This window comes from Hippopotamus amphibius, chromosome 14 (assembly GCF_030028045.1).
Source record: "Hippopotamus amphibius kiboko isolate mHipAmp2 chromosome 14, mHipAmp2.hap2, whole genome shotgun sequence".
Lineage (NCBI taxonomy): Eukaryota > Metazoa > Chordata > Mammalia > Artiodactyla > Hippopotamidae > Hippopotamus > Hippopotamus amphibius.
In genome coordinates, this window is record NC_080199.1 from 21,418,386 (window position 1) to 21,490,474 (window position 72,089).

Consider the following 72,089-nt stretch of genomic DNA (forward strand, 5'->3'; position numbering starts at 1 on the left):
AATTTTCATAGCAGTGAGTTAATTTTATAAAATTGCTCAAATTATTTATGTAAATGTTATGAGGTTTATATAAAAGCATCTATTTATACAATGCTTAGCCCACACATTTAATAACCCTTTGGTTCCTATTCCCCATGGCTCACACTGAGATATGGTTGAATAAATTTTTTAATTTATTTTTAATTTTTAAAAATTTCTATTTTTTAAGATATAATTGACATATAATATCAACTAGGTTTAAGGTGTACTGCATGTTGATTTGATACATCATCAAATAATTATTAGGTCTCATTTTATGTCAATGTTCAACAGCACTTGATAGAGTTGATAAAATAATTTTTAAATAATTTTTAAAATAATTTCTTTGTGGACATCATATTCTCCTTTATTGGTTGCTTCTCAATTTCTTTTTCTGGCTCCTCCTGTTCTTATGATATATTAATTTTGGAGTGCTTCAGGGCTCGCTTCTTGTACTACTTCTTGACAGCATTAACACTCAATCCCTTTGGTGAGCTCACTCAGTCTTATTACTTATTCACACATTAATGACTCCCAATGTATATGTAGTCAGAAACTTTTGTCTCAAATTCAGACTTGTATGTCTGATACCCTTTGCAATATCTCTTTATTGATGTCTAGTGGGCATTTCAAATATCTTCAATTAAATATAATCCATTATTACTATCTTTTCAAACTTCACCATCTGAGTAAAAGTCAACAAATTAGTTCTAATTGATCAATCTGAAGACTTTAGAATCTTTCCTGACTTTTCGTTCACACCTCTAATCTAATCTATATATAAACAATGTTGGCTGTAGCTTTATGAATATTTTTTACCCCTCTACTACTATCTGGTCCAAGTCACTTTCCTCTTAAAAACAGATAATTGGAATTGCCTCATAATGTAGATTCTTCCACCTATCTTTACTTTTCCTCCTAAGTCTATTCCCATCTCCAACACAAAGTGAACCTTAAGAATTCAAATCAAATCATATTACTGCTCTACCAAAATCTTCCAATGGATTTCCATCTCACTCAGAGAAACAGTCAAAATCTCTATGAAATCTAGCATCTATCATTTCTTCATCCTTACTGCATCTACTCACCCTCTTACCCGTTCTGGTTTTCCCACACTCCTAATTCCTAACACACACCAGGCATGTTCTTGCCTCCGAGCTTTTACACTGGCTATTTACAATACTTCTCCTGAAATTCTCTTTTTCAGCCATCCTCATAGCTGCTGCATCACATACTTCAAGTTTGGCTCTGCCTCCCTTTCCACTTACTTAGTAATTCTTTTCCTCTCTCCTGGCTTTTTTTTTTTCCATAGCATTTACTATCATCTGATGTACTATGTAATTTACTTCTTATTGCCTTTCTCCTTTCATTAGAATGTGAGCTACATGAAGACTGGAATTTTGATGGTGTCGCCAGTTGCTGTGTACATTCTTTGGCACAGAGTAAGCACTTAATAAATATTTGCTGAATGACTGAGGTGAATGAACATCTTATGCCCACCCCTAGACCACTGGTAAAAACTTATGAATGACCCTGATTTATTAGGCCAATTGGTCCTCCTCCCCTGGGGCTGGGTCTTATTTGCCTACACAAAATTGGGCTTCTGTTAGTAAGGAAGGTCTATGGCCACGTCATTGGCAACCAACATAATTGCTGCCCAGAGGAGGGTGATGTTTAAAGTGCTTAAATGTGTGAGCATCTTTAAAATAAGTTAAAATCGTGAAAATTCATTTTGGTGCATATAAAAAGGTTCTGTAATTTCTTGTGCTACTACATTTTTTTTTAAAGTTGGATTTTTACAAAGCAATACAAAGTTTTGAAATATCAAGAATTCTTATGACAATTTCAGGTGTCTTACACTATCGAACCCCCTGTAGCACCTCGTAAAGACAAAGTTTTCGTTGCTGCTGTTCTTTTTTTGCGAAAGTCCTTTCTTCTCCTCTGTATGCTCCTGATGCTAACCAGAAGGTTTATCTGAACCTGTACACTATCAAGTCAGTCATGGATGATGGGTCTAAGGGTGAGGGTCAGAAATAAACGGGAGAGGGAAAACAGAACGAGGATTCAGAAAAAAGCAATGCACAACTTTTTGGTAACTTTGATTACCTAGGCATTTTTGCCTATTTTACATCTTTTCACTTCTCTCAAATGCCCAAATTGGATGGTGAATAATACACCACGAATATACATGCATGCACATGATCGAAAGCTCTGTGTAAATAACCTCTGTTATTTAAATATCTGGTTTCTTGCAACAAAAATCTGTAACACAAAAAGTTATGTAGGAGTTTTATTTGAATATATGTAGGAGGTTTCATATGAATATATAAAAGTCCATACACAAAAGTATAAAAAAGATGGAAAAAAGATATAAAGTAGGAATTGTAACATAATTACATTGGAAATATTCATAAGAGAGGCTTCCACTGTGGATCAAATGCTATCTACACAGGCCATGGATCAGCAGACATGGGCAGCTCCCAGCTTTAGCTTCCAGATTTTAGAAAATAAAACGACTTACACGCCCCCCCCAAATGAAATAAAATAAAAACTAAAAAATCCCCTCACAGATCTCAGCCTTTGAGAAAGATATTGATTTAGCATTACTTAGAAGACATCAATGTTCAAATATCAAATATCAGCTCCAAGGTAGCTTGGCGTTACCTGGAGCCATTACTGCAGAAGTGTGGTCCTGTCATGGAAGAGAGAGAGCACAAAATTCCCAGGTCAGAGAGAAAGTGGCACTGAGCAGAGTTTGGTCACCAAATTCCTGGGGAGTAAGTGTCTAATAGTGAGAATTTGCACAGCAAATAGGAGGCAAATAACACTTATTTTAAAATCTAATTGATAATAATATATGAATTGTTAGTAATCCCAGATCCAGATACTAGTACTTCATTTAAATTATTTGTAAATGCTTTGATACAAGGTTAAGGTGGAATGAGAAAGTCATTTACAAAAAATGTGAGGCACCTGCATAATGCAAAATCCAGATTCTAGAGGGAGAAATTGGTATTGAATTCTAACTACATATATCAATATGAACAAATTTAGCGCTTAGAAAAACTCAAAAGTTAACTTTAAAATTCTAATATATATTATTTGGTAAGATTTCAAATTTATACAAACAGGCTTGAATAAAAACTAAAACATATCTCCTGGGGAGTGTAGTGATAATAGATGGTGATAAAGGAAATCTAAGAGATTTTTCTTTTTTGTCGTTAGGATTTTTTTCTACAATAGGGATATACACTTTAAGTCCGTGTATATGTGTGTATGTGTGTGTGCATCTGTATTGTGTGTATGTATAAATGTGTCTATATCTAGATGTATGGATTTTTCCATCTAAAACATGTGCTCAGGAGACAGGAAGACCACAGGAATAGCTAGGAAGTTTTCTTCACCTCATGTTAGACAACTAACCTCATGTGGACCTACCACACAGTAGGCCACCTCCAATCTCTTGCACCAGGCAGCAGCCAGGTGTTTCCGCTGAAACCCATGGCATACTATTTTAGGCACATTAACTCAGGCTTTGGAAAATGTGCTGTCATGAATTATTGTATTTCTTGTATTTCCCTGGGTGAATGAAATGAATATCTGTGATTTAGGAATGGATTTTTCTTTAAAAAGGTGAAAGATTTGAGAAATGAGATGTTAAGAACCACTCTGAGGAGAGGGAAGAGAGAAAGATGAATGTTGACACACGGATGCAAAAATGAACATCAGATCATGTGAGGCTTATATATGGTTGGTACGATTAAATTCTTTTTTCTTTGTACTTTGAGAACTATACTATTTAACTCATATTTGTTTTGCCCTATATTGTAATCCCCTTTTACTCTGATCTCCAGTGAAGTCCTATTACATTCAAAATAGTTTTGTGTTGAGGCAGTAAAAGAAGGATGAGCTTTTTTGCCTCTGTCTTTGCAGAGGCCTCTGTAATTGCATTGTATTTAAGGGACAGAGAGGTGTCAGAATCCCGGAGTGCGATCCTCAGTGAGGCCAGCAGAGGCTTAGGGCAGATCTGAGCATAGTGGGTATTGGCATGTCAGAGCAGAGAAGCCTATGCCACGTGCTCCTTCAGCAGAGGATAACAGACAAGACCCCATTCCATCAAATATGCTAGGAGCCTTTAAAAACGATGTCAGGCAATTGAATTTGTATGTATTTATCAGTGTTTCTCACCCCTAATGCAGAAGAGAATTAATGTACCTTCTCAGGGATTCCACCAAGGAAACTAAGCAGTTTGGGATTTATAGAAAGTCTGTTTTATTTTGAACATTCATTCATCAGAGGAGCACAGAAACAGAACCACAGTGAATAACATAAAGGATTTATTATAGGGAGAGACCATAAGCAGTTGTGGGTATTTGTTAAACGGTCTACTGAAGGCTGTTGTTTCTGTTTCTTGGGTTAGGTCGGAACAGTCAGGTGGGAAGGAAAATGTAGAGGAGAAATGGGGAAAGCAACTGACTGGCAAGGATGTTTCTCATAGCCTCTGTTCTTAGATGCAGGTGCCCCACAAATATGTGGGCGCCCTTGACCACGACACTGTATTCTCACTTAGTCCAGTTGCTAGAGAAGCTTGAACTAGAGGAGCTTGGGGGCCTGGCTGCTACTGCCAACAACAAGGTCAACCAGCAGGTGGGCAACAAAGTGCGTGAGCTACAATAGCTCCCAAACTTGCACTCACCTTTCCAGGATAAACATGCGTGCTGCTGCCTTGCTATCTTATATATACATGCAAATTCCACCTGTGGCCAATTCTAACTTGTAACCTTCCATATTCATCTATATGTAAGACACATGTGGGAAATGCAGTTCCAGCTTAGCTAGCTTGACAATAGAAAGCCACTGTACTTCTGTTAAAATTTTGCAGTTTTAATGTAATTATGCTTTAAATTGTGGACTTTGGGTTAATAATAAAATTTCAGGAAGCTGTGGCATGTTATCTCATGTTTTTTAATAAATCTTAGCATGTCACTCAGGCTCCTCTGTTCTATATAGTGGCATTATATTGTGGTTATAGAACAGATTTAGTAATTCTGAATCATTATTTTTGTCTTTACAAAAGTTATTGTAGTGTCCTTTCAATTATCATTATTGACTGTTTTCTGAACCAAGTAAGAAGATTTCAATGATAATTGCAATTTAAATTTTGATGTCTGGAGTGGGAAGCTCCGTTAAGCAAAACTCATTTAAAAAAAGGAGGAGGGGATGTCTTACAAGGGCTGTGTATTATGCTTTATTTTAGGTGAAAAGAAAGTAACAATTCTTGATTTTCTGAGTTTATATATTGAATACAATATTAAATGTTATTGTAGTTAAGTTCCACATACAGTCCCTGGCACACAGTAAGGACTCCACCAAAGGAAGAAGCAACAAAAAAGATGGTGATGTTGGTGAAGGAGAAGAGGGATACTGGATTATGATGGTGACGTAAGGACACAAAGTATGGTAACAAATGAAGCTCCTCAACTATTGTTTTCAAGGCAATGCATAGCCGTTCTCATAGAAAACTGGATAAATCACATACTATTAGCAATTTTTTTTAACACACAATAAACTGCATGTATTTAGAGTGTACAATTTGGTATTTTTTTTCTTATTAGTAATGTATATATGGCAATCCCAATCTCCCAATTCATTCCCCCCCCCGATTAGCAATTCTAATGACCCACTCATCTTGTTGTATCCTCAAAGGTGCTATTCTCTGAGTGTCTCTTATTGTCTCCAACTTGTAAGTAACTCCTGTGTGAGCTTATCATAGCTCTTCATGAGCTCACCTATCATATGTCCCTGAGATGTCATATCATGACATATGATCATATCATACTTCACACCATATGTCATGACCTCTGTACAGTTAAGGAATAATCTGGCTTTCAGGGTTGCATGGCAAAAAGCATGACATCTTTGGGTAGCAAGAACCACTTTTCTTCGGCAAAGACCTGCAGAAACGGCAGGCTTTTTGGTTTTATGGACTGTGCAGTAGCTACCTGGATGAGCTGTATGCTACTCTTACTGTTAATTGTCCTAAAGAAGAACTTTTTTGAAATAGTGAGAAAGGCAAGAGATTTGAAATACATGATACAAAGATGTTTTGTCTTGAAAGTATGAAAGACGTTTAATACATAATTTTTCATAAGTTTGATTATTAAGCTAGAAAACATCCATCTCCCCTCTATTCTTCAGAGAGGCATCCACCTCTATTCCAGTTCTTCTCCTGGACACGTGGTTACACTGTACTGCCTCATCCCCTCCCTACCACCTTCCACACTTCAGTTCGGCATGGCCACTGACCTGCTGTGGCCAATGAAACAGGAGCAGAAGAGAAATGCGTCAGTTCCGTGTGTGAGGAATTAATTGGAGACACTCAGATTTAAACTTCTATTTTTTGAGTTGTGATCGTAGTAGCAAGAGCTGAGAGGGAGACTCCACAAGCCTGAGGCTCTGAGTGCCTACTGTGAGACGAACCTTATGCTACTCCACTTGGACATTTAGGATGAGTGAGATATAAACGTTTGCTGTGTTAAGCCACGCAGAATCGGGTGGTGTTTGTTACTGCTGCCTGACCTAGCCCATCCTGACTAGTAAAGATGGTGACCTGCAGGGCTTGTATACTAAAAAAGTACAATCCCAGAATGCACAGTCCAAAGCCACTCCACTTCCTGTCATAAAATTCACACAGCCAGGAGGAGGCCACAGATCCACAGATGGTGGGCCAAACTCCTTGGTGGTTGGTACTGAGCGAACAAGTGTTAAGCCTAGGGAGATTGTGTGGGCAGCCATCTGTCTCTGGCCAATGAACATGTGAATGTTCCAGGTCTTTAGGCAAAAGCAAAAAAGGGATGGCAGCTTTCCGCTCAACAGATAATCTCAAGGTGCAAAACTTTTTTGCTCTGTGCCTCGTTTTTCTATGAAGCCTCCAGATCTCTAGTTCTCAATCATCAACAAACAGCTCTATGAAGCATGACTTTATGTTTAGTCATCATCTTACAATAAATAATTTCAGGCACTTGATAACCTGGCCATGTATGTGTTTGGTGAAACAGTTGCACTGTTAAGATAATGACACAAAACATTTAACATACTCAATTCATTTCATGTTAAAAAAAAAAAGGAAATAAAATAGTTTGAGAATTACCCAAAAACTGCTTAATACAAATGTGGATGTTACATTCCTTGTAACTATGCTTGTTCTCTTTATTATGAACAATGTCACTTTACAAATACTCATTAACTTAAGAAGAAACTGTTAGTGACTAGCGCTTTATAATTATTGCTCAGAGATTCTGAATGTTTGTTAATTCCATGATAACATAGCTTTTTCGGACTAAAATAATGTGTTATGTATGAGAAATATAACACATTCATTAGTTATGGTCCATAAGCATTAATCTGGATTACCCTTCAGTTTAATTAGGAAAGAGAGATTTTTTAATTTCTTGAAGGATGCTAAAGGATCTCATATAACTTTTACTCTAATACTTATGTCAAAGTCAATAAATATTTATTAGGAACACATTTATGTGTCAAAGCCTGGGCTAAATGCAAAGACACATAGTGAAAAATACAAGTAGGACCTATTTGAATGTACTTTACAGACTATACTAAGATCAATACTAAGCATGCAATTACACAAATAATGTGCTATGGTCTGATAAGTGCTACAAAGTGGGGCATTCAGCTACTGTAAAGAAGATAATAGGAAGACATAATCTTATCTGAAGTTCAGGAAAGTTTTTCTAGAAGAATAAGATATAAGATAAGAGAAACTTGAAAGATAGGTAGGAAGCAGGCAAAGGGGCAGAGGAAGAGTCTTCCAGCTAGTGGAATCAGCTCTGCAAGCTGTAGGTAACCAGAAGTTATGTAACATATTCAAGGAATAAAATAAAGAACAAAATGAGTGTACAGAAACAAACAAACAAAAGAATAAGGGGAATGGTGGAAGGAGACTGGAGTAGACTGGCTTGGAAAAAGACCTTTGTGGGTTGCTGATATAGACAGATAGATGATGATAGATAGATAGATAGATAGATAGATAGATAGATAGATATAGATATAAATATATATGTAATAAGTGAATGAGTTTGCCTAGGGAGCGCATTTGGAATGAAAACACAGAACTTTTTTCAGGACTTAGAACTGAGTCCTGAGGAATTCCTACATTTAAAATTAGAGAAGGATGAAGAAATAATGAGGGAAGAACTATTAGTGAATCATAAAAAAATAAAGTATGGTGTTACTAAAAGCAAAGAAAGAGTCTTTCAAGAATACGGCATGGTGGCTAGCCTCCATCTCAAGCTAATTGTCCACAGGAATAGGGACCTTGTGTTATAAGATCTGATTTTATGAAAAAAGCAAAAATCTAGATTATGTAAAATTGTTCAATTTTTAAATCAAGATTGACTGTCAAAATTGTGCAAACTCCATCAATAGGCTGGAAATGATGCCCTTTACAAACTCTGTGTTATACCAAAATTTGTAACCAACAGTAATAGGCATTTGGTTTAATCATACATCTAGAAAATTAACAAAAAGATTTGGCTGTAATTCTTAATTCAGCAGGTATTGAAACACTGTACAGCCAGAAACAGGGACATACTGAAACAAGGAAAACTACTGAAGTTTTAAAACCAGAGTGCTCAATTCAATTGATAACTAGTAGGGCTTACTCTATATATTGAGAGTATCACATTTAGTTACAGTCTTCACACCAGGGAAAGATTTGCACATGAGCAAGAACAGACCCCATTATATGTTACTTTATTGCTTGCTCTACCTAATGCATAAAAAGAAAACCTCTTTCATCTTCCCTGATTTTAATTTCACCAGACATACCCCTGAATACAAGAAAATGTGTTGACATCCTTGGTAACATAATTATCTCCTCAACTAGGTGGCCAGTGCTATTGTACTACAGCCTGCATCTCTACCAGGATGCACTCCAGGGAACCCTGTATCAATCTACTCTCAGATTCAGGCCTGAAATATCTACAGTGGTTGCTGGGATGGTGCAGCGACCTCAACTGAAGCATGACTCCTCTGGAAGTCGCAAGTATTCCCTCTTTGACTGGTGGCTTCGTGTGTACATTGGTTCTTTCCTTCCTGCTAGTATCTGAAATGCACATTAAAAGCACGAGGGAAACCTGCCAATGTGAACTTACATTAGACTTTGGAGGAGGCTGACAAAGGAAGAATTTGAATGGAAAACCTGACTAAATCAGCACCCATGTCAAGTTCAAAATCATTTCTCCTCTTCTAAATCTAGATTTTGAAATAATATTTTTGGTGTTTCTAGCAGCTACCAATAGACTGCTCATCAATAAGGGCTCTAGAAGCTGTAACTCTTTTTTTTTTATTTAAAATTACTTGACATGCTTTAGTATTATGAGAGAGAGAGAGAGAAAGATGATACAAGAACGTAACTGAATATTTGATTTTTTTGTTATATTAGATTCAGCCTCTGAAATTATAAACTATAGTTCGGTGAGCACATCTTTTTTTTTTAACTTTTTAATATTTTTTATTTCTTAATATGTATGGAAATACTGAGAATTATGGTTACCAGAGTCCTCATTTCCATAAAATATAAATGAGTTTTCAAACAAGATTTGACATTAAAATAAGATTTCTAATGTCTATATTTCAATTATTTCCACATCTATGAAATTTGAAGTAACTTCATTAAATTGAAAGGTAAATAAATTGAATTTACTGACAAGTCTAAAATGTAGTGATGTATATAGTGAAGTCAGTGGAGGCTAGATTATTTTTCATACATCATGTATAATTAAAGAGGTGATATGTTATTATGTCATTGAATATAAAATATAACCCTTATTTCTACAAGATAAAATGCTCAGAGGCAGTGGGTTGTGACTGAAGCATCTATGACCCAGTGATGGTCAGTGTTGGTTTGACCCCTTAAAAGGGTGTCCTATTTCTTTCTTCAGGACTCCTCCTAGGTTAAATGTGTTTAAAATCTGTTTGGAGAAAGAAAGGACACTTTCCTAAGATGCAGTGATTTACAAAATAACTTCATTATGGATACACTTACCTAAATACAGTCTGGCTGACTATAGAGTACCAAAGAACAAACAAAAAACCCCAACACTTCTAGACATGGGATCTGTATTAGGCAGGGGCCCAACTAGATGAATTTAATTCCAATGACTTGAATGAAGATAATTTAATGAAGAAATTATTTAAAAGAATCAAGGGGTGTAATGAAGAACTTAAAAGAACAAAAATAAATCCTGAGTGAAGCATCCAGGGAATAGTATCTTAGGAAGCCATCACCTCCCTTGCTGTTGAAGGGGCAAAGGGAGGAGATAGTGTCCCTCCTGGAGGCCAGAGTGAGGTGGAGCAGCTGAAGAGGGGTCTCCCAGCAGGAGCTGTAGTGGTAGAACCGTGGGGCCTTGCAGGGAGGGAGCTGTAAGAGTAAGTACCCTGTATCTCTCTCCTAGTCTGTGATCGCCTGCGGATGCCAACTAGGGGTCAACTCAACACAAGGCAACAAGCCAGGGACCCTGGGTGATGCAGCCAGCAGAGCACCCAACAGGGCAGAGAGGGGTCTTGAAAGAATCTGAGTAGAGGGTGCAAACGGTGAATACTTAGCACAGATTCAAATCCAAAGAGTCTGGGAAGGTCTCCAGGATAAACCTAGGGCCGTGTGCCTAGGATTGGCCTCAAAAAGCATGTCTACAACCTTGGTGATTCCAAGTAACTCTGGTTGGAGAAGTAACACTCTGAAACTGATGGTGACTATTGGCCTTGACTATGGTTGTGCCAGGAATAATACTGGGCTGTTTTAACCTTTGGTGTTATTTCATATTGACAATACCTCCCAGTTCTGGGAGGAATCATTACTAATGTGTACAGATTTTTAAAAAAAGAAAGAGAGAGAGAAAAAAGAGAGCAACCCTGATTTTTGAGAGCTTAAATAACTGGTAAGTAGAGAGACTGGTCTTCAGGCTGAATTCTCATCATATCTTCAGCCTGCATTCTTTCCTTTACACCATGCTTCCCTTTGACTTTTGAAAGCATTTGCTTAGCTCAAAGAAAAATAGGTAGCAAACCCCTTTCATCTTCTTTCCTGGAAGTAGCAGTGACCACTTCTGTCAGCAGGATTGTCACTGCGGCCTTTTACTTCAGACCTTCCAAGTCTGTTCCTTTTTCAGATCTGGCTTCAACCCAGGCCTGATCCTCACTTTTACTTTCCAACCATCTGGTCCACTTCTTTCCTACTTTTTTTTTTTCCTGGCTTCAGTCCCTAGACTCTCGTCAACTACCTCCCACAAAAAAAAAAAAAAATCTTCTTGGGTTTGGAAAACATCTGGAATCAAAGGTCAAGAGAGTGAAAGAAAAAAATTGGAAGTAAGTAAAGACACTAGCAAGTGTCCCCTGGAAGAGCTGGCACTTCTGAAGCAGGTGGTTGGAGTTGGAGCTGCCAGGGAGCCCGGGCTGCTGCTCTGAAGCTCAGGGCACACGGTGAGCCCTGCTGAGAGCACAGGGCTGCTCTAGTTTGTAATTCTGAGTTGAAACCTCAAATAGAACTGGAAGAAAGCAGAGCAGGATGAACCAAAGTGCAGCGGGGCAGAATTACACTTGTGCAAGCATCTCTTTGGTGCACTCACGCTGCTGTTCCCCTCGGCTGTGGTGTAGCGCTGTGTACCCGCAGCCGGATATTTTTCTGAGAACATCAGGAAGATCTAGTAGGACCTTGCTGCAGAAGTTAAAGTTGTACAAAAGGTACTTTCCTAATTCAGAATGCTACTGAAATCTGGAAACTTCACTTTAGGATTGAATCTACTATGTTTCTATTTTTGCACCGCAAGCCTATTGATGAATACACCACTCCCTCCCCTCTTTTTGATGCTTCCACTCTCTTTTTTCTGTTGAAGCAAAAGATGATTTTCCTAAAGCTAATGAAAGTTAATTTTCAGGGTCCCTTATTTGTCTGGGCTCTTTCCAAGACGTTATGCCTAATTTTTGCATCTGCAATTTGGTATTCTTTTTCTTTAAAAGGGCCCCTCAAATTTTATAAGCTTCAGGCTCTACAAAACCTGGTTGCTGGGGGTGGGGTGGGGCTTGGGTTTGTCATGCTGTGGCGAGACAATCCTTTTAGCACCAGCTGGCAGCTTCTCTACTCCTTGGTGGAAATACTATCTGAATTGTCACTTCTGACTTCATCTTTCTGCTCCATGACACATCCAAAAAAGAGTTAATCAGTGACAAATTCTTATGTGATAAATTGCCTCCAAGATGCCTTTCACGGCACTCAGGTCAAATAAACTTGAGAGGTTTAATGCATGCACAGATTAAGTGCTGCAAGCCCTTCGAAGAAGCTTTCAAACCAATGAACTCTAAATTGTATGGAAAGGAAAATGCAAGAGTGAGTGATTGTGTCTGGCGCCTTATTGCTCTCTAAAAATACTACTTATCAGTATCTTTGGAATACTTTTTTCACTTTATTTTTCCTATGGTTCCACTTTCTACTTAAGCTCTAAGCATAGACATACATTAATGAGGAAGCAAGAATAGATAGTTGAGGTCTACAAACTTTTTCTGTAAGGGGACAAATAGAAAATACTTTCAGCTTTGCAGGCCACATAATCTCTACTGCAACTACTCACCCGGATGCTGTAGCATGAAAACAGCCATAGTCAATAGTTCAATGAATGGATGTGATTGTGTTCCAATAAAACTTTATTTATAGACACCGCAATCTGAATTTCATATAATTTTTATGTGTCACGAAATATTACTTTTCTTTTGTGTTTTAAAAAATCCTTTAAAAATGTAAAGTCTTTCTTAGCTCACAAAAGCAGAAAACAGTCTAGATTTGGCCTGCAAGCCATCATTTGCAAACCTCTGATATGTAGTAACAGTGGAAAGAGCATGAGTTGTACAGTATTCAGACTTGATTTCAATCTTGAGTCTATCACTATTAAATAAATGAACTTGTGTATCAATTCACCAATTCCCCAGAGCCTTTGCATTCTCACCTATAAAATGGGGTTGCAATACTTATCCTGGAGGGCTGTGGATAGAATTACATGAGGCACAGCATTTCAAAGAATCTGTCATAGTTTCTCAAGAGTAGTGGTTACTTAATATATTTGAATTCTCTTCAGTTTTCTTGCCTATCTTTTTGACTGACTTGACTAGTCCGTTTTGGACAGATTTTTTACAGCCATAAAAATTGAAAAAACTGTTTTGAAATGAAACCTGAAAGCAGTTAAGTTTTCAATATATTAATGAGACAATATGATGACAATGTCAGTCACATTCAAGTTTGTATTGCCATTATTTTAATGTTGCTCTTTGGGGGGTCATATAGTTTTCTTTTTATTATTACAATTTTCATTTTTCAATGAAAATATTTGTATGTTTTGAATTTGATATAATTAGTATTATGTTAATTTTGTGCTTTTCCTGTGAGGTCTTACTATATCTGCTCCACTGGGCTTACCCTATATAATTCATGGTCAAGATGACACTGACAGTACAAATGCTACATGCTGCTCTAATATATGTTTAGAGCATTGTGTGTGTCAGTGATTTAACTCCACTAGTGTACACTGAAAGTGTAAAATGTTGACGGAGCTTACAAAGACCCTTGAAAAAAAATGCATTACTTCTGGACAATCTGCATTCAATTAATTCTCCATGTGACTTTATTAATTAAGCCAAAACTCTAGGGCAGTAATTCTAAACAGAGGGAAGAAGTAATGAGCTTTCAAATTATCCAAAGAATTTTTTCAAAACTACCCTGATTCTTCACCACTTGCCTTACTCCCCATCCTCTCAACACACAAAGAACTGTGGGGTAGGAAGAGTGGTTTGTTTATTTGTATTTTGAAAAAGAAAAGCTCCTTAGGTGATTCTGACACCCCCCCTACTGCCACATGCACACACAAAGAAACAGCACTTTTGAAGGTCAGTGGCAGTACTTTTCTATCTGTTAGGATTCTTTCTAGTCTAGAAGCTATTTTGCTTCAAAGCCTACTCTGAATGTAGAGGATTATTACCAGGGAGTTACATTCAGTTTTCTCCAGGGCAGCAGTCTGAATTTTGATAATTTTCTTTTTCAGTCTTTGATGCCAGAAACAGTTATTGAGCATTCACTGTAGGCAAGACACTGCCACATGCTGTGAGGTATAAAAAAAGGATGAATACTACTTCTCATCTTTAAGGAGGTACAATACAATAGAAGAGATATGACAAGTACACGCCTAAGTGTATATTGCAACATGAAAGGTATGCAAAAGAAATACAATGTCCTACTGGAACTTAGAGGATCATGAGATCATTTATGATTTCAGGGACCAAGAAAGTCTTCATATATAATTGGCATTGCTATTTATAAATGTTGCTAATTTCTAGGAAAATGGGTAAGTGGGCATTTATAATGCAACATTGTTTGTAACTTTAAGATTTGATGCATGGTATTGAAGTGTTAGGAACATCTTGATTTAAACGTATTTGAATCATCCTCTTAGGAGGAGTATCCATAAATGGTTTCATGCATTTGACAACGACAGCCTTCCTAAAATAGTTCCTTTCATTATATAAGAGCATATAGCTATAAAATCCAAAGTTTCCTTAACAATTTATAATTCCACCCAAAACTCCTCAAACAGATCAAATCATACCTGTTATATTTAGCTTTTTCCCTCCAAATGAAGGATTCCACCATGGTGCATTCTAGCTTTCCTGACTCTTTCATTAAACAGAAAAGACAGCCCTCGGAATGGGAGAAAATATTTGGAAATGAAGAAACTGACAAAGGATTAATCTCCAAAATATACAAGCAGTTCATGCAGCTCAATATCAAAAAAACATACAACCCCATCCAAATATGGGTGAAAGACCTAAACAGACATTTCTCCAAAGAAGACATGCAGATGGCCAACAAACACGTGAAAAGATGCTCAACATCAGTAATCATTAGAGAAATGCAAATCAAAACCACAATGAGGTATCACCTCACACCAGTCAGAATGGCCATCATCAAAAAATCTAGAAACAATAAATGCTGGAGAGGCTGTGGAGAAAAGGGAACCCACCTGCATTATTGGTGGGAATGTAAAGTGATACAGCCACTATGGAAAACAGTATGGAGATTCCTTAAAAAACAAAAAATAGAACTACCATATAATCCAGCAATCCCACTGCTGGGCATATACCCTGAGAAAACCATAATTCAAAAAGATACATGCACCCCAATGTTCAGTGCAGCACTATTTACAATAGCCAGGTCATGGAAGCAACCTAAATGTCCATCAACAGATGAATGGATAAAGAAGATGTGGCACATATATACCATGGAATACTACTCATCCATAAAAAGGAATGAAATTGAGTTATTTGTAGTGAGGTGGATGGACCTAGAGTCTGTCATACAGAGTGAAGTAAATCAGAAAGAGAAAAACAAATACCATATGCTAACATATACATGTGGAATCTAAAAAAAATTGTACTGATGAACTCAGTGGCAGGGGAAAAATAAAGACGCAGATGTAGAGACAGACTTGAGGACACCCGGAGTGGGGAAGGAGAAGCTGGGACAAAGTGAGAGAGTAGCATTGACATTTATACACTACCAAATGTAAAATAGATGGCTAGTGGGAAGCAACTGCATAACACAGGGAGATCAACTCGATGATTGGTGATGGCTTGGAGGGGTGGGATATGGAGGGTGGAAGGGAGGATCAAGAGGGAGGGGATATGGGGCTATATGTACAGCTGATTCACTTTGTTGTACAGTGGAAACTAGCACAACAGTGTGAAGCAATTATACTGCAATAAAGATCTGGAAAATAAAACAGCGAAGAAAGAAAAAAATTCATTAAAAAAATCCACCTGTATCTCTAACACATACAATAAAAGAAATAATTTCCAGAATTCTTACAAAGCTTTCAGACATAAATGGATTGTTTCCAACGGTTTTTGTTAAACTCTATGCCCTTTAGGAAAGAACTGCTTTCTGGGTTATAAACAGCACACATGAAAATTAAAAAAGTTTCACAATAATTTTATATTAGAAACACGGGGCACCAAATGGAGATTTTCAATTCGATGCTAAACGCATTTATCAATTCCTTACCTTGAGTTTTTAATCCCTTCAAATTTTTCAGCAAGGAATTTTGGTCATTTGTTAAAGTCTAGTTTGTTTGATTACATGTGAAAATTAGATAAGATTTACTTCAATTAAGTCATGAACAGCTCATGAAATAGTTAATTCATAATAAAATGAATTTGTCTTTCCATATCCTCATTGCAAATTTCACTAGAGGGACTGTAGGCATAGAGATATAATGAGTAGAAATCCAAATTACCACTGGGAAATGCTCCAGTAAGGCCAGGGTTTTTCAAAGGTAAATTTTGAGCAATATATGTTGAACTTGATTTCAACAACAGCTTGAACTTAAGAGTATAAAATGAAAAGGCAAATCACTGGGTACTTTTCCTTATTTTGTGACCTCAAAATGCTTCCTAGAATCATAACACAATTTTTTTTTATTAAGAGGAACATAATTTATGTGGTGATATTGGGAGCAGCTGCTATCAAGAATATATTTTTAAAAAGTGAAAAAAAATTATCAAATAAATTTTTATTGTTGGAATTTGTCTCATTTTTTCACAGTCAAGAGGATTTCTTTCATCTGGGTCATTTTCTCACAGTTTAGAAGGGCACGTGCATGAAACTATCACCCAGAGCATTCCAGTGGCTCAAGAACACCAAGAACCATCACCATATTTGAGGAGAATGAGACAATAAAAAGGAAATTCCAGAAGGGGTACATCTTGAGGCTTTAATATTAACGTTGCTGTTACATGGCCATTAGTAATTTGAGTAAACATGAATTATATAGGTTCTGTTTACTGACTTAAAGGGATGGGGCTATTTTATTTCTTGTACCTATCATTGGGTCCTAGATTGTAAAGAAATGTAATGTTATGTAGGCAATGGCCATGTCTACAATACTCACTGCCATTTTCCTAGTGTTGAACAATACGTGTCAAAATTATCATTTCGAATCTTTCCTAATCTCATATTAGTAGCATGCTTAATTTTAAAAGTTGAATCTTTCCTAATCTTATATTAGCAGCATGTCTAATTTTTTAAGGGAATTATGTACTATTCCTGAATCCTTTCAATAATGTATTCATTTACCTGCCCACTTATTTATTTCAAGAAAGCTTTATTCGATTTTGTGCAATTATTATTTGGTAGTGCCCAATGAATTTCCACCTATTCTAAAATTAGGTGTTTAGAGTAGAAAATCTTGTCCCTGTTAGGAGACCAAAACTGAAAAGCCTAGTTAATGAAAATGCATAATTCTCGTTCCCCTAGTTTAAAACCTATCCTTAATGATCTGAAAAAGGGTTCTGTAGTGCAATATTTAAAAAAAATAAAGACATTAAATGAAAACTCATCACCATTTATGAAACACACTACATACAGCCTGCCGATGGTTAACCTAAGTCCGTGCACTCCTTTAAGCTCTGGTTAATACACAGTCATTACTAGAGTGTGATTCTAGTATTAACCAGGAATGCCATCACACCTGCAGACCAGGGAAGTACCAGCCAGGAAGATGAGTGGCACATCTGTCCTTATCCTATTCACTTCTTCACTCATTTGTGAAGTCTTTTTGCTTTTTGCTTTTGTAATCCTCCAATGGCCTGTACCCCTGTGCTTTGCTCAGAGAATTCTTTTTTTTATTTATTCAAAATTCAATCCTTATAGAACAGGCTTCCTGCCTTTGATATACAGTATATACAGACAGACAGACAGACACACACACACACACGTTTATACCTGGTTTTTTATTTCTACTTTTGTTCCTAACTGCTATTAAACAATTCAAAGCAGAAACTACAGAAAGTAAACTTTCAAAAGTGACTTTCTTCAAGGGCCCTAGAATACCTGCAAATATCTATGAAAGCTTCTGCAGTTCCCTTGGATCATTTTCTAAAAGAACACCCTAACGTTAGACAGGAGAAAGAGGTATCTTCCAGGCTAAGTAACTCTCGTCCATTACTCAAGTGCTTTTTCTCTCTTTTACAGCTGTTCCCTGCCTGTCTGAAGTTGTAATGGATGGGGAGAAAATTCTAAGTTTCTAAGCTTATGGCTTGAGGGGTGCAGTTTAACTCTTTCATATCCATTAGGATTAGGTCACAATAGGTGGTAATTCTATTCTCCACGAGCAGATAGGAAATCAGGAAAATAATTATCTGAACTAACCAATCCATCCAATTGCACATCCAAGTTATAATTTTTAGTGTAAGTTTGTCTCATAACGTACATAGTGTCTTCTGAATGCATACATGAGTGACATAATTATAATTATTTACCCAGTTCTGTGTAACTTTGATCTATTACCATTTGGAATAGGTCTGATCTAAAGATATAGATTTATAACAGTTTCAAGTTATTGGAGAGAGGTGTCACAGATTATCTCTATTAGTAGCATTAGTACAACTACTATCACCACAAGCACTATTGATTTTAATTGTTACTACCTTAAAACTTTTACATATATTCTTGTTTATTTTCACAATAACCCTGACAGAACAATAGAGAGATGATATTATTACCTTACTTTTATAGATGGAGAAGCAGAAATACAAAGGGGTTAATTTGGACAATGTCAGGCAATGGTAGTAAAGGAGGCAGTTTTCTAATTGAGAAAGCCTGGCTTCTAGAGTCCATGCTTTCCCACTCTGCTACGTGTTTATTCTGTATTCACTCAACATTCAATAAAAGCACATGTAGTAACCATCAACAAAAACACATTATAAAAATGAGTAAGAGATATCCCCAAGGCACCTTGAGTATAATAATAACGGGTACGAAAGACAGTAAGTTCAACAAAAATTAGTTTGATGAAAGTATGCACAGGAACATAAAGAACAGATAGCTTATTTAACTTTTGCGTGAGACTAAAGATCAGAAAAGCCTTCAGAGAGGGCATGGATTCGTGAACTGTGCTTTAAAAGTAGATTAGTGTTTGTCAGGAGGACAGGAGAGAAGAATGGTACAAATGGAGTTGCCACTGGAAATGAAGCCCAAAGAAACCACAAGGGGTTTCTTAGGGCTGCACAGTTGAGGGTAAGGGGTGAGAGCAGTAAGAAATGACTCCACGGAGTGATGAAGAAGCCAGACTTGGAGGGCTAGGCATAGCCATAGGGAAGAGTTTGATTTTTTTCTTGTAGAAATTGGATGCTCAGCAGGGGTTTTAGGCCCAAAACATCTGGGTCTGAATGTTGGGTGCAATAACATGTGTGATTATATTCAAGGCCTTGCATCTAAGTCTCAGTTCTCTCACTCGAGAAGTGGGGGTGATTAATACTTAATCTCATTACCTGTTGTGAGGGAAGCGACAACTACATGTAACATACATCTTATCCCTTATCCCCCCGTTGAGAGAGAAAGGAGAAGCAGAAAGAGCGTGTGTGTGTCTGTATGCAGGTGTGGAGTGCTGGTGGTTTCAGTGGTTGTGGGTGTGCCTGGGTCTGGCAGTTCAATGGGGTGTCCACAACATTTGAGTTTTCTTCCTCCTTATGGGTTATGGCAAGATTACACTTCCTTTCTCTCTAGAACTAGGACATTGCCATTGGCAGGCTTGTCTACTGAGATGGTTGCAGAAGCAATGTGTGTAGCTTTAAGTGGGTGCATTTAATTATCAGGATAAGACCCGCAGCACCCTCTCCCTCTGCTCTGCTGTTTACGGAGGCTCCTGTGGAGGTAGAACTTCCATATCCTGCTGGGTCCTGCATTGCCGAGACCAGCTCGGCACCTTGGGGCGAATGACGGGTGCCGCAAAGCATAAAGAAACACAAAGACAGACTTAAGAGAAAGATGGAACCGGGGGACTCAAGACCTCCAGGATCAAGAGCCCTACTGATTCATCCCACGTTGCCTTTATTGAGCTCTTGGCATTCAGGAAGTAAGATAGCATAAGGTTCCCACGCTCCCAGTTATGTCCCACAATCAATGCTTTCTTTGAAGTAACCAATTTTCTCCTTGTACAAAGGGCCTCACATGACTGGGGGCAGTGGTCCTTGCAAGAAGAGCAGAAGAACAATCAGTGGTGTGCAAGCAGCTTTCTAACTTGGGCTGACCCAGCATTCCAAAGTCCGCACCCCTTGCTCCTCCGACGCACAAGCAGGACGTCCTGTCCCCAGTTGCTCAGCCCACGTACTTTAACTGCTTTAGCCATATTTTCTGTTACATTCTCAAGGCTTCAGAAAGGCATCTGAATGTTTTCCCACACTGCATGGTGATCAGCCCACTACCAACTGCTGCTGGGCCTGTACTATGTGAAAGAAAACAATTCTTGTGGAGATAAACCAAGAATTTGGAAGTTGTTACCAAAACATACCCTATCCCAGCCCAACTGATACATGGGTCAAACAGAGTGTAGGCTGCTGATGGGGTTTCATGGAATTGGGGTTGGAGTAGGGAGTCTCTCACGTGGGGCTATAGGAAAAGTGGGGCTAGTGGTCACTGAAAGGTGAGTGGCAGCTTGACATTCAATAGCCCCCAAACTCAAGGGACACAAAACCAGGAATTCTTGCTCCAAAAGAAAAGTCACTACAACAGTAAGCTGGAAGAAACGTGAACCAACCACTGGCAGTCTGTGTGGTCCCCCTGGTATGACTGACACATGTGTCTGAGGACCATTAGTTATAATAATCTCATTATAAGATGCAGGGATGAGATCAGCCTGGTGTCTGGCATACAGCTTAAGCTCAACAAATGTTATCTACCTTATGTATCTTCTTTTTCCTTCTTCTTTTATAAGATCCTGTGTTTGCTATTTATTTAGCAAATAGTTGGGATTGTTTGAACTCAATAGCCTTAAAAATGCAACCCATATAATGATTTACTTCTGCAATTTAGTGTTTCTATAAAGTACTTCACATGCAAGCACAATGTGCTCAGAATTATTCTCCTGCCTCCATTCATTATTCAGTAGTGAATAAGGCATGACCTCATAATTTTTAGATTAGAAGAATAAATGCACCATGCATTTTCTTCATCCCATAAAGATTTATTCCTTTGTTGTTGCATTTGTACAGATATCTGCGGGATGTTTTTAATCAAAGCATTTCATCTGGTGACTATATGGAGGCTGATGCTTTGACACTATTAAATATCTTAACAATTGACTGTGATAACTATCTGGTCAGTGAAGGGCTGTGCAAGGAAAAGTCTGTGCATGTGATTAAAATGTGTGCTTGTGGCATGTTGTATGTAACAGGTAATGATAACTTATCAAACTTCTAGGAAACTATAGAATCAAAAATTGTGAAATAACATCCAGTACTTGAGGATGGACAACTAAAAGAGGAATCACAAGGCAGGACAGGTAGAGAAACAAAGCCTGCAGTAGAAAGGGTGGAAAGCTGAAGTTTTATCGCAGTCAAGTATTCGATGACCGAGATAAAATACAACTCACCAGTTACCAGCACCAGAGTCTCATTATTTCCTTTCCTTTCCTTTTTTTTTTTTTTTTTTTTTTGTGGAAAAGGACTGACAAGACCAACATTTTTAAGTGTCTGTCTACTGAATGCTCTACCAGGGCTAAAAAGATGAATTAGACGTTATCTAGTAGTTCACAGAGTTTAAGCATGACAGTTAATGTATAAAACTACCCCAGTACGGAGTTTTAGAAAAAAAGCAAAAGTTGAACTGAGTATTAGCAGTTTCACTTCAAGTTACGTGAGGAGCAATCATAACATCACAGTTAGCAGGAACCTTAGTATTCACCTAGTTCAGTCTTTTCACCAATCAAGAATCTTTGTGCAAGGTCAAACATCCTTCATTTGAATATATCCAAATGCTGACTTGAGACTAAATCATATTCCAGCTTTGTGGTATGCTCACCAGGCAATTTATTAACCTTAATAAGTTTTTCTCTTCCATTTCTTATACAAAAAAGGTTCTAGATACATTAATTATACTCTTTAAAGTCATACCAAAAAGAAATGTTTCTTAATGATTAATAAGTTGAATTCAATCAGTGTTTACACGCCAAAAATCAAAATAAAAGCAAAAGTCAAAATTGGATTCTGTGTGTTTTTTCCCCCTGGAAATTAATTTGACAAGAGTCCAGGATTAAGAAGGCCAGTGTATGGGTCTAAAGGCTTTTCATAATAGTAATAGATTTGTATATACTCTATGCTAAGAGTATAAAGTTAGAGCATTAGTATTGTAAGTCTGTTCTAAACTCGTACTGGGAAGTCTAGGCATTCTAGATATCAACCATGAAGCTCTTTAACATGATACATTGGAAAATAAAGTCTCAGTTGTCTGACTTGCTTATTTGCAAATTTGGGGACTTTCAGTCCAATGCTGCTTCTGACATACATGAGCTGATCAAAGACAAAAACCATAACTCACTCTATTTTACTCTTCTCATTGAGAACAATTTGTTGGTATCCTGGTATATAACATGTAATCTCTGCACCTTAGTATTTTTGAATAAATAAATATCTCTTAGACTGACCACTAATTGTATTGGAAATGCATTTAAGTTATAGCTGTGGAGACAATGTAAGGAAGAAATACGGATTGCAAGAGCTGTTAACTATTGGGACAGGTGACATACCCGCTCCTCAATGTATTTGTGATAAGACAGACAACTCACGCAAATTCAGATTAGCCAGTAGTACACAAGCAATAAAGTACAGTCCTTCCTTGGCATCCACAAGGGACTGGTTCCAGGACCCCCACAGATACCAAAAGCTGTGGATGCTCAAGTCCCTTATGTAAAATGACGTAGCATTTGCATATAACTTATGCACATCCTCTCATATACTTTAAATCATCTCTAAATTACTTGTAATACCCAAATCAATGTAAATATTATGTAAATAGTTTTAAATACAATGTAAATGACATGCAAATAGCCGCTGGAGCACAGCAAATTCATGTTTTGCTTGTTGGGATCTGGAATTACTTTTTCCAATGTCTTTCATTTGCAGTTGGTTGAATCTGAGGATGGATGCAGAACCCAACGATGGGGAAGGCCGACTGTTACATCTAAAAACGTAAGGGCATTTAAGAATTTTAAGGAAACTTGAAAATGGGTTCTGCATTTACAAAGAGTTACTAATCTCAATAAGACAGTTGACAGGTTTGTATAAAAATCAGAAGTCACATTAATTTGTGCAGATTCAGTAATATTATTTAAAGATCAGGTTTTTTTTTTTTAACATAGTAATATATAAGGTTTGATTGTATTTCTATAAATAATATAATAAACTTACCCAGTAAAATGTCTTCCAAAAAGTCACTTTGGGAGAATATTTAATTTTTTTGAAGATGATTAAAATGTAGCTTTTTACTTTTAATTTCAAACTTCTCACTTTGAAATTGCCTTCACAGTCAGTTTATAATGCATTTGAGGGAAAATAAGGATCATTAGTGGATAGTTACGTCTTGTTGACGTCTGAGCTCTTTCTAAAGAAACACATTTATTGTCAAAGGATAAAGCTTTGCCACCGTTGATGATAATAAAAAGAAAATGCTGCTAGTTCAGAAGGAAGATGAAAGAGAACCTAATAAAACGCTTTGAGCAATGACAGCATCACTGAAATAAATGGACATCTTTCCAAGGAAATTCTGTGTAGCTGACAATGTTCATTTGTTCAGGGAAGCAGTGTCTGGTGGGTACAAAAAAAAACAGCTTCCATACCTTTCATTCTTTTTCACAGCAGCTTCTTTCCTTGTCAGGTTCTTAAATATGGGTGTCATCTAAGGTTTCTGCCATTTGCTCTCTTTTTTCTCATTTGATGTGCCTTGCATCTTTTAAGCTCTGTCACTGGCTACAATTATCACTGTTATAACTACCTAATGTACGCTGCCATGCTACATTTTTCTTCTCGATTTTACAATAACTACCTCCAGCCTCTTGCTGGACTTCTCTAACAAATACCTCAAGTTCAACATGATTGAAATGAAACTCATCATTTTCCTTCCTGCAAGACCCTCAATCTGTTTTTGTCCCAGCTCAGCGAAGAGAATCACCGTCTGCTCATTCATCCAAGCCAAATGCATATGCTTACCCTAGATTCTTCTTTCCATCTCATTCCCTGCAACCAATGGGCCATCAAACCCTTTTCTAGAATATCTCCTCATTATTCCCTCCTCTCCATCCCCACTATCATTTCTTTATTCAGATCCTTTTTTTCTGCTTAGAATGTAACAGGCTTTGAATAGGTCTCATTGGCTCCTGCTTCCTTCTTACAACCCATTTTTGAGTGTTGCCAAAGTAACCTCCCTAAACTGAAAATAATATGTCACTTGCCCCATTGCTCCAGAACAAAATGCCAATGCATTTCCTTGAACTTTTGCAGAAAACTTAGGTTTCACTTCCTCTGTCTGAAATGCCCTTCCTCCATGGCCACTGTCTGCTGGTGTACACAACAGCAGTGAAGAGCCACGCACGCTGGGCCAGCTTTTCTCCGAGTTTTGTTTCCAACTTTCATGAGACTCAGGTTAGTGCCACCTCACACAAGATGCCTATATGAGTAACAAGGGTGAGTTAGAGCTAGGTGACCTTCTGTGCCTGGGACTCGCTTCTTTTCTTGACGATAAAGTTGTTGTTGTTGTTGTTGTTTCTCCTTTTCAAAACCTCTCGCTTTAGGACCTAGCAGAGAGCCTTCCGGTGTTCACTGACTAAATGAATGAAACCGACTCTCCCATATTCTAGGAACTATAAAACTGAAAAGATGAAAGACACGCCCTTTGAAAAAAGGTTATTTACAGCCTGGTGTGAATGGTCTAATTGCACATTTATTTCAATGGAAGAAGATAAGAGTAGAAATTAAAATTATGTTGTGGTGAAATAGTCTATTATTTTAAATACAGAGGGGATTAAATAGCTTAATTCATTTAAATAATCTACTAGGTAGAATAACAGTCAGAGCATTCAAAAATGATGGATGGATTTAGGGAGCCTATTAACATTTAAAATACAGTGTTTGACATCTACGTTTTATTGTTTTTAAAGTTTAAAGGGATAAACAAGGCTTATGTGTGAGCACTAGCATAGCTCAATATTATCATCTGCCACTAACTAGTGCCTATGATAAAACATATTTTTAAGAGAATATTTTATCAGCACAGATCATGAAGACCTGCAAAAATGAAAATATAATGGAAATTGATAAATATTAAAAGAGGAAAATTCCAGATTCACAATCTGCTGTTTCTCCTCAAGTGTTTTCATAATAACATCAAGATTAACTCAAATCTGAAAACATAAAGAAAAAGAATTTGACTCTAAGTTATGTGGATTTCACTCATGCCTGCAGGTTACATTTGTAAATTATTTACATAGGTATTTTAATAATTTTTCCTCTAAGTTTAGATAATTAAAAAATGATTTCAATCAAGTAATTCAGCATAAAACCCATACCAACCAAATATCTTATTTGACAAAGCAGTCATAAAATTTTACCAAAAGAAAAAAAAAAAATCTTTAGGAGTACTCTGTATTTTGCAAATATCCATGTTTACACTGTAACATTTACATTTTTACATTAAATTATGAAAACAGTAGTGAATTATTAAATATTGGAAATCTTGAAACTCAAAGCTTCAGGATATCTGAAAGTAAATATTAAGATAATATCTCTCACATATAGATTTTCATAAGTGTGTCTTTATGAAGTATCAATACTAAAACTGGGGATGAGTGAGGTTTAATGGAAATTTAAAAATTGGTTTTACATTAAATAGTTCCTATTTACCTAAATAGAGAATGGCATGAAATTTTAGATAAATGTTAAGGCTTTGCAGAAATACTATGCTTCCTGGGTCTCTTGAGGCTCCATTTACCCCAAATGGAGTCCCAGAGATAAGTGCCCACCCTCCTCTGCCAATACAGGTACTTACATGTAGTCCGCAGCTTAAGCTGAGTCTTACGTTACAAATACATCCCATGGATAATAGAGAAATAGGCTATTTCTCTGTTATCCATGGGAATAAAGAAGCAGGGAAAAACTCCTCTATTCTATTCGTTGCCAAGGTGATTTTAGATGGAAGAAACTGGTGGCAACGCTGCTTCCATTTTGACACAAAGATTTTTACTACATTTATACAGCCTCAAGCACCTTGTCTAAGAGTAGTAACATAACAGCATTCATAACAGCATTTATTCCCTGAGTGACAATCACCTGCTTAGAGATCAGTACTAGATTATTATCACCACAGTACTGTGTTACTAATATACTTTATAACTTCTTCCTGATATTTCAAAATCTAAACTTTTATGTTTATTAAGTTTCTATTTTTTCCTTATTGCACTACATAATTACCAATGCTGATATTGCTCATGATATAAATTATAGATGTGCTTTTATAACGTGACAATATCTTCAACTAAATCAGTATTATACTTGTTCATAGTATATCCAAAATCAATTTAAATTCAACCATTTAAAAACACATTTGCAATTTATGTATGTATTAGGAAGTTGAACTGTAGACCTTAACACTCAATAGGTTTTTACAATTCCTAAAATTTGCATTACTTTTATATCTGCATATATGTGCATATACACACACATAATGTTATATATGTTGTGCTTATAATGTTTTTAAGAGATTCAAATTTTATTTTATTGTATACTTTTTCATAAGAAAATAATATTAGTAATTCACTGTGCCATAGAAAATCTTAGGACCAATTAAGTTATTTGACAATGTAAATATTCTCCTGAAAATAGTTAGAATTAAGTAATACATTTAAATCAATTTTACTTATTATTATATATTTCCAGTATATTAAAAAGTGATGAGATTAGAAACAACAATATATTTCTCTCAGAGTTGGTTTCTATGTGTATGTAAAGGTAGAAGTTACTTTTATAAAACACACAACAAATCCTCTGTGATGTGGGTCTTCTGGTCAGCTGTAGCCCTATATGAACTATTACACCTACACTGTATATCTGAGCATACACTCTCACGTCTATTTGCAGAAGGAACCTAAAACCACACTTGTCATTTTAAAGTGAAGGCAAATGAAGGTAACTAACAGAAAGACATCTGATGAAAGAAGCTGTGTTTGAACGCAGACAGTTTTGCCTTCTCATTTCGCCCTGTGCCATTTAGTCAGTAAGGTGTCCTGAGGGCGACCACATAAGCCCTCTGAGTCTCATTTTGCTCATTTATAAAATAGGGCGATAAAAACATTCCTTACAAGCTATTATCTGGACTCAATGGGATCAATGGAATTAAAGCTTAAAATAGTCCTGAGATCACAGTTGCAGAAACTCAGCAAATTATTACAATTGTTATAATAATCATGAAGTGCTTAAAATTTTTAAATAACTTTCTATTCATGATTTATTTTTTTTACCAGTGGAAGGTGCATCAATTATTTTGGTCTAAGTGTGTCAATTGCAGAAAATTTTAGAACCTGACATTTTTATCTTTTTATGATGATCCTGAAACTACTTCAAGTTGAAACAAAGACAGCCACAAAAATCAATAGATGAAATCTATATGAAAATGTCTTTCATATTTGTGCCTTAAATGATCTTGGTGTTTCCTGAAAATTGTGCCTTGTATAAAATGTTGTGACCTTAAAGAGGAAGGTCAAAATTTACTAATTTGTAAGAGGAAGTTCATTTTAAAGACTCCAAAGTGCCACTTAATAAGTACAACTAATCAAATTTGGTGAGATAGCTTTTATATTCCCTTCGGTCTTGTTTTAAATTTGTTTTTGTGTTTTGATCTACAAATATTTACCATATTCTTTAGGACACTCTTACAAGGACACAAGGATGTTTAGTTCAGGTTGATGTCTGAAAATACTCTGGATTTGAACGACAACAATAAATGACTGAAAATTTGTTTTACCAAGGCTGAAGGAACTAATAACTGAGCAGCAGGCTCTAATGACTTTAGAAGTGTGGGGGGTGGGGGCACGGGGCAAAACCAAAACCAAAAAGCAAAAGCATTGTGGAATCCTGTTCAGAGAAAAGCAGTAGAAAATGTGTTTTACATTACTGATGGGATGGATATTTGTTTTTACACGCTTGTGGTTTAAATTGTCCTTGTGAAAATTGATGATGTTGCCTTCAGATATAAAAGCTGGTGGAAAAGAGTATACTTTAAATTTCACTCACTGATGTTACAAGTTATTGGATGTTATTAGGAGCTCTTTTAGAAAGATTTATGATAATAAGTATTCATCACAAAGCACATCATTCTGGAGAACAAAAAGTGATACTGCATTCATTTCGTATGATTAATGATTCACACATAATGAGGAAAAAAACGCTCAGGACTAATCTACGATTGTAAATGAAAATGAACTTTATAATAAGACTTTTCTTGTTAATGTCAACAAAAGAAAGAAATCCTGCATATGCACGGTATTTGCAAGTATTTACATCAGCTAACAACAAACATTATATCAAGTAATAAGACAATCTTAATTTGTATCATAATTAAAAATTCACATTCTGTAATATCTCAGGACTCTAAGCATGTTTAGAAATTTAGGTGGTGTATTTATTTTGCTACCTCAGATATGATATTAATGAACTGGTAGCTTCGAGCCTAATTTGCATAGTAAGTGAATATAATTAAAATCCATCTTTCATTAAAAGCTGACAAGAATTATTTAATCTGTAGTATATTTGCAGGAAGGCAAGTAACAGAGATTATTTTCAATTCTAGAAATTTCTACAAGATCAGCTGTACAAGGAAACAAATTAGGGATATTGTTTATTTCCTTGCCCCTGAGCTTTGGCATCATAACCATGTATTTGGGGGGAGTGTGACTTAAAACTTCACTATGGTTTAAAAACCCTGTACACATAAACCCGGAGATGGTTGCTTTTATTGCTGGTGTACACATTTCTTTCCCTTTCAACCTCTGTGAATGAATGTGCTTATTTGAATGGCACCCCTGAGGTGGGAAACCATAGCTCACTACCAAATACATAGCACAGCTAAAATATTAGCTAAGTCAACCTAATTGTCTGTTTACAGATATTTTTTAACCTTGCAAATATTATAGTACACTTAATTTTGTTACATAAAACAAAATAAGAATATTTATTTCATTTGAAATACTGATGGGACAAATCTATCAGAAAATACCAAAAATAACTACTTTTCTCTAATAAAATCGTTTTCTTTTTCTGACTTCTGTCTGATACATAGATCAACTCTGGTTGCTTTAAGCCTTCCCTGAACATCGCTGGATGGTTTTCAGTATGCTATTTAACTCAAGTGAGTTAAAACAGGGTCATTTTTCTCTGATTAATTTTTAAAAGTTGTCTTGCTCTGGGTCTCACGATGAGATCTATACCCATCAGTTATCCAATGTCTCATTCTGAATACAATCTTTCCTTTACTTTTTCCTTTATCCCTCTTTTCCTACCTTTTGTGGCTCTGTACTCCAAGTTTTGCTTCCTCTCCCTTGAAACCCCTTTTCCTCTTGTGTCATACTGACTTCTAGTAGTCTTGCAATTTTGTATAGATTAAATACCTAAAAGTACTCAGTAAAGTTTCATTGATTGTCTGACTCCAAACTCTTCTCCTGTTACATTCTGATCCTTGATTTCTCTTGATCCACTCTCTGAAACATGTATTCAATTTCTATTTCTCGGCAACCTGAAGATTTAAGTTCAGGGGCACAGATATTTCCCATGGGGTGTTAGGAAGTGCTGTAGCATGGTTACATCCAAATTAGAACAAAAGCAAAAAACAAATGCAGCTGATTACGTCCTAGTTATCTCTTACACTCTTTACGTTATCAAGCAAGGGGCTGAGGTTTCTTTCCATTTACTTTATCTCGTAGGTATTCATTCCAATTTCCTGACATGAACTCACAGACACTGTGTAGTCTAATGCCTGAGATGGTAAGCTAAAAAGCCACACTCTGAACTCAAATTCCAGTTCTTCTATCTATGGGATGTGTGTTGTCCAGAAATGGAGATCACTTGAAATACTTCAGTCATCTTGCTCTGCAGGGACCTACCCTATAAAGATTACAGCATAGAGAAAGAATGTTTGCTGCCTGGGACAGGCAGGTTCCCCCATAGAAAGAAGTGGAGGGAAGTGGACCTGGCAGGCCTAGTTTTCCAAATTCAACAGTCAGATATTTCATGTTGCCCCCAGGAAGGCACAAGTGTAGGGATGGGGCAAGAGGACCCCAGCATTACTCTAGAAGAGGTCCTTGCATAGGGAAACAAAGAACCAGGTGAAAGAGGATTCCCACACAAGTTAAACATCATGGATACACAAACTATTTTTTCTTTAACTCATCCTACCAAACAATGTTTTTGCAACCAGCTCCAAAAGCCTTTTTCTCAGTCTTCTTAGCATCTTAAATATTTTTACTGGTGAGGTCTTACTATGATAAAAAATATCTGTCATAACCCAAAATGTAGAAATAACCATTATACATAGACTCTAAAAAATGTGAATTGATAAAAATTTTACAACCTTCTACATTGGGAAGTCACCAAACATTGACATATTAGGAAAATAGGAGGACGTGTTTGAGGAAATGTTGCTGAATCAAATTTTAATGGTTTTGGGGCTTCAGGGCATATTTCCTTTTTCCATTTCCCTGTTCTATTTCACCATCATTCTATTTCTTCAACTTCCTTCGTCTTCCTCCCTCTTCTTTTCACTTCCCCTTTCTTAATTTTTTTTGGTAACAACTTTTTGATTTATAAATCACATACCATACAACTAATCAATCAAAGAGTAAAATTCAGTGGCTTTAACTATATTCACAGACTGTGGTCACTTCCTTCCCCAGTGGTTTTTATTCCATGGTCAATAATGGTGACCCCTTTCTCAGGTACCCCACAATTGCTGTGTTTGTCTCTCACTATGTCATACTCTTTTGGCTAAATCACAACCTAGGTTAAATCCAACTCTTCACCTGTTCAGTGTCTATCCTTGTGTAACCAAATGTGGCTGCAGGAAAACCCAATTTGTCAGCCTCACTTTAAAAATTCATAATCACTAGCCTCTACTGTGTCCTTAATGCTGACTGCCAAGGATAATTTATACTTTTCCAGAATGCTCTCATAAGCTCCAAGGTCATTATTTTATCCTTATTCTTCTCTCCTCACGTGTCCTATATCTCTTTCCTAACTCCAGTCTCCACTGATGACCTTCTTCCTACTTCATTGAGTAAAATGGAGCCATCAGAGAACTTCAGTATATTCTCACCAGGGTGGACCCAGCCACCTGCATTGGTGACAATGTTCCCTCACTTCCCTCCTGTTCCAATGACTGAACTCTTTGTTTCTAACACCGACTCATGTGTACCGCATCCCATCCGGTTTCACTTACTTAAAATCATTGTTCAAGCCATTTTCTTCTGTGCCTTACATATTGTCATATTCCCCCCTTACTTCATTATTACTGTCCACATACAAACAAGCTATTTCTTCAGTTATTTAAAAAAGCAAAAGTAGAAACAAAGCACTCAATGTCTTAATGATTTTTTCAATTATGAAAGTAATGACTGAATTTCCTATTGCAAGCTACTGGAACAAAGGAAAAAATACTGCTTATAATTTTCCCAATTCTATTATCACTTCTCCCCACCTACTGAGGTTTCTTAATGTCAATTTTCTTCTGAATATCAGCCCTTTGCTTTAAAATTCTATTTGTAAAACTCCTTGAGAAAGTTTTCTGTACTAGCAGGCTTCAATTCTCCTTCCCTTTTCTCTTGAGCTCACTCCCATGGGGCTTTTATCTCCATCTTTCCCCAAGATAGCCCTTGTCAGGGTTACTAATAACCTTCATGTTGCTAATTCTATGGCGAATTCCCAGTTCTTAACCTATTTGACCTATTAGTAGTGTTTGACTCAGCTGATCACTTCCCTCTTGATATGATTCCATCACATGGCTACCAGAACATCACACTCACTCTCACTACAGTTGTGGGTTTCTCAAGTCATCCTTGAGTTTTTATCTGTTTTTGCTTCATGTATTTTGAAGTTCTGTTTTCATGATTGAGACATTACTTATGCACTGGTTATCAATAACTAGATATGGATTAATGATTCATTCTGTATCGGTTGGGTGATGTTTTAAAACGGTTGTACTCACAATTCTCACTCATTTATATGCTTCCTGCCTCATTTACATCATTATCTACTTAGGAAAAAACAAACAAACAAAAAACTCCTGTGTATTTGAGTTGGTGAATCTTGAAATAACCATTTATGTCTTTTATTCATTGGAACATTTCTAACTTACTTTAAAAATAACTTCATTTTATTCTGATTTATCTCTTTTTCACTGCATTTTTCTTAGAACCTTGTGAATATTTTCAAATCTGATGGATTTTGCTAGCATTAGCTAGGTATTTCCCCCTCCCCCTTATTTCTCTCTTTGCCAACTCTAGGTATGTTTTTGTTTAAGTCTGATTCCTTTTTCAACAAGATATTTATCCCGTACTTCATTTTTTCTGACGTTTCATGTTTCTTGTTATTTATTTACTTGTTTGAAAATATCAATGATTTTATTTTTATTTGTAAGTTCTTATCACATAGATTTGGTGATTAGAGGAGGGGTGTGACATGTGCTGTCAGCAGGTGAGGCAGAAGTTTGTCTTTTAAGAGGCATCCCCTGGAAGAAGCTTCCTCAGGCATTGCTGGCCTGAGGCATGGCTCTGCCTTTCAGGCCCCAGCACCAATACTGGCTACTTTAGCTGTGAGCCAACTTGGTGGCTGTACTCAGTTTAGCAAAGTGGGAAGAGAAGAGAGATGTTCATTTTCCCAGCTTCCCTAAAGGTGTTTTCTCAATTAATTCTAAGTGACTAGTATCCTGAAGGACTCCCCTGATTATGATGCTGAAGCACCTTTCCTTGGTCGTCCTCCGGGCACTATGTCTGGATGAGATTTCTTTTTGAGTCTTGCCTAGTTCTCAATCCAGTCCTCTCTGCTTTCTCTCTTTAAGCATTGTTCAATATTTTTCTTACACTTTTGGCATTATTCCCTGCCAACTAGTATTATTATGGGTTTATACATTTTAAAACATATTTTTTCTGTCATTTCAAAGGATTTTAGGCAGAAGACAAAAATGATGTATGTGCTCAGTTTGCTGTCATGATCCAATTCTTTGTATTGACTTTTTATTTTAAACGTGGTTCAGTTTTAATAATTTTTGCTTTTCTTTGAATGCTTTTATATACTATTTTATTGGATTTAGGTTGTTCTGGCTTTTGTGGTATAATATTGCTCTTTTGCTATTAATATTTTCCTGGTTTTCTTTTTTTTCTGTTGCATACTAAATTCTGATTTTGATTTTGTCCTTCCTTTTTTCTTCCCTTATGTTTTCACTGTTTTATTATTCATTATTTTATTATGTTAATTCATATCTCCTGCCAATGGGTTGTTTGTTAGCAAATTATTTTCAAAGTGTTAACTTACTGCTTTCATTTTATGTTTATTGCATTACTGTTCAATGCGAATAAGTAGATCTAACTTCTTTAAAATTTTTGATATCTTGGAGATATTTTTATTTATGATTTTCTTATTTAATATTTACAATTCAACATTTTAGATGGAGAAGTAAGTTGAATTCAGCTTTTCTTGCTGGAATTCTCTTTGCACCACACTGCTTTTCTGAAAGAACTCTTAGTTTGGTGCTTATTTTCATTGTTTTGTAGCACATATTATCAAGTTCCACTACTGTTTGCAATAAGTTTGAAATAAACTTTGACTCATGCATCACACCAGTGCTGTAACTTCTGACAAGTGCATTGAATATCCCTTTGGATTTATTCCAGTCTCCAAATCTGCTGATGGGCACATGTTGTAATCCGTCATTTCCATTCTAAACTAACTGCAGTAGGACATCTACATAAGCCAATCCAAACTTTTCCCACAAAGTTCTCAATTTGAGATCAGAGAAAGAAACAAAATGATGGAATTTTGCTAAAAAGGATGTAGGAGAAATTGTTACCAGTTTTCACAAAAAAATGTGTTTTTAGAGCTCTATTTCTACTTGTATGAGACTATGAAACTACAGGTTTTTGAAAAACAATGTGAATGTCTACCATGTACATATACTGTGATAGAAAACTCTAACACACTCTACCTTCACCTTTGTCAATGATTCCCTCAGTTGATCACCACACTGGATTCTCAGAGAATGTGAAGTATCATGCACTCATGAAGTCAGTTTTAAATTTCTGAGGGGAAGTGGATACTTAATGGAAAGCTAGATAAAAGAGTTTTTTTTGCACTTGTATGATCAGGTGAATCAAATAGTTGCCATGAAATATCAGACAGAATAATATTTCCTTTCATCTCAGTTGGTTATAATTTTAGAAGAAGGAAAAAGGAAGGCCAAATTCCGTATTATATGAGGAAGTAGGAATTTCACAAGAGATTATGGACCTGCTGTCTTATGTTGGCAAAATAGTATATTAAGCAAAACTCTGTGGACCTCGCATTTAAGCCTTGGTTGTTATTTCACTTGAAATTTCCACCTTTCTCTTTTGAAAAGAAAAAGAGCTCTACCAAAGTTAATTGCAATTTTTTTAGGACAATGGACTACTCTCTGTTCCCTTCTCATACCCTAAAATTTCTAAAATCTGCACTTTTATTTGTACCGTTACCTTCCCCAGAATTTCCATTACTCCATTACATGTTTTATGAGCAAAATAAATGTTACAACCTCTCTCAAGTGCCCTATCATTCTTGCAGTCTTCTCTGAATTCCTAGATACAAGTCAGAGAGAAAGAGAGAGAGACTAACTCAGTACCTTGAATGTAAACCAGCAGAAATTGAGCAACAAAATATAGCTTTATTTTTGTAGCTTTAAAACCAACTATATCCACATAGATTACTGTTAATATAAAACAAAATTACATAGTCTGATTTTATCACTTCACTGACTTCATCAACATGATTTTATTATTCCAGGAAACTTTGTCTTGGGAAGATAAAGGTTCCAAGTAACTTTATTGTTATGGAGAAAATCATTTAGATGAATATCAAACTGTTGAACTCTTAAAAAGAAAACTTTGACAGATTGTTTACTTCCCCAATTCTTTGATGCCTCTTCACCTCAAAACCCAAGTCTTGCCATGTTCACCAATCCTAAACTAGTATTATTATGATACCTTACCCAGTTCTAACCAGTCCCCATCTCACCCCTGTCTACCACACATACTGAAAGACCTGCCTTAAGCCAGATTCCAAAGCCTTATGAATATCCTGACTTCACCTTTCTCTGAGAGGCTAAGACTCTAGCACAGTAGTGCCTATCCTTGCAGAGATAATCCACATCTAGCTTTGTCTGATTAACAGGTTGTTTTAATAATATTTGGGGAGAGCCAGAATTCAACAGATATGTGTCATTTACCTGATTTTCTCACTTTGGGCACTAGAATATTGAATTTATAAAGAGAACATAAAAATATTTGAGAAAGACTGAACCACACTATAATTATAATAAATATGTAAAATTACTACATAGGAGCTTAAGCACATTTCACACTATGGATGTGCTATTATCTCCCAATTCTTCCTCACTAAGAAAAATGAAACCCTTAGCTACATGTGTCTAAGGAAAAATTTCTGTTGATCAGTGTCTGTCTAAACCTTATTAGCAGAGCTGATTTTACATCATTCATTTGTTTATGGGCTTTCCTTTCCTCCTCTGTTCACACTCAACACCATGCATGTAAGTGATTGCTTCCTTGTTTCAGTTTTTATTTCTTATACCAGTGTATTCCTCAATAAATTTGCTCCAAGCTTTCCTCAAATTTCAAGGTCTTTATCAACAATATTTCTGAAGAGATTTGCTTTTGTCCAGTCCACAATGTTTCCTTGCATTTCTCTGCTCTGTCTGCTTTCTCTATTTTCTTTTTACTTCATTTCTTATCTCTAGGTTATGGTGGTGGAGTTGGTAAAGTGTAGGAGACAGGAATTTGTCTTTAAAAGCCACTTTTTTTTTAAAAGGAGAAGACAGCTTTCAGATGAAATCTATCCTTAGAATGTAATATCTTTTGGGGAAAAATGCATTAAGTTAAGACACCTGTGTGTAGAATTTATGCACATTCCTCTTGGATAAAAAGCTAAAGCTCTTTAGGCTCCATTGGTGAAGTTTTATTCTGTAGTTAGTCTCTTTCTATAGCAGAGTATCCAAGATGAGGACAGAGTGGGTTCCTTCAACCTTCTTCACTCAAATAAAATATTTGTTTTGTCCAGTGGGTATTGCTAAGGTGGTTAAGAAATTGGGTTGCCAGTTAATCGTTAGAGAGAATCAGACGCTAACGATAATGCATTATCTCCACATTCTAGAAATACACTTTGTACAGTTTTCCATCCAATGCTATTAGAAGCAGAACAAAATGATTACACTGAATTAGTTAAATAAAGGTAGGAAACTACATGGCAAGATGCAGAATTGACAAAGCACCTAAACTTTATTAGGCACATGCTGACGAATTAACTAGTCTCAAATAGACCTCCTAATAGGAAGCTAAATTAGCTAAAAGTGATAAAAAATGTAATTGGTTACTTGGCAAGGATCTTTTCAGGGCATGCAGGCTGCCCTGAAAAGGAAAAGTATAAAAATCAATATAAGTGAAAGTGTAGTTCTTTACATAAAAATGGTCAATAAATTCTGAAGCATATTTGCATTTTTGGTACATTTAAAAAGCATTCCAACAAACATTTGGATTAAAAAAGTATACAAAGTTATAAACCATATATAGACCAAACCATATATAAACTGAACAATCGCAGTCATGTGATTAAGTTTTAAAAATTATTTTTGCCAATTTAGCTGTATGGTAATTACTGTAAAGTCAATGAATAAAATTGAGTGATGGCATTGATTTATCTATACATCGTTCTTAACACATTTTGTGAATGTCAATTCTGTTCCCATTTCATGGTTTAGGGGAGACTGAAGAATGACTGCTGTCTTGGGAGATTGAGTGGATATGCATGTCACTGACAGGTAGGAAACATAAAGAAGATAGCTGCGGAAAAATAATGAATTCAATTTTAGACATTAGAGATGGCCCTGATTTCTAGGTCAAGATTACACATTAGTATAGATAAAACCCTAGGATTTAAGAGTGAATTTTGTGATGGAGACATTCTGGGGGAGCATGACCAGCCTGTGGCTTACAGAGAACTTTGGGATGGAGCTGGTCTTCTTGTGGGAGTGAGTAGAATGAGAACAGATGAGGGCTAGAATAGAGCAGGGGAAGAGTGACATGATGGATCCTGAAGAAGAGAAAAAAAGACCTTCCACTTCTGAGAGGAAGGAAATGTGCTGTGAATCTGTAACGGACACTGTATACATTAACACGTTGGTATTTATAAGTCATTCTGGGAAAAATTAATGATGTAGAGAGTTTGGTTCTCCTATTTACTTATTTCAAAAGGTTTAATTTGCTTTAATTTTTAGGGAGTGTATACTCCCAAGTGTGAAGGAGAAAAGATGCCCTTTGCCCCCTGCCCTGGCCCTAACAGTTAGTTCTTCTGAACTTGACGAGGCCAGATTTATAACAGAGGGGCGTTGACACTCTGGAGAGTTGGATATTGAAGCTGGATCTGTGAATCCAACTTGATTGCCATCATAGTTCTGAGAATATAGGAGGGATTCAATAAATATTTGCTCTGGATTAAATAAATCAACTTGGAGTTGCTTTTCGGCCTCCATCTCCTGTCTCTGTCTTTATCATGTACTCTTTTCCTGCGTGGATGAGAGGAAGGAGGTAGAGGCAAAGATGACTTAATATCCAGGGTTTTGTTAATGAAAGATGTGTTGCTGTAATAATATTTCTCCAACTCATAGCTTTCTTAGGAATGTTCAGAAATTTGGGTAATTTTAAGATTTCCCAAAGTCCTCAGAATTAGTACTTTTACAACACAATGAAAGCATGAGAATTCCTGGATCAACTGATAATCAAGTCCTAATATTTAATTTTTAATGTTAAATGTGAAAAAGATAAAATAATTGACATGTAATTCTCTGCTTCTGTATTTCGTATTTTGTTAAGCATCTCACCTTTTAACCAAGAATCTTTTTTATTATTTGTCACAATCTGCTGTGCTGTGCAAAACTCTTGAAAAGATTTCTGCAGTTTGTGCTGTGAAACTTTTTCAGTTTTGCATTTGCTTCCTGTATAAGTTTTGTGACTTTTACATGTTACCTGTAGTTTCTAAATTGGAAATAATAAATTTACAGCAAAATTTTCCATGCATTAATGAGATCCCGTGAAGCCTTAGAAACTTTAGACTAGCTAACTTGGTTTTGAATTAATAAATATTTTACAGTTCCTCTGGGTTTATTTTTCAAGCATTACATTACCAGACCTTAGCTTAGATTGTTTCTTATTTCCTAATATATATTTTCATTTGTTTGTAGTCTCACCCCAAAATGGGTATTCAGCAAATGTTTAATAAATAATTTAAAATGAAAAACAAAGTGTAAAGTGTTTTCAAACACCGTATTTTGACTGTGTATAATTGATACCCACATTATGCTAACAGCAAAGTGTAATGTTTCATTCCACTTTGCCCCTGGCTTTTTCACTTTTATAGGTATTTCAAACTAAAAGTGATGACAGTTTGAAAAATCTTAGCAAAGAGATTGAAAAAAACAAACATGCAGTGACTTCTTTGGGGACCAGTTTTTGAATACCTTTTTTCTAGATTCTATGAGAACAGATGAAAGGCCACAAATAGCAATGTCAATATATATTTAACACAAATGTACTCAAGCCTTCATATTAATTTAGGTTTTGAAAGAGATATAAAAGGGGACTCTACATAAGGAGCTCTCATTAATATAAAGACAGATTTAGGGTGAGGCAAATGAGATGCTGCTGATTCTGTAACTTCTGATGCAGGAGTTCGTGGACTATACTGTAAAATCATTTTTATAAAATATGGATTCCTAGGTTTCACTCAAAAGATACTGGGTCAGTTCTCAGTCAACGGATATTGTAAGATGTCTCCCTCAGATGCCAAATTTAAGGGGCACCAAAAAAAAATAAAATAAAACCTTTAGAAATCAAGATAAACAATATTTTAATGCAATATTTAAAAAAATAAAAATTACTACAAAATGCAAAAAGTGATGAACACATTACAAAAATTTTTAAATAAAGCTGTGATCAGTATTACTGATCTTTCCTTTTGCCTCAGGCTAGGACTTGCTTAGCAGGGCACTGTGTCTCAAAACGAAAGGAAAACAAAAGTGTGAAATATTACCAGGAATAAGCCAAGCCCTAGGGCAAATGTTTCCTTCAGTGGCCTGTTATCTGATTCAGTTCCCTTTTTACAGGGAGTTCCTGCAGTTATGAGCTGCTAACTTGCTACAGCTGCTGTGATCTGTGCTCTCAGACCAGTACCCAGGATCACCCAAGAGGTTGGAAGGGGGTGATTGGAAGACTATCATCGTTGGAATTATGACTTCTGGACCTCACCTCACGAGGGCTTGCAAATTTCCCATTGTTGACATATGCTTAGATTTAAGTTCATCATTGCTTTAGAAGAACTGCAAACCTAAGGAATGATTCAGATCTAGATGTAAAAGAAACAAACAAAAGCATAATAAATATGCTTATCTCCTGGAAGATTTTTGGTTCCTCCAAATATGGAATTCAACTTAAACTATAATCAGGCAGAACATGCCTCCTGTTTTGAGTACCATTTATGCTCATTAAAGTGAATGGTGATAAGTTAATTGAGGGTTTTTTTTTTTGACATATATTGAGCAATAACACATCATTTAAATGTGCTTGTCAAATATTTTGGTAAGAGCAAAATAGTCTGTATGCTTTTGATAATCATCATAAATATTTTCAGAAGGATAAAAAACTCAAAGTAAAATGTGTGCTGTTTCTCATGCACATCTTATTAAATTTTTAAAACCATAAATATTTATTATTGCTTACCATGTACCAGGCATGTATATATAAAATAGGAAGAGAACAAAGGCAAATTGCCATAACTTAAATATTTAGTTTTCTACAATAAAATGTTCTCTATCATAATATAAACAATACACTATAGGAATCACCTTGCAGGACAATAAAGAGACCCTTAACATCACTAATTCCCACTCTGAGAAATACTAATAGAAGGTCAGCTGAAATGGAAAGCCTTCCTTGGTTCTCCTGTCAGCAACATTTCCACAATTTGATCAAAAGGAGTGGGGTAAGAGGTATATTTCATTCATTTTTATGACAGTCAAAAGAACGCATGAGTTTTGTGCAGAGGAAGATGGAGAAAAATCAATTTATTTAGTGTGGAAAGACAATCTGTTCTATGTTGTCCTCTGTAATCCTTAATACTGGTTATATTTCCCAGTGCATGATATAGTATAATAGCAATGCCTCGTAGATGCAATTAGCCCTGAATAGGAATTGTATAAAACCATGTCTCATGATGGCTTGTGAACTTTACCTTCGATTCTCCAGGAAGAAAAGATCTAAATGCATTAAATTAACTGATTTAACACGTTTGGTTATCTGGATTTCCCTTAGTTAACTGTTAATAGGCTGTTAGCAGTCCTTTAGGAGGATAAGGCAGGCAATTAGAGGAAATGGAGAGTGAGAGGATGAAGCAAAATGTGAGGATGTAGCACCTAGTGTAGAGAAAGACAAGAGGAGAGAGAAAATCAACAGCTGTAATTCAGTCTGTGGACATTTGCTCTGGGGGGCAAAGAGCTCCTCTCAAATAGTTTGATTGTATACCATTGAATTGCAGCCTAGTACAGTGAGTAATTATCAGAACCATGCTCCTGGTTCATCATAAGAAGGACAGAGAGTGCTCAAGAATTCTGTTGAAGTATGTAAGTATATACGTTCTTAAATCCTCTATCAAAACTGTGTATGTATGTGTGTATATGTATACATATATTACCTGATGTTTAAATAAGTAAAACAATTACTTGAAAAATTAATTACCTGCGATACCATTTTCCTGCATTATGATACTATATAATGTTGTTTCTCTATTTTGAGTAGTCCTCTTAACAAAATATTAGGAATATGAGTATCTCCTGGAGGCAATAATAAAAAATAGTTGCTTTACCTCTGTCTGTCCAAGAAAATAGAGTGCTTATGAAAAAAAAGGGCTAGAATTGATATTAAAATCCCTTGATATGAGACTCAGCTCCATAATTTACTTACTCTGTGATTATGAATAGAAGTCACTTAAACTTTCAGACTTACATCAATCAAGAAAAAGAGTCTGTCCCGAGAACATTGGTGTGGTGTGGATCAGATTGGATAATAAGCTTGTCAAAATTTGTAAATGTATAGAATAATATATGCCCTTTAAAATATATATCGCTTTAAAAAGCCTGAACATGAGAAAAATAGTAATTCACAGTGAAAACCATCAGAATCTTATTGGGTCATTAGTATGAATGTTCAACAATGAGCTTTACAACTTTCCTGAAGACATGGTTTTTATAACTGTGTTCTCAGCATGAGTGAGTTTAAACAATGAATCTGTTCAAATCCATTTAGACTTTGATAGGGAAATTATAATGTCATTTTTTCAGTACTATTTTCCAAGAGAAGTTTTTGGAAAGATACATTTTAATATTGTCAAAGAAAAGATACTATAAACCCAAGTTTGAAGGGATATTTATGCTCATCTAAAATAATGCTATTTTTACCAAGCATCTATCTTGTATTACAGATTTCAGTGAGAATACACTTTTTAAAAAAGCACATTTGAGACTATTTTGAATTGCTTGAACTATCATCCTAAGAAAAACATCGCACATCAATATTCATAATTACTTTTCATATAATTTTAGAGGATTTACTGACATCCTCAAGTCAATCCATGAATTCTGAGTTGAGGACACTGCTATATTTCTTTCTAGGCAGGACGTCTAACAGAGTTAAATTAAGGAGCTTTTTCACTCAAAACTTGAATTTTTCCCTGAATTTGACCAATAGCAAACCGTGAAATGTGCCTAAGAATTTAGAGGTAAGAATAATACTCTGAGATATCCTGTTTCTTCACCTTAGATGGTTTTAAGATTTTCCCTAAATTTAAAAAACTAGATGTTATCTAAAGATAAAATGAAGACATTTATAATGTGGAGCAAATAATTATAAAAACAAAATTAAATTGAACATCGGAAAATAAATCTTTTATTTATATTATTCATTTGTTTGCTTATAACCTTCGAAAAGTTTTTCTTTTGGGGCAAACTTTATAATGGTTGATATTGTTCTGAGAACAGTTGCCATCATTAATTCGAATTTGAACAGAAAATGATGTAAAAGGAAGCCATTTTCAAGAATTAAGAACAATGTTTAATTTTTGTCAAAAACAATTATCGTGAAATAAGAAGCTACTGTTAAACGAATGAGTCACTAACAGAAAGAAAATAAAGAGAAGAAATGCGCAGAAGTTGCAGTGGATGAGAATAATGTAGCTCAGGTGAAAGAGGAAAAAACAAAACTAATAGAGCTAACATAGAAGTGGCCGTTTTTACTTGGTTATCACGTTTCATTGTATGCCAAGAATAAAGACCCAAGTAGAGTGTCACAATGCATTTCAAAATAATTTCTATTTTGGGGGGAAAAGTCTATTTTAGATTGAAGATTTTTAGTTGATTTGGTACTTCCAAAGGGTTTGTGAGCATCCCATATTCAGTTGTTCCCCCGTGGCTGAGATTTCCTACACTCAGGAAATCATTCACCCTGACTCCTATCTTAAGGTTGGATGACTTATTTAAATGTACATATAGTTTGGGACACCCAGGTATACATTCTTTCCTGTCATCCATTCCCTACTCAACTCCTATTGTAAGACTGACACTCAGGCGTGTTTGGGTCATAAGCTTAACTCTTACAGTGCGTTGCTGTGGTGGAGTGTGGAGAAGGGGGTGGATGGGTGGTGAGCTCCATCTCACCATGGTGGAGAGTGCCTTGATATAAAGCGGAGTGACAAGCCTCAGCTGCTTATAAGGAGTAAAATCTAGAATTAATTCTCTTCCTTTCCCAAAGATGAAAAAACAGCAAGAAGCCCAGTTGTGTTTTCAAAACTCAACCCACTTGCCTATGAGCATGTATGACCTTGGCGAGGCTGGGCTACAGCATCCCAGGAAGCAGTGAGGAAGCATTATATTTCCATGTGGTGGAATTACAAACCTTCCTAGGATTCCACATTATTCACATTGCTGGACCACAGCCATTTTGGGGGGTGGGTTTTTTTTTTTTTTCACAATAAGAAACCATCTGTCTAGGCAAATTTAAATGCTGTTCGGGAGTTGACATCTTGCATTGCATCACCTCTATCAGTCTGGTTTGGAACTGAGTCACTCTTTGGAATAACTCTTTGGAATGTGAGTCAGAGTTGAAGTAAGAAGATTTATTATGTTTTTTCCTAAGTGTCTTCAAAGACTTTTAAGCAGGAAAATTGTATGAGCAGATTTTCATTGCAGAAAGCTCACTCTGACAGCACTGTAGAATTTAGCAAGACTAGAAGCAATCAGGTGGCGGAAGAATTCAGGTAGGAAACTTATTTGGCTTCAGTCAAGGTTTAGCAACGGGGCTTTAGCAATGAGAGGATTTAGTAGATTTGTGAGAGACTTAGAAAAGGTGAATGAACTCGAACTTGACAACAGATTATGTACAGCAGATAATGGGAAGAGAGAAGCCCAAGAAAGATTTTCAAGGTTCTGAGAAGAGTGATTAGTTAAATTATGGTTTTGTTGACAAAGATAATATTTGAAGGAAAAGTAGCAGGTTTTTAAAAAAGTTTTGGAAAGTTGGGGTTTGAAGTGCATGGGAGTCCAATTGGAGACGGCATGATTCTCTTAGATCAGCTAAGAGAACTGTTACAGAGAAATAAATGTGGGCTTCCGCACCTCATTATCTTTTGGTGAGAGTGACTGTCATCTGGGGTAGGTTGCAAGGAGGCCTATTAGAAGGAGGAAGTTTCAAACTGTATATGTACCTTTCTTTCTCCTTCAAGATTATTATATAGCCTTAAGTAGAACACACCCTACCAATTTCTAACTGATATTCTTGCTGTAGTGAGTTGCTATTTGTGATAGAAGTGTGAAGCACATATCAAGTAGCTTGAGGCATAAAATAAAAGATTAACAAGCACTGGAACCAAGGACTCTGAAAAATTCAACTCAGTAAATATGTACTGAATGATTTCTAAAAATCCTCCACAGTTACACATAATGATAAAAAACTGATTTCTAAAAATTCTCCATAGTTACTCATAATGATAAAAAGTTGAATGACACTGGACTACACTGTTTAGAAGTTATGGTCTCTTAGGAAGGTCACATAAGTGGTTAACAATTTTAACATAATGATGTGAAAAGCAATGATAAAGGTATTCCTGTGGTGTTATGGGAGAACAGAATACAAACAGAATGCGTGGGGGGGGAGGGTAATAGTGGTGATAGTGCAGACTTCACAGGAAGACAGGATTTCAGAGCTGAGTTTTGAAGGATGGAGGTAGTTGGTTGTGTGAAGCAGATACAATTTCTCAAATAGTTTTGTCATCATGTATCATTTAAGATTGCTTTTGACTGTAAGTAACAAAAAACTGAAGCAACAATGGTGCTAGTAATAGAGCCATTTAATTTTATCTTATAACGTGGAGGGTAGATATGAGGTATAGATAAGTTGGAATAATAATACGTGACAAAAATTGAAAATCCTGGACATCGCTGTATAAGCATATTTTATGAAAATAAATAAGGCAAGTAATGAGTAGCTAAAAATTAGAAAATGATTGACAGTAGGGAATAGGATTTGGGGATGCTGGGTGGTAATGTAAGAGATTCCTATTTTTCTGTATAAACCTTTCAATACTATTTTTTAAAACTAGGTATAGAATTTAACATTATAAAAGTAAAATTTTAATTTAAATAATATTTTGACTATGACTTACGTTCATTATGGCCTTGATTTATTGATTTTGAAGTTTCAGTTGTAAATCTTTTTTTTTTCTTCTTTTTAAATTGGAGTATAATTGCTTTACAATATTGTCAATTTTCTGCTGTACAATGAAGTGAATCAGCTATATGTATACATATATCCCTTCGCTCTTGGACCTCCCCACCCCTGTATCTCACCCATCTAGGTCATCACAAAGCACTAAGCTGAGCTCCCTATGCTATACGGCAGGTTCCCACCAGCTATCTATTTTACACATGGTAGTGTATTTATGTCAAACCTAATCTCCCAATTCATCCCACCTTCCCCTTCCACTCTGCAGTTGTATATCTTAATGGTAATACACGCACAGTTTTGAAACTCAGGCCTTGAGGTGTGGTGTTTGAAAAAAAGAAGCCCTCCAAAAGAACAATGACCAGAAGAAAGTAAAAGAGAAATAAAGAGAAGAAATGACCAGAGAAAGTAAAATTATTAGAAACAGGAATTTTTAAAATATATGAATCACCTTCTTTTTCTTTCATTTCTTGCTTTACACTTTTTTTTTCCTCCAAGGATTTCAAGACATACTTGACTACCTTGAAGAGGTTTGGGATTAATAAAAAGGAACGTGAAGAGAAATAACAAGGTTTTTTTTTTGTTTTGTTTGCTATTTTTTCAGTCCATATAAGGATGACAACCTAGCCATCCTCTCCTAAACGAAACATGTATGTATCAAAAGAAAGCTTAGAAATTTAAGTTTTAGTTTGCATTTAAGCCATAGAGTTGGGAGAATTGAAGATATGGTGCAGAAGAATTCTTCTACCCACTACCTCTTCTCTCTCAGCAAGTCGAAGCAAGGCCTCTTTACCTGGTTTCGAGGGGAGTCACAAAGGAATGGAGACCCCAACAGGACTGAGTATGAGACTCATATGTATTGACTCTCATCACCAAATTATAGTCAAAACACACCCTGTCTCACTGTGCAAGGTAGATGATGGCATTGACGGAGGCTGGTGATCCAGAGGGAAGGTCAGAAATATCAACAACAACCCTACCTCCGTGTGGACATTCACTGACCTAGTTCTTAGTGACACCTACAAGGGAGCAAAAAGTAGCTGAGATGAGAGATTTCATGTCTCTCATGAAGCTACCCTCCTGAGGGGTGAGGGGACTCTGAATATGGAGCTGAAAAATAGACATTTTAACTGAGGCAACATATGGCGCTTGTGTCCAAGAATCAGAGATGTGTAGTGTCTGCAAATTTAAGGATGGAATCAATGGACCACATCCTGGTCCTGGGAGCTATATATCTGATCCTGGGCACTACGTATCACAGACTGTCAGTGCTAACGCTCCACGTCTTTCTCTAGCCTCTGAATTCATCAGCAGGAGACCAGCCCAGGTATACAGGACAAGCAAAGACCAGAGACTAGAAGGCAGACTGTGCACTGGGCCATGTTTTACTCATGAATCTAGATGTCCTGTTAAGAAGTAGGGGAAGGCTGGGAGAAACAACTTTGATAGGGGCTTGAATTTCGAATGGTCTGGATATTAATGCAGAATTCATGCAAAAGAGATTAATTTGAAAAATCATTTTAAACAATGATACTGCAGTTATCTGTGCCTTATCTTCCTAGTAGGTTCGTGACCTATGAGGAAGTTAGTTTAAATATAGACAAGTTTTTAAAGCTTTTTTCTTTCTATTACTAGTTTTAATTGTAGTTCATGTATGTTGATTTTGCTACAAGTAAGAGCTCAGCAAAAGTAGGAAAAACAGGAGGAACAACTTCTGTTCTCATTTATATATTATCCCCCCATGCTCTTTTGTGCCCTTCTCTCAGGATTCAATTTACTTTTTCCATTTTAAGGTGTTCTCTAGGTCCAAGCATCCTAGCTGATCAACTGTGGGATTAAACTGAAATGATAGTATTAACTACACAGGCCTATGAAAAGCCCAAGAAATGGGATAAGCGAATTCTAAGTATCAACTTGTTAAGGTCAAGTGGTTATTAAGGAATGAGGAATTTTCCAGATAATTCTTTCATCATTTCAGTACCTACTAGTATCTGAGTTCCCGATCTCCTGGCCCTCTACTGAAGAGATGCTTTACCTCATCAATATATTCCGCCCCCATGTTCTAGGTGATAGCACCAAGACTGACTTTAGTCAAGAGGGATTTAAAACACCCAAACAATCCGGTGACTCAAGAGAAAGTCATTTTTTTTCCCTAAAAAAATAACTCCTATTCCATCCAAATCTGTTCCCTGTTTAACATAGTTTGCTTCTTTGTTCATATTAGGTCTTCTCCCCCTCCCTTCCCCTTCCCCCCACCCCCAACCTCTCTCTCTCTCTCTCTGTTATTACAAATGTCCAAGTCCTATTTTTGTCATCTAACTAGTAGCAGAATCTGAGGCTGAATTTTTGCTTTGCTCTTATCTCTCTCTCCTTCTAAGAAAGGAAAATTCTTTCTCAACACTGGCTCTGGAGCTGGGACAGAACATCGTGACAGATTTATCACTTGCTCTGCTGAGTTTCAGAGTGCTGCCTGTAGAGGCCCCTTCATGACATTGTGTTGAACGGTCAGGAGGCCAAATGTTTACTTGTGTTACCATCTGTTGACTGTACTCTTCCTACTGAGTTGGACTTCAACTCATCAGGTATAGTTGACTCTTTCTACCTCCAGCCAGTTTACAGTTCCAAGCGCTTCCCTCTTCCCCTCTAGCCAGCACCACATGCTTTTGGACGTGATGATTATTCTTTTGGGAAAAATCTGTGGATCAATTTGGATGTGTTTGGCTTCAGATAATGGAAAATCTGGCTCAACTGGCACAGTGTAGAAATGTATTAGTTTCTGAAACCTGAAGTGCAGAGATAAAATGACTTCAGGGTTGGGATCAACTAAGGGCTTCATATCCATACATATAATTATAGGGACATGGGTGCGGTGGTGTGAGAAGATATCAAGACAATTTTAAGACATCTTTCATTCTGAAGACAGGTCTTAATGTGAAAATTGCCCTAATGAAATGTATTATGAGGTCCGATTTAACTTAAAACCAGATTTAGATGAGAATAAGTAAATTCATCTCAAAGTTTCAACTCTTCTCATTTGGATAATTAAAAAAAAATAAAATTCACATGCAGTTTTGTCAAGGTAGACCTATAACTTAGTTGCATTTTGGAAGTGAAATATACAAGGTTTAGGCTGGGAGTGCTCATGTTTATGACATTACATCTCCGATCTTACACCATATTTTTATTTCTATATGCTGTCTCTTCCCAAAAGTGGTGGAGGGGGACTGAAATATATTATTTAGCTAATACTCTGAGAAGATTAATATAATTTGAGAGGAAGTATGCATCCATTTATAGTATCAGAGGCTTGCCTAGAGAGCAACACCAAGTCTTTGACTGTGATTTGTGACTCAGAATCAGAGGTCCGTGTTCCCTCTTTTTTCTTCATAAATTTTCCTGGGAATGTGAATACATCTAGGTAAGTGGGTAGGTATGTATCCTTCGTTTCATAAATTACTGAATTTGAAGTTACATATTTGTGTTTCGGAATGTTTAAGTTGAATGGTGGTTAAGGTGAACTTAGACTGTGACCATATAATGCTAAAGGCAGCTGGGTACAAAGATACAATTATTCATGCTTCTAAAATTAGCACTTTAAGGGCTTTCCCCCTCTCCTAGCCTTTCCCAGTCTTAACATGAAGTCTCACACTGGTTGCGTCCATGCTGATGAAGCAGAAGTTTAACAATATAAAGAAGCCGGCATTGATCGCAACATAAGCACACGGCATATTCATTATCTTGATTGTGACTTGGGGTATTTTAAAAGATAACCAGTGGATACTCAAAGACTCAAGTAAGTTTTCTTGGAAAATATTTACTCAGGAAGCTCTTTGAAAGAAGAGACTATTTTTGCCTCAGACCTTAGTCTACAGAACTCTGTATCCAGGTAAACTGCTTTTGATTCAGCGTTATTAGATTAATCTGTATCAATTGACTCTTTCCAAACAGGGCTTTCCAGGGTGAGTTTATTTTTGGTGTAATTTTATCCTTGCCTTATTCAATTTTCCCTCTAAAAGCACTGGTCTTAAGCCAACATCAATACTTACGGTATCATCATTATCTGATTTCCTGTTTTTTTTTTCCAATGGTATGTATTCCTCTCAGTACATCCATCCCTCATGTCCAACCTCATAATTTTTAGATTAAATTTAATGTCATTGTCCTATTTTACCCTACATATTTTTAAAACAATAAAATTGAAACAATGGAAAGTTGTTTCTATTTTTTAGTTTCATCACAAAGCTATTTGTCAGGGGCTAGAGGTGAAAGCAGGGGAAAGTTCTATAAACTTTGAATGGTTTTATGTGGAAAAACTATTTTCACATGTATCACTGCTTTTGATCTTTACAACAATGCTGTAGATTCACTTTGGAGACTATGTTCTCTAATTCTATACAGACAATGGGATATAATAGAAAGTGTGTTGGACCTGAATCCCTAAACCTTCCTTTTCATCTGTCTTTTACCTATATTAAGACTTCACATAATTGTTAAAATCAATCTATGATAGTGTTTCCCCAATGTAAAATTAAAATAGAAATACATATATTGTCCAGTTTGGAAGAATTGTTGAGTTGAAATAATGATTGACCTTAGAATCAAAGTATTTACATCTACTAATGTAAATTAGAGATTTAGACTGAAGGATACTGACACAAATGAGCTAGGTAAATCAAATATGTTTGCTCATAAAAAGATGCAGACAGTAGTAAGCCAGCGAGGGTACACAGCAGGGAAATCCACATTATTTTTAATGACAGACATAAGTTTAAGTTTCCAGACACCCTACAGACAGAAGTTTAAGTTTCCAGAAGTGGACACACAATTGCAAACCATAAGTCTGAGTAAGGAGGGTTACATAAAATCTTTTGAAAGCTCAGAGGCCTCCTTTCCTGTCCAGGTTTATATAAACATGGCTGAAGACTGTTCTCTGCATCTCCTGGGGGCGGCCTCATTTTAGGTAGGTGCACCTCATCAATCACGGTGTAATACAATATACACAATGAATAGAGAATGCACCTAAGCACCGTGCCCTGCACTCAGGAACAAGTGGTCCGCATTTATCACCTCAGCATCACCAGTGCTGGTTTAAACTCAGAATTGAAGAATTGGAAAGAGAGGTAGTTACCAAGGTATCCCTACTCCACAGTCTCTTAGATTAGCTACAGATTATATTTTGCAGGTCATTATGTTTACTTTCTATTGTCTATGTAAGTGTTCATAATCCATCTAAAGAATCTGACATACACATTTTGTTCCAAACATCTTATTCTCTGTGTCAGGGAGTCAGATATCCAAATCAGGCAAAAATAGTTTCAAGAAGTAAAAATGAAACAAATAAAGTGAGGGATAATTATGTTTAACATCCTGTTACCTAACAGGTGAGAAGACAGTTTCTACTGACTTTTAGAAGAATAGGGGAATTAAATTACAGATCTTTTAGGACTTCCATAATCAGATAGCCAGATTATACAGTTTAGTTTATACTCATTTCCTGTCAACCCAGGTCAAAGGTGATTGGAAGATCAATGAAAATGCAAAGGGTTGTATAGTACAGATAGGGGTGAAAGAGGAAAGATTTTGTTTGTTTGTTTGTTTTTATTTTTATTGGCGTATAGTTGCTTTACAATGTTGTGTTAGTTTCTACTGTATAGCAAAGTGAATCAGCTATACGTATATTTATATCCTGAAAGATGTTGTAGTGATTAACAATAACTGAGAAAGTCCACCTGAAATGCCTGCTTCACATGTCAAGTAATGTTCTTGAAATCCCAGTCAGGAACTTGGGCTACAGTTCAAGTGAATGATTCTGATAACTAATACCAGTTTATTTGAGAGAGAATTGCACTTTTGAAAATTGTGATGACTAATATTTATTCCATCCAGATGAAGTCATTTCCCCTCCCTTATTCCCCATCATAACAAGATTTAACATCTGTCAACAAAACATTTTCACCGATTGATTTAAGTAGTGATTTTTAGGTCTAATCAACTAAAATGAAAAAGTATTATTTTAGCTCTAGACGTAAGAGGGACTCAGGATCTAAAAAATTTCTTTCCTGTTGATAGGATCAGCCTGCTATATATCAGTTGAAATTGAAACGTTTCCTCCAGGCTCTTTCCTTGAATAGCCATACTCTCTAATCATCCTTTTCTTATACATCTACATTTTTTGTATATCTAATCATTTTTAATCCTCCTAATCACGGTCAGGCCCTTGCACAAACATATTTTTTCTTTGAGTTATGTTTTTTGAGACAAAAAAGACATTTACATATCAAATTTTCATAAATTCTCACATTGCTTCCTGTTTCATTTCACCTCAGTGATCTAGGCAAGGATTTAAAATGTTTCCTTTTCTTTCTTTCTTTATTTTTGTTTTCCCACATGGTCTTGGTCAAAGCAGAACCCTGCTGAGTGATGCCCATGTGTACACTGATCTGGGATGGTCAGTTCACTAACAAGCAAGGGTTAGAAGCTAAGAGAGGAAGCCAGGCTGCAGGACATTATAAGGATTTTTAGAGCTTCATATTCCATTTCAAACACAGTACATTTATAGCAGTGATATTAATTACTTATTGAATTCCTACTATGTTCCAGGTACTGTAAATAATTCCTTATATTTTCTTTTAATTCTCATAAAAACCCTGAGCTATGTGTTAATTTCCTTCCTTCCTACCTTCCTTCCTTTCTTGTCTCCTTCCTTCCTTCCCCTCTTTCTTTCTCTCCCTTTCTCTTTCTTTTTCTTTCTTTCTTTCTCTTTCTTTCTTTCGTTCGTTCGTTCGTTCATTTGTTCGTTCTTTCTTTTTCTTTTTCTCCCTTCCTTCCTTCCTTCCTTCTTTTCATCTTTCTCTTCCTTCCTGCCGCCCTTCCATTCATCCACCCTTCCTTCCCTTTTTCCTTTATTTCCTTCTTTTTCCTTCCTTCTTTTATTCTCTTCCTCGCTCTTTTTCTTGCTTCTTTCATTTTGGATAAGGAAAATTTGCCAGTCCAGACACAGCTTGTAAGTAGATCTGAGCTCTCTATACAACCATGCTTGATGGAAACTGAGAGGTTTAGAAATGACTATATCAGGGGTTATGGTGAATGGAAAGTGAAAGCTATTGAAAGGTTTCAAGACCTCCTTCCTGGGGGTTGTTTTAGGAGCTGCAATAACGGTAGATACGTGAATGACTGAGGTTGATATGCAGTTATAAAGGAATAATTCAGAAAAAAATACATTCATATGGCTTTTCAGCTTTTTTATTTTCAAGGAAATAAATTTTAATTAAACTAAAATGGAACAATCATTTATTATCATTTCCTCTATAGCAATTATATCATGTAGATTATTGCATTAATTTTAACAAAGTGATCTGTTTCAGTTCACCAAGTTTAAGGGTCCACTAATGGTTAACAAAGCCAGATCTCACATTTGTTCTTTTCTCTTTGAATAATCAAATAATGGGCATTAATTAAGTTATAATCATGAAAATGTGTAATGCAGTAATAATCATAAAATAGTTGTATTTTTCAGTAAAGATATCTTAATGAAATATTAAAGGGAAATGAATTTAGTAAACAGAATACAATTGCCTCCTGATAACTAAATCCTTTATCTTGTTGAATGCCCAAAACGTTGCCACAGAATTTTAATGTCCACAGTTTTTACTATTTCAAAATTGTAAAAAATTACTGATCAAAACACTGCAGTCAGCCATCTGTAGCCTGAACCCTTAAAACCTCTTCAACTGGCAAGAGACCTACATTAATCAATTTGTGATTTATACTGGACTTGTAATTGATTTTCATTTGAAATCATAAATATAAAATAGTTTCCATTAAAATAGACTCACACTGCTAGCACTGAAATAATGCACTATTCTTCTGACAATATAGAGTTGAAGTTCAGGTTCATAAATGGAAGAGCTGGGTTCAAGTAGCTGACAACATGCAGAATTAGATTTGTAACCAGCTCTCGAAAGTGAGACCAAAGATGAATAGAGACAAATGAAAGTACTTTTGCATCCTGAATAAATCATTCTAAGTACAGGTCTGAAGGAGAGTTTCTTGAATGATGATTTGTATTATTTAAGCACTGTTTATAATGTAATCCTCCTCTGTTAACAGACTTGTCACTCCTCTTTTAACAGATATCTGGGGCTCGCATGGAGATGATAAATTTGAAATAATATTTTTACTGTTCTAAATAATAGCGTTCCCCCCCTGCTTTCTTTGTCTTAAATATCATTTGTAAGCATCCTCAATGCACATGTAATAGCTGAGCAAGTGGTGATATTAAATAATCAAATAGAATTTGATGGCATTACAGCAAAAAAAGTTTAATAGCAGATGCAAATTACAGTGAATTTCAAATATTATCAAAATATGATTGAATCATATGAAAAAGAAAGCAGGAAAGACTCGTTAGTAAATAATACGAACAAGGATATTTTGTTAAAGGAAAAGGGTCAATCTAGAAAAGAAGCATGTATGGTTTCATCCCAAATTTCATTTCTAATCACCTTTGACAGAATAAAAGAAAAAGATGCTTTGAAGACAAATGTGATGATGGGCTCTCTTAGGATTTCAACAGAATCTTATTTCTTCAGAATGTTTAGCAGTGGAAATATTTGAGCCACTATCTCCGTGTGAGATCCAACAGATGCTTCCAGTTGGTTTGAGGTTCTGAGAGCCCAGTCTCCCTCCCGCACCATGAACATCTTCTGTTCTGAACGTCATGGGAGTAGAATGCCCTCTCGGATCTATCTCCTGCAAATCTTATCCCTTCCCTCTGAAGCCCACTGGAAACACTTATTGAGCAGGCACTACTCTCTCTACTCTTCAGACTGAACCCCTGATCCTCTCCTACATTAATGGAAGCTTTGTTTCCTATGCCAGTCCATGCCCAACTGTCCCCCAAGTCCTGGGAACCAGGTATAAATCCAATATAAGAGGACATCTGTTACACTTCCTATCATTGAATGCTCTTGGAGAGTTCATCCGATGTTAAAGAGAATAAGGGGACGTTTATTCCACAGGTGTGTGTCTGCGTGTCACCTGTGTGTGCATGAAAGAGATTTTCTTAGAATATCTGTTCCTGTATTCCTGAGTAAATATGTGGCTTAATAGTTTTTCCAGTGCTCTGGAATCAGTTATTAACTACTATTTAACATTTCTCTGGGGACATGTACATTGCATCCCAAGAAAATGAAAAGTATAAATGTCAAATTCTGATGTTTCACTACACCTATACATCAGTTTGTACATTCCACAAATAGATCACCAAATACAAAAGAATTAGAATACATTATCAATAAATATATTTAGCATGTACATGCACATTATATAAATTTAGTTTTCATTAATGATCTTCAAGGTTATCATTAAAAATATATTCTTCAGCAGTATAAATGCAGAAAGAATAGGGGATTTCTTCACAAATTCTAATAATTTTCTCATAGCTGCTGAAAATTGTGTGTGTGTTTAATTTTATTCTTTACTTTGTTTTATTCTTATTTCTCTGTTTCAAAATAGATCTGAGTTGTCTGAATAGTTCATATATTTCAATTTTGGGTAAACATGCTTTGAGGTAGCTCATTAAAGAAAACAAAACAAAAAAGTCATGTACCCAACATGCGGTTTCAATGAAACATAAAACCTATCCTATCTCTAAGCTCTGTGTCAGACTGGGGAAAGAAGGAAATGTTCTGTTAAAATGTGATGAAGCTTTCACCAGAATAAAAAGAGCAGTATTATGGGAGATAATATTTTTCCTGGTATTCAAGCTGCAGAAAAAAATTCTCTTGTGGACAGTGCAGTAACCAAGTGCAGACTGGCTATGATCACTTCCATCAAGGTCTTCACATAAAGCATTATGTGACCACACAGGTCCACAGGCTGGGTCTCCTTGTGAAGCTGCAGTTTGACTGGACATGCCTGATTCCTAGTCATTGTTACATAATTTGTGGTCCAGGGAGCAAGAAGAAACCAGAGGCAAAGTTAGAAGTTGTACCTGGTGTCTAAATCTTTTATCCAGGTGACACAGCTTGCTAAAGGTTGGAGTTCCAGATGACATGGTTGGAAGCATGAAAGCTTGATAAGCTCCTTCTTGGGAAAGAGATGTGACCATCCTTCTCCCTGGACAGGTAGTACCCCAGTGCCACCAACCAAGTATGTCTGCTGTGGGGAATGGGGAGTCCTGAGAAGCCCACATCCCTAAGTCTGTGAAGTTTTGCTGAGAATTCATCCTTTTAGCTCATCCCTATAAACTGTAATATTTATGAGATTCATATGTGAGAATGCTCATTTCCTCCAGGCCTCCAACTGGGTTCTCTGTGGGACTAGTTCAAACATTATGCTGGACAGAGTAAATGGCATAACACATAATATTAGAGGCAACGATTTTATGTTAATTGAAGCAAGAATACACATGTAACTTTTCCCTGTAAGGATGTTAATAGGTGTTAGATGACAAAAATAAATTTATGGATAAGTCCAAACTTAGGAGTTGAAACAGATTTCTTCACTGAAACACACAGGTCTTTTGATATGCTATTATGCATTGTGATGGTAAATTTCTCAAACTTTTTTAGAAACTTCTCTCATCTCACTCTCTGTCCCAACACTTCCCTACCAGGGAATTTACTGGCTTTAATATTCTACAGTTTATCACTTTGGAAAATACTACTTTCAAACAAACACATTGTACATTTTTAATACAGTGTCACAGCTGGTTGAAATTAGCCCCATATAAAATAAGGTGCACTATATGGAGAGCTGAAGAAAAAGTGGATAACATTCCTAGGTTTGTGAGAGGCAGGCTTATCTGGGCACTCAGTGAGGGATTTAGGCTGCCAGGGCAGAAGACGCTCCTGAGTCTCTGATTGACTCAAGAACAGCAGAGAAGGAGGCAGCAGATGAGGAGAGACTTTTTCTGGAGTCAAAGAAGAGAAGACATTTAAGACAGATGTCTCAGTTTTGCCAGTGTCAACCCTGAGTACCAGTATTCAACTTTAAGAAATAAGACAAGAAAGGCTGAGATACTGTTGAGTGATGGATTGAACTTTGTCAGTGATGTTGTAGGAGGGATGAAGCATGAATTTGAAATGGTGAGTGTGGAGTGACTACAACTGGAGAAGAGAACCACCAGGGTACATTTTCTGTGGAGAAGTCAAGAAATGGATACCCACCTTTCAAAAGCAGTCTTTGATAAATGTTATTTCTGAGATAAATATGAAGTCTTAAGCTAAGGCCCTCCCTTTAAAAACATGATTAGATAGGGCTTGGTTGCATGCAATATGCAAGAGCTATATGTTAGCACTAACCCTCCTCCAACAGACACACATACATATGTATGTTGATATTTACACATATATATGCATTTTTTTCCCTAAAATAACAGATAACTATATATATATACTGTATATATATGTATGTATGGGGATGAGTCAAAAATTATCCACACTCTGGCTGTAGAATTGACTTTAATTAACTTTTAGAAAAGACAAATACATCATTTTTTGACATAATCTCCTTGCTTTTCAATACACTTTGTCCATCTGTCAACAAGCTTTCGTATTCCCTCATTAAAAAATATTTTAGGCTGAGCTGTGAGCCACAAATGCACTGCAGTCTTCACTTCTTCATCAGAAGTGAATCTTCATCCTCGTAGGGCTGCTTTCAGGGGACCAAACAGGTGAAAGTCTGATGGAGCAAGATCAGGACTACAGGGAGGATGCTTTAACACCTCAAGATGAAGTAATCCACGACAGACTTAGGTTTCAAAATTTTTGTGGGAGATGGGTACTGAAACAACTCACAAAAGAGCATAAACAGAAGTGTTTGGATATCTGCAAACAAATTGGGACCGGTACTGTAAGGAAGGTCAAAGTTTCTTAAAGAGAATCATTACTGGAGATGAGACATGGATTCATCACTACGAGCCTGAGTGTAAATGGCAGAGTATGGAATGGAAACACCCTCAATTGCTGACTGAGAAAAAGTTCAAAAGTCAACCATCGAGATGGTGGCGAAGTAGAGGGACGTGGAGTGCATCCCTCTCCACAGATGCATTGGGAATGCATGGAAGGACGCAGTACTTCCCAAAGAGAACCAGCTGAACACCAGCAGACGGCCTCGGACACCAGAAAGGACCGCGGGGAGCCCGACATAGCTGGTAGGGAGGCATCTACGAGGCCTCAAAGAGGGTGAAGCAGCAGAGCTGTGACAGACGGGAGGGAGTGAGAAACATACGGAGGGTGAGTGAGAAACATACGGAGGGTCCACAGCGCAGCTCAGCGTTCTCGAACTGAGACATCGATCCACGGCTGAACGGAGGGTCCAGAAGTGGGAGCGCGGGAACCGGAGAGCTGGTTCAGGGTGAGAAACATTGTTGCCGGTAGGGTGACGGACCAAGAGGACAGGAGGGAGGAGGTCCGCGGAGAGGAGTGCCCGCCCCTGAGAGCTGCCCGGCCATGATGGCGGCTGGAGGCTGCAGGCTCACGGGCGGGGGGGGGGGGGGGAGCCATGCACATAGCCTAGCTCTCTCTTTCGGCGCCTCTGCAACAGGCAGTGGAGAGACGCCCATGGGGCCACCTAAGGCGCTCAGGGATAACAAGCACCCTCAGGCGCTCAGGCGGGGCTAGATTAAAACCCCTTGCAACGCCAGCAGCAGGGAGGCTGCCGAGAGAAAAAAAAAAAACAACAACAGCAACAACAACAACAAAAAACCGAGAGAGGCCAACTCTAAGACTTTCTGTTTACGCCTGAGCCACCAGCGTCCCTCTGCAACAGGCACCTCCAAGCCCGACTGAAACAACAGTGCGCCACTGCTCACTCACTCCCAGGAGAAGGAGCCACTATTGTACCCTCTCCCTCCCCACACACCGAGGCTTACAGACGAACAATAAAGGAACCTCTGCTGGTCACAGAATAACGCAAAAAAACCCAAGGCAAGGAGAAGGACACTTACAGCTGAGACGCTAAGGAAACAGAAATAGTAGTATCAATACCTATTGAACTGGTCCATTCGGGGATCAGTTCTGGATTTTTTTTTTTTTCTTTTTCTTTTTCTCTCTCTCTTTTTTTTTTATTTTTTTTTCTTTATTAAATACGATCTTAGCCCTAAGGGATCTAAAAGCTTCATAACATAATTTTTTAATGATATTTTTTATTCTTTTTTTTTTTTTTTTTGCCTTTTTATATACTTCTATATCTAGCTAAGTTTTTGGTAGTACGGACAATATATCTCTCATACTTTCCTTTCATCCCTATCTTTTATACATTTCTATTCCTTTCTTTTTATTTGCATATTTCCAACCACATTACGCTCTTCTGTTCCCCTTTCTTCCAGACATTTTAAGTTTGTTTTATCTTAACATACTTATAAGCAACACTATCGGTCTGCTCAGACTCCTTGCTCTATTCTCCAGATGACGCACTGCCTTGGTATTTAATATTAGGCTTTTGTCTTTATCTTAGTTCTTAGTACAGTTGTCTAATTACATTCTGAGAATCTCCATTCTCTCTGGTGGTACTCTGGCTCTTTTCTCTATTTGATCCTAGCATACAAAATCTCCCTGGATTAATGTTTGTGTGTGTAAGGTGTTATTTGTTTGCTTGTTTGCTTTTGCTATTGTCTCTGATTTGTTCTGTTTCAGTTGTCAATTTCTGTTGGGTTTCTCTCTGAATATCTGATAGCACACTGGGGTTCTGTCAGGTCTTTCTAGAGCCTTATGTCCTAACGGATTCAGTAATTGTGTGTCTTATACATGTATGTGTTTCCTAGACTTAATATTCATTTAATCCAATACTTGGACATTAGTCTGAGGCTTGGACAGTCTTCTATAAACACCTCTATCGCCAGGACAAGCAACTCCAAAACTTTGGACAACCATGAGGAAACAAAGAAACACCATGCAGGCAAAGGAGCAGGAAAAAACCCACAAGACCAAATAAATGAGGAGGAAATAGGAAAAATGCTTGAAAAAGAATTTAGAGTAATAATAGTAAAAATGATACAAAATCTCAATAACAAAATAGAGAAAGTACAAGAAACAATTCATAAGAACTCAGAAAAACAAACAGCAATGGATAACAAAATAACTGAAATTAAAAATACTCTAGATGCTCTAACCAGCAGAATGACTGAGGCAGAAGAACGAATAAGTGAGTTGGAAGATAGAATGGGGGAAAGAAAGGCCACAGAGCAGGAAAAAGAAAAAAGAATAAAAAGATTAGAAGACAGTCTCAGAGACCTCAGTGATAACATTAAGCGTACCAACATTCGAATTATAGGCATCCCAGAAGAAGAAGAAAACAAGAAAGGGTCTGAGAAAATATTTGAAGAGGTTATAGTGGAAAACTTCCCCAACATGGGAAAGGAAATAATTCACCAAGTCCAAGAAGCACAGAGAGTCCCATACAGAATAAACCCAAGGAGAAATACACCAAGACACATATTAATCAAACTAACGACAATGAAACACAAAGAAAAAATATTAAAAGCAGCAAGAGAAAAGCAACAAACAACATATAAGGGAAAACCCATAAGGATAACAGCTGACCTTTCTACAGAAACTCTGTGGGCCAGAAGGGGCTGGCAGGATATACTGAAAGTCCTGAAAGAGAGAAACCTACAACCAAGAATACTCTACCCAGCAAAAATCTCATTCAGATTTGAGGGAGAAATCAAAAGCTTTCCAGACAAGCAAAAGTTAAGAGAATTCAGCACCACCAAACCGGCCTTACAACAAGTACTAAAGGAACTTCTCTAAGTAGGAAACACAAAAAAAGGAAAACACCTACAAATACAAACCCAAAACAATTAAGAAAATGGTCATTGGAACACACATCTCAATAATCACCTTAAATGTAAATGGATTAAGTGCACCAACCAAAAGACACAGGCTGGCTGAATGGATACAAAAACAAGACCCTTCTATATGCTGCCTACAAGAAACCCACGTCAGACCAAGGGATACATATAGACTGAAAGTGAAGGGATGGAAAAAGATATTCCATGCAAATGGAAGTCAAAAGAAAGCTGGAGTAGCAATACTCATATCAGACAAATTAGACTTGAAAGTAAAGACTATTACAAGAGACAAGGAAGGACACTACATAATGATCAAGGGAGCCATTCAAGAAGAACATATCACAATGGTAAATATCTATGCCCCCAATATAGGAGCACCTCAATACATAAGGCAAATGCTAACAGCTATAAAAGGGGACATCGACAGTAACACAATAATAGTGGGAGACTTGAACACCCCACTTACATCAATGGACAGATCATCCAAACAGAAAATAAATAAAGACACAAAAGCTTTAAATGACACATTAGACCATCTCAACTTAATTGATATTTATAGGACATCACATCCAAAAATGACAGACTACACTTTCTTCTCAAGTGCACAGGGAACATTTTCCAGGATAGATCACATCTTGGGTCACAAATCAAACCTCAGCAAATTCAAGAAAATTGAAATCATATCAAGCATCTTCTCAGACCACAACGCCATGAGACTAGATATCAATTACAAAAAAAATTGCAAAAAATACAAACACATGGAGGCTAAACAATTCACTCCTAAGCAACCAAGGAATCACTACAGAAATCAAAGAGGAAATCAAAAAATATCTAGAAACAAATGACAACAAAAACACAACAACCCAAAACCTATGGGATGCAGCAAAAGCAATTCTAAAAGGGAAGTTTACAGCAATACAGTCCTACCTTAAGAAACAAGAAAATGATCGAATAAACAACCTATCCTTACACCTAAAACAACTAGAGAAAGAAGAACAAAGAAACCCCAAAGTGAGCAGAAGGAAAGAAATCATAAAGATCAGAGCAGAAATAAATGAAAAAGAAAGGAAAGAAACCATAAGAAAAATAAATAAAACTAAAAGCTGGTTCTTTGAGAAGATTAACAAAATGTATAATCCATTAGCCAGACTCATCAAGAAAAAAAGGGAGAAGATGCAAATCAACAGAATTAGAAATGAAAAAGGAGAAGTAACAACGGACACCTCAGAAATACAAAAGATCATGAGAGACTACTACAAGCAACTATATGCCAATCAATTGGATAACCTGGAAGAAAAGGATACATTCTTAGAAAAATACAATCTTCCAAGACTGAACCAGGAAGAAATAGAAACCATGAACAGACCAATCACAAGTACGGAAATTGAGGCAGTGATTAAAAATCTCCCAACACACAAAAGCCCAGGACCAGATGGGTTCACAGGCGAATTCTATCAAACATTTCGAGAAGAGCTAACACCTATCCTTCTCAAACTCTTCCAAAATATTGCAGAAGGCGGAACACTCCCAAACTCATTCTACGAGGCTACCATCACCCTGATACCAAAACCAGGCAAAGATGTCACAAAACAAGAAAACTACAGACCAATATCACTGATGAATATAGATGCAAAAATTCTCAACAAAATACTAGCTAACAGACTCCAACAGCACATTAAAAAAAATCATACACCATGATCAAGTGGGGTTTATCCCTGGGATGCAAGGATTCTTCAATATACACAAATCAATCAACGTGATACATCATATCAACAAATTGAAGGATAAAAACCATATGATCATCTCAATAGATGCAGAAAAAGCTTTTGACAAAGTTCAACATCCATTTATGATAAAAGCCCTCCAGCAAATGGGCATAGAAGGAAATTACCTCAACATAATCAAAGCCATATATGAGAAACCAAAAGCCAACATCGTTCTCAATGGGGAAAAACTGGACGAATTCCCTCTAAGAACAGGAACAAGACAAGGGTGTCCACTCTCACCACTATTATTCAACATAGTTTTGGAAGTTTTAGCCACAGCAATCAGAGAAGAAAAAGAAATCAAAGGAATCCAAATTGGAAAAGAAGAAGTCAAATTGTCACTCTTTGCAGATGACATGATATTATATATAGAAAACCCTAAAGACTCTACCAGAAAACTGCTAGCACTAATTGATGAGTTTAGTAAAGTAGCAGGATACAAAATTAATGCACAGAAATCTCTTGCATTCCTATACACTAACAACGGAAGAGCAGAAAGAGAAATTAAGGAAACTCTCCCATTCACCATTGCAACCAAAAGAATAAAATACCTAGGAATAAACCTGCCTTAGGAGGCAAAAGATCTGTATGCAGAAAACTTTAAGACATTGATGAAAGAAATCAAAGACGACACAAACAGATGGAGGGACATACCATGTTCCTGGATTGGAAGAATCAACATCATGAAAATGTCTGTACTACCCAAAGCAATTTATAGATTCAATTCAATCCCGATCAAATTACCAATGGCATTTTTCACAGAACTAGAGCAAGAAATCTTACGATTTGTATGGAAACGCAAAAGACCCCGAATAGCCAAAGCAATCTTGAGAAGGAAAAATGGAGTTGGTGGAATCAGGCTTCCTGACTTCAAACTATACTACAAGGCCATAGTGATCAAGACAGTATGGTACTGGCACAAAAATAGAAAGGAAGATCAGTGGAATAGAATAGAGAACTCAGAAGTAAGCCCAAACACATATGGGCACCTTATCTTTGACAAAGGAGGCATGAGTATACAATGGAAAAAAGACAGCCTCTTCAATAAGTGGTGCTGGGAAAATTGGACAGCAACATGTAAAAGAATGAAATCAGAACACTTCCTAACACCATCCACAAAAATAAACTCCAAATGGATTAAAGACCTACATGGAAGGCCAGACACTCTAAAACTCCTAGAGGAAAACATAGGCAGAACACTCTATGACATCCATCAAAGCAACATCCTTTTTGACCCACCTCCTAGAATCATGGAAATAAAATCAAGAATAAACACATGGGACCTCATGAAACTTAAAAGCTTTTGCACAGTGAAAGAAACCATAAACAAGACTAAAAGGCAACCCTCAGAATGGGAAAAAATAATTGCCTATGAAACAACGGACAAAGGATTAACCTCCAAAATATACAAGCAGCTCATGAAGCTTAATACCAAAAAAGCAAATAACCCAATCCACAAATGGGCAGAAGACCTAAATAGACATTTCTCCAAAGAAGACATACAGATGGCCAACAAACACATGAAAAGATGCTCAACATCACTCATCATCAGAGAAATGCAAGTCAAAGCCACAATGAGGTATCACCTCACACCAGTCAGAATGGCCATCATCACAAAGTCTGGAAACAACAAATGTTGGAGAGGGTGTGGAGAAAAGGGAACTCTCCTGCACTGTTGGTGGGAATGTAAGTTGGTACAGCCACTATGGAAAACTATTTGGAGGTTCCTTAAAAAACTACAAATAGAACTACCATATGATCCAGTAATCCCACTTCTGGGCATATACCAAAAGAAAACCATAATCCCAAAAGAAACTTGTACCATAATGTTTATTGCAGCATTATTTACAATAGCCAGGACATGGAAGCAACCTAAATGCCCATCAACAAATGAATGGATACAGAAGATGTGGCATATATACACAATGGACTATTACTCAGCTATAAAAAGGGATGAGATGGAGCTATATGTAATGAGGTGGATAGAACTACAATCTGTCATACATAGTGAAGTAAGTCAGAAAGAGAAGGACAAATATTGTATGCTAACTCACATATACTGAATCTAAAAATGGTACTGATGAACTCAGTGACAAGAACAAGGATGCAGATACAGAGAATGGACTGGAGAACTCGAGGTATGCGAGGGGGCGGGGGGTGAAGGGGAAGCTGAGACGAAGTGAGAGAGTAGCACAGACATATATATACTACCAACTGTAAAATAGATAGTCAGTAGGAAGTTGTTGTATAAGAAAGGGAGTCCCACTCGAGGATGGAAGATGCCTTAGAGGACTGGGGCAGGGAGCGTGGGGGGGACTCGAGGTGGGGGGAGTCAAGGAAGGGTGGGAATACAGGGATATGTGTATAAAAACAGATGATTGAAACTGGTGTACCCCCCCCCCCCCAAAAAAAAAAAAGTCAACCATCAGCTGGAAAATTGAAGCTTACAGTTTTTGGGGATTCTCGAGGGCCAGTATTGGAACATTATCAGGAAAAAGGTTCAACAATCAACTGTGCTTATTACAATGAGATGCTTATTGAAGAGCTGAAGCCTAAACTTCGGATTAAACACAGAGGACTGCTATCCAAGGGCGTTGTGATCTTGCATGACAATGCACCTCCACACACTTCTGCCCACACTGTGGACACCCTGCAAACACTTTGTTTGGAGGTGTTAAAGCATCCTCCCTATAGTCCTGATCATGCTCCATCGGACTGTCACCTGTTTGGTCCCTTGAAAGCAGCCCTGATGAAGAAGTGAAGACAGCAGTGTGTTCGTGGCTCACAGCTCAGCCTAACACATTTTTAAATGAGGGAATATGAAAGTTTGTTGACAGATGGACAAACTGTATTAAAAAGCAAGGAGATTATGTCAACAAATGATGTATGTGTCTTTTCTAAAAATTAATTAAAATCAATTTTACAGCCAGAGTGCAGATAATTTTTGACTCACCCTTGTATATGTGTGTTATATATACAGACAACTTAATAAAATTCTAATTTATTAAAATACTCCATTTCCCAGAAAAATAAAGTATTAATTATATAGTTTGCTGTGTTTAATAATATATTCTTATATGGTTTTTCATGTTCAACTGAAACATAAGTAAAACAGTGGATGTAAATTTAAAAAAATAAACAATCTGAATAAATACAATCAATTTTAAGAAAACTTAAAGGCTAACTTACCCCCCAAAATGATTAAAATAAATTGTTGATTTACTACATATGCATATTCTAGTTTTTACTTCTGGGTAAATTTAATAGCATATCTTTCTATTTACAGTATCTTTGTTTAGCTGTTCATTTGGCAAACAACTGTTTTTGGAAGGCATAAATTTAAAGATATTAATATGTATTCATATGTCTTTAATTAAGAAATAACATATATCCTGTTTTGAGGGAGAAATCGATAGATAGGTATTATAGATATATTCCCCTATTCAAATATTTTTACATTTTTTAAGGGGATAGCTTTAAGTTCTGTTGGTGGAGGCCACTTGCCCGATGCTAGTAAGGGACCTCGAGGACCAAGGAGACCAGAGGAATCCCTGAGCAACCGGCCCGGAATCAGACCTGAGCTCCTGCAGTGAGAGCTCTGAGTCCAAAACACTGGACTAACAGGGAACCCCAGACCCCAGGGAATATTCATCAGAGTGAGGTCGCCCAGAGGTTCTTACCCCGGCACCAAGACCCAGCTCTACTCAACAGCCTACAAACTCCAGTGCTTGAAGCCTCAGGCCAAACACCCAGTAAGATAGGAACACAATCCCACCCATCAAAAAAAAAAAAATGAGATGACATAAAATCTGTTGGTGTAAATAATATGTAAATTTGACATAGCGTAAACATTGATCTTTTTAGTTTGGCTGAAATTCCATTTACATTTGACCTATAGATATACTCACAGAATGTGGTCTATATCTATGTTAAGTAGTATGACATCCTGTTTAGCAAGCATGCAAAATATTTTTCTCTGATGGCTTAAACCTTAACAAATGGGCTGTGAAGATACTGACTGTACTACTTTTCCTTCTATAGGTTCTGAACCAACCAATGGATTAAGAATGGGATCCCTGCAAAAGCATAAATAGACTTGATATCATTTCTTGATTTGTGGCCAAATGTTTCCTCACACTTATCCCCAAGTCTAGGCATTGGGATGACCCAGCCAAGCATTATTGGGATCTGCAGGGACAACTGCTGATTTACATCATTCCCCACATGGTGCGGGAGAGGGGACTTGTGCGCACTGGAGAAAGACAGGGAAACTTATAGAACCTTCCTCCCAGATCCACCCAGGCAACGATTCTCAACCATGGTTCAACTAATTAAATCAGGATATCTGAGAGTGGGTATTTTGTTTTTAAATCGGGGTATAGTTGCTTTACAATGTTGTGTTAGTTTCTGTTGTACCGCAAAGTGAATCAGCTATATGCATACATATATCCCCTCTTTTTGGATTTCCTTCCCATTTAGGTCACCACAGAGCATTGAGTAGAGTTCCCTGTGCTATACAGCAGGTTCTCATTAGCTATCTATTTTATACATAGTAGTGTATATATGTCAACCCCAATCTCCCAATTCATCCCACCCCACTTTTCCCCCCTTTGTGTCCATACATTTTTTCTCTACGTCTGTGTCTCTATTTCTGCTTTGCAAATAGGTTCATCTGTGCCATTTTTCTAAATTCCACACACATGCATTAATATATGATATTTGTTTTCTCTGTGACTTACTTCACTCTGTATGATGGTGTCTAGGTCCATCCACGTCTCTAAAAATGACCCAATTTTGTTCCTTTTAATGGCTGAGTAATATTCCATTGTGTATAGGTACCACATCTTCTTTATTCAGTCATCTGTTGATGGGCATTTAGGTTGCTTCCATGTCCTGGCTATTGTAAATAGTGCTGCAATGAACATCAGGGTGCATGTGTCTTTTTGGATTATGGTTTTCTCAGGGTATATGCCCAGTAGTGGGACTGCTGAGTCATATGGTAGTTCTAGAGAGAGTGGGTATTTTTAAAGTATCTCTTTGGTTGTAGCATTTATGTGTAGGCAGAGGTGAGAATCTCCAAGACCAAAAACTGTCTCCTACCAGCATCCTATAATTTTGAAGTGGGGAATTCCTACTTTAGGGAAAAGGATGGAAATCCTGGAAGAGAAGAAAGTTTTTCCTGTTACATAGACTAGATGATCCACTGTTACCGTGTTTAGGTTTCACTCCATATTGTATTGGAGAGAAACCCTGAGGATATTTTCAGCAATAATTCTATGCTTTATAACCAGCATTGGTCTTAAACAAGTCCAAAGGAGTGTGTGTGTGCATGTTTATACATTTCAAGAAAGAATATTTTATATACTAGAAAGGTAGTTGAAAATACCTTTGAACTCAAATGGAGAAGACTTGAAGTTCAAGGTCCAATGCTGATTTTGAGTAATTATCTTGAGTAGATGATCTCTAACATTCCTTCTAGCTCTACAACTTCACACCTCTCATTGGGTTCAGGACCTTCTCAATTCTGATTCAGTTTCACTTTCTCTTCCAACTTCACCTTTTTCTCTCCTTTCAAGATATTGTGTGATTTCCTCCATCTAGAATTAACTATTATTGTTTATTTTTATAGTCTGTTATTTCCATCCCTAACCTTTCCCGTGATGCCTTTAAACTCACCTTTTAAATGTGTCACCCAGAAAGTGATCTACTCTCATTTAGTTACAATTTTAAAAATAATCAGATAACATTGGGTCTTAGCGGCTGATGCAGTCCCTTTCTTGACCTTTGAATCAATTAAAATTGGAACAGTTCCTTTAACCAAATGAATGAACTGTCAGTTCTCAGTGCAAGATTAGGAGAGAGGAGAATTTTAGAAAAGATGTTCTTCTCCAAACATTAATAAATATGTGCTTAAAGTACATGTAAAATCATCTAGGGCTTTAAATAGTAGTTACCTTCCCATAATTAGTCTAGTATTAAGACTTTCTCTCCATAAATATTCCTATCCCTTTCAGTACTGTAATTCAGTAACATAGATATCTTAACATTGCCTCTAATCAGTATCCTTATTGCTACCTGTGATTTTTAGTTTATTTCCCATGGTTAGTTAATGAACATAAACAGTTTAAAAAAATATGAAAACATAATTTTATAGATTATACAGAAATCTAATTCTACAATATTTAACCTATGTGTAACATCTAATGTTCCACAGGAAACAAAGATCTAAGTCCAAGAACTAAAATTCACTATATCTCAGACTGTGTTGGGACCTTAGAAGCCACATAATTCAAAACACAAATAAATTGTCTTCTGTGATGTGTGAGCAATTCAATTTATCCAGTCAATAAAGAATAATACAGAGAGGAGTCAGAGGTATATTTCCTCTCAATTAAATGTTTTCTGGTTATTGGTTTTAGATTGTTTTCTAACAACCTGATGTTTCTAATAAATTGTATGCTACTGTGTTCAATTGCGCCCCTTCTACTCCACACTGCTGACAGATCTTTCTAAAAGGCAAATCATATCACATTACCCAGCTAATTAAAATCTGTATGCTGCTTCTCCTCACCTAAAACATTGATTTTCGACCCTGGCTACACATCGGACCTGGAAAAATTTTGAACGATATTGATACCCAGGCCCCTCCCTCCCTAAACCTATTAAATATGAATCTTTACGGTTCGGGCCAGCCATAGTCATTTTAAAAATTAGGATCCTAGGATGATTCCAAATAGGTTGGCCCTACATATCTATGGGTTTCGCATCTGTGGTTGGATGAATCCCAGGATGTGGAGCCCACCATGATGGAGAGCTGACCATACTGTGCCATTTTATATAATGGACTTGAGCATCCAAGGGGGTGGGGGAGTGTCAGGGGCCTTGGAACCAATCCCCCTCAATCTATATAGTCATTCTTGAGAACAGTAGGCTAAATACTCAAGCCCAGTTTCTCTAGCCTGGCTTATATGTAGAATGTCCTCATCAGAGACTATCTCTGTAATCTCCTAATTCTCTTCCCAGCTGCACCTTGTTTCCCCAAACACATGGACACATATATATACATGCACATGCAGGCATACACACGCTATGCTCAGATGCTTTTTACAGCTTTTTTCACCACTCTAGAAGGTTTCTCAAGATTTTAAGGATACAGTAAGAGTAGAGTCTTCTAAATAACTGCAGTTATTGTTATATTTTTCATAAGTGAAATATAATTAAATCAAGTATTTTTGAAACTCTTGAATGCTTTAGGTATTGAAGTCTTTTCTCTATGAATTATTATGTGATTTTATTTAATTTAAAAAATTACTAAGATTTTTGTTTTAAGTGTAGTTTAAGATTGACAGCAAAATTGAGGGAAAGGCACAGAGATTTCCAATATATCACCTACCCCTACACATGCAGACTCCCCCATAATCGAAATCCCCCACTGGAGTGGTACATTTCTTACAACTGATGAACCTACATTGACATATTATTATCCAAAGTTTGTAGTGTACATTATAGTTCACTCTCGGTGTTGTACATCCCATGTATTGGGATAAATATATAATGACATGTATCATCATTATGGTGTCACACAGAGTATTGTCACTGCCCCCTGAAACCCTCTATGTTCTGCCTATTCATCCCTCTGCTCCCCGTCAGCTCCTGTCAACCTCTGATCTTTTGGCTATACCTGTAGTTTTTCCTTTTCCATAATGTCATATAGTTATTTACTGTACAGTAAGTTGCCTTTTCAGATTAGCTTCTTTCACTCTCAGCTGCTTTAAAACTCTTTAATGTTTCACAAATGAACCTCAGATGAGAGTTAAAATCTAGCTGAATGTGGTCAACATAAGTTCTGGATCATCTAGTCTTTCAGAGGAATCCTCAGAATGACTCTGGTTTATGCAGGTACCTCAGTGTTATGCAGAAAAGCTGTGCCTCACCTACCCCTCAGCCCACTGCATAGTGGCCCACCTGGATCTCACCGGAACAGGTGTGCAGCAACCAGACCCCTCCACATGCACATGCAAGATGGACAGCCAACTGGAGTCCTGGAGGAAATGCCTCCTCCACGGCCCAGAAAAGGACCACATCATGTTCCCTTGTTCTGCCTGCAAGTGCCTGAGAATGAGAAAGGAGAGAGAGATCAGCTTTCATCTCTGGCATCTAACATGCCACTAGAGTTCTGCTAGTCCTGGTTATCTGCTGTGCTCCACAGATCGGTTGGGACGAAATCCTTCAAGACTCATATCCCACTTTGTTCCAGAACTAGCAAAGTGCTTTGTTAATAATAGACATAAACTAAAGTTTGTGGGAAAATGGATGCTAGTAATAATAGCTACCATATATCAAGTGCCAGAAACTGAACTACTTGTTTTTTATAAGCTACCTTTAAGTTTTAATTTTTACAAAAACCTATAGTTGAGTAGTATTATCTCCATTATACTGATGAGAAAGCTGGAAAGCTAAGGAAGCTAGGTAGCTTGACCATGGGGATCACCATTATCATTGTAACTCATATTTATCGAGTTCTCCTTTTACTAGTCACTATACCATCTTACATACACAAACTCATTTAATTCTTACTTCTACCACATGAGTTATATACTAATATCATCCCAATTTTGCAAATGAGAAAATTAGGACAAAGGGAAGTAAACTTGCCCAAGGTCACTCAGCTACTAAGGGTCAGGGTTTGGATTTTAATGGAGTCACTTTGACTTCAGAGCAATGGTCTTAACTATGATGTAGTATTCTTATTATTTAAACACAGGCCTGTGACTTGAACTCTTTTATTATTAACCAATATTTAATAATACATAATAATTACACGACTTCAAAAATTATTCTTCTAAAAATTGGAACCAATATTTGTCATACACAAAATCTTGATTACAGATATTTACCTAATGGATATATGGAGAGAGAAACATATCTAGGATACCACGCATTGAAAAAAAAAAACAAAAACAATTAAACATGAATTTAAGTATTACCTGAGAAATAAAAATAAATTTCATTAATTAAAAGCATTTACAAAAACTACATTATATTAGTCCCTTGGAGAATGTTATTCATTTGCACATCGGTCCAAGACCATTGGACTGTATTTGGGGGATATTTTTAAGAAGCTATCGCTATGAATCTTTGTGCTTTACTTGCACATGGTTGCTGATGCGGTAGTTGTTTATAATATTTCACAATGTTTTCTTAATTGGAACCACTGGGGAAACATCTCTCTCATCTCATTTGCATTAAAAGTTGTGCTTCCCCTGAGAAAACGACTTGCTTTAATCTTATGAACCTTATAACATATTTTGATCATCACTTTATATTGGCTGCTAAAAATCACAAAGAAAAATTTGCCACAAACATTAAGCATATATATATAGGAAATCATAACCCACATTGGGTATATTAACTTCATTACAAACTATATTTTGCATTCCTACATTTACTTAATCAGGAATGCTAAGCTACTTTTACAAGCTAAGACTATGTTAATATAATTATTAGTGTCCATGTCAGCAGAGAAATTTGCACCACTCTTATTTGCCCTGATGTGATAACTATTTTTGGAGATTGAGAGCACAGAGGGCCTAACATGGAAATAACAAAAATGTGAGGGTTCCTAAATTTGCAGAATACAGGAAAAGGAAATGCTCTTCTGCTTAGAGGGACTAGGTGTGGAAGTACAACACGACCCTATTCCAAAAGCAAAATCTGTGATCCTCACCTAGATGTTAGTTGTTAAGTTTACAGGCTCTGGTGACAGAACTTATGGGTTCAAATCTCGCCTGTTCTTATTATTAAAGGAACCAAGGGAGTAACTTAACATCTTGTGTCTCAGTTTCCTCATCTGTATAATGGAGATAATAATAGTTCCTACTGTATAGCGTTATGCAATGATTATTAACAGACTTCTTAACTGTGCGTGTCGTATTGTAAGCACAATAAAAGGGTCAGATATTGTTTGCTGGATTTACCACAATTGTTAATATTATCAAGAATGATATTAAGAGTAGGGATAGAGAGGAAAAACGAACAAGTGTTACAGTCTTCAGCAAATGAAAAGGAATTACTGGGAGGTCAGTTTATGATCACCCAGCAAGGAGTAGCCAAGGAATGTCCTTCAAGACAATGTGTGCCTTGAAAGACATAGGAGACAAAAACAGATTGGAAGTCGCAATAGGACCAAGCAGGACAAAACTTCCACCTCCATATCCTGCAATACATAGATGTAATGAAAGCCAAGCTTCCACCTGAGAGGGCTGTAGGGCGGTATTGTTTCAGTGGCCAGTTTTCAGTTAAGGGAAGAAGGTGATGAAAATTAAATAAATTTGAGGATTATAGGTATTTGTTGCTGCCTAATTATTCTACCAAAAGTCAGAGTTTCAAACTTCCTTGTAGTCCTTCCATTCTCTGTGCTAATAGTTGCTATAGATGTTTCTTAATTATTTCAGTTCTTCCTAAATAACATCTTTTCCAGTTTCACATACATTTCAAGCCTCT

The 72,089-nt window shown here is 36.6% G+C and overlaps 1 long non-coding RNA gene across 1 annotated transcript; it reads left to right on the forward strand.

Moving 5' to 3' along the window:
• The first annotated feature begins 24,470 nt into the window (after nt 1-24,470).
• Nucleotides 24,471-39,507, forward strand: LOC130835537 (uncharacterized). Its single transcript, XR_009048981.1, has 3 exons — nt 24,471-24,546; nt 36,962-37,021; nt 39,362-39,507. It is a non-coding gene; the product is annotated as an uncharacterized LOC130835537 (long non-coding RNA).
• Nucleotides 39,508-72,089: the final 32,582 nt, after the last annotated feature.